Source organism: Pipistrellus hanaki (genome assembly GCF_964339955.1).
Source record: "Pipistrellus hanaki genome assembly, chromosome: 14".
NCBI classification, from domain to species: Eukaryota; Metazoa; Chordata; class Mammalia; order Chiroptera; family Vespertilionidae; genus Pipistrellus; species Pipistrellus hanaki.
Genome location: NC_140516.1, coordinates 52,682,643 through 52,750,641, shown reverse-complemented (window position 1 = coordinate 52,750,641; position 67,999 = coordinate 52,682,643). Strand labels below are relative to the sequence as shown.

Here is a 67,999-nt window from a genome sequence, read left to right as displayed (position 1 = left end):
ATTCTGTGGGTTAGAGCGATGGTTGGGCTGGGCGGGGTCCTTGCTCCCTGCCCGCGGGCCAGGAGAGGCGTCCTGGACTTTGGAGTTGCAGTGACCTCTGACCTGCAGAGGGGATGTGGCTCCTGGAAGGGCTGTGGTATCAGTCGTGGAAGGAGAAACACGCCGCACCTGAATCCGGCCGCCACACCTCAATCCAGGGGTCACACCTGAGTCTGGGGGCCACACCTGAGTCCGGGGGCCACCAGAACGGAGGTGGCTGTGGCCAAAGACCCCCACACAATGTGCCAAACAGAGAGGCAGTCCTGAAAATGAGTCATGAATGTCAAACAGGCCAGCTGAGGGTGCTTCTCCAGCGTTTAAAGTGGGGTACAGCCCGGCCTGTTGAGCACCGACCTATGAACCAGGAGGTCACGGTTCGATTCCCAGTCAGGGCTCAGGCCCGGGTGTGCAGGAAGCAGCTAATCAATGACTCTCTCACATCATGAATGTTTCAATCTCTCCCTTCCTCTCTGAGATCAATAAAAATAGTTTAAAAGGAGAGTGGGTTATACACAAGAAGCCATCCCTCTGCATTTTAAAGGTCGTGTCTACGTGCCTTTGATGGTTATGCGCTTGCTCATCATCGGCACAGTCAGGAGCTGAGGCTATTGTTCTAGAATGATCCTGGGCGCACCGCTCAGAAGTGTTATTTCTGCGCCATCAGCCCAGCTTTCAGTGCCTGAGCCATTGCCAGGATGGCACCAGCCCAGGTCCAATCCGTTAACACAGGAGAAATCTATAAACCCTGATGGGGTTGATTAGCGAGCGGCTTGTTTATCTGACTGTTTGGTCCTCTGATCAAAGCAACACAGCAAGACTGAGACCCGCAGCAGCAGCAGGCCGCTGACCAGGCCTGGTTATCGAGGACTTTCCTTTGTGAGGGGGTATTGTGTTTGGGGTGTCAGCCCCGGAACCCCCAAGACTTACCCCCCTCCCCCTCTCCCCGTGAATGTGCTGTGGCCTTCTGTTCTCGGTTCACTGGACTGAAAACTGGAGAGTGATCGATCGGTGCGGTTTATTTTTTATGTCAGAAACAATTAAGTGAAAAAAGACTGGCTTTAAGGGCAGGTTGTCTAATTTGTGTTTTTAAAAACGGTCACGATCCCCCTCCCCCACCCACACGGCTCTCCTTCACGTGCCGGTAACTTGGTAGATTTAAGGTTTCATCTCCAGGAAGTGGAGTGCGGGTCAGTCCTGTTGGAGAAGGTGGGTTTGGGGCAGAGAAGGGGAGGCACAGAGGCTCAGCAGGTGCGGACGGCGAGGACACCGGGGGAGAAACGGGAATGGCAGGCAGCACCTGGAGGACCCACTCCTGTGCGGGAGGCTCGGGGGACTGACCACGGCGGGGCTCAGCCACGCCGCCCTGTGTGTGAGGGTGCGGACCAGAGAGAGAGGGTGGGAACTCTCACTTCTGCCAAAGAGAACCATCCACACAGAACACCCGAGAGAACCCACTGAAAACGCACGAGAGCTTTATTTTTAATACACCGCGTGTTTATTAGGTTAGCAGGTTAAAAATACAAGGTGTACATACAGAAATCAGCATCTTTCTTACACATCAGGAGAAACCAAACTAAAGCTGTCACGTAAAAAAATAACATTCAAAATTGCCAGAAACGTTCAAAATAGGCAGGGACAAGCAGATAAAAGAAACACGTCAGAGGCATGTGAAGAAAATCCTGGACATTTACGGAAGAACACAAAATAAATTTAAATTAATGGAGAACTGCACCGGGGCACAGAGATGTCAACTCTCCCCTAATCCACCTCAAATTCAGGGAAATTCCTGTGAAATGGCCAACGGACTCACGTGACAAGCGTCTAAAATTCCTCTGTCGGGGAAATATCCAAATATAAACAAGACACTCGGGGTAGAGAGTGATGGTGACCGTTTTCCGGAGGGAACTCTGAATGGCCACCAGCAGGAAGATGCTCAGCTTCACTCATAACCACAGAAATGAAGACAAAAATAACAAGTGCCACTCTTTGGTCATCCTTATCTCTCCTTCATTGTCCAAAAGAGCATTCGCAGTGGGGTCCTGTAGTGTTGGGTCTGGCAGCCAAAAATCAGAAACAATTCAAACTCTCATTAACAAGAAGATAATTTTAAAAAAGTATGGCACATTGGCCTAGCCCAGTGGCCTGCAAACCACTTAGTCAACAGAGCCAAACATCAACAGGACAACAATTGAAATTTCTTTTGAAAGCCAAATTTTTTAAACTTCTTCTAACACCACTCCCTCAAAATAGACTCGCTCAGGTCGTGGTATTTTGTGGAAGAGCCACCCTCAAGGAGCCAAAGAGCCGCATGTGGCTCTCAAGGCTCGGTTTGCTGACCACTGGCCTAGCCGGCGTGGCTCAGTGGTTGACTGTTGACCTATGAACCAGGAGGTGATGGTTCGATTCTGGTCAGGGCACATGCCAGGGGGGTGGGCTCAATCCCCAGTCGGGAGGCAGCCGATCAATGATTCTCAGCATTGATATTTCTCTCTCTCTCCCTCTCCCTCTCTGAAATCAATAAAAAATATTTTTTAAAAAATAAGAAGCAAAGCTATCTGCTTACACGGGCACCATGAAAACCCCAAGATACATAGTTCCACATCGAAAGGAAGTTGTAGAGTGCCATGTGCTGTGACACCGCTTATGTTTACATTTTACGTCATTTTCCACGTCCACCTGAGATGGCAAAGGCACAGAATGAAAAAGAGCGGTTAGCTCACGAGGGCGGGACAAGGATTGGCGATGTGTCAAAACCAAGGGGAGCGCCTACTTTTTCTGCAGGGTCCGACGTTTCAAAGCGAAAATATAACCATATCTCAATTATACAGCTGTTAACACGCCCCTGAAGGTGAGTGTGGCCTTTTTGAAATGCATTCAATTTAGTTATAACACATTCATTTAAAAATGTGTATATCTTCACATATTTTTATTGGGTAAGGCTTGAATGCTTTTCAACCTAATTAAAAATAAAAAATATATATCTTACGGGTGGGGTGTGGCCACAGAACCGGCTCTCTCTCTGCGGCAGAGACTGGCCTCCGTGCCCTGGGCATTCGGCACCCACAGCCTCTAGCCTTGGCAAGCCTTACGCTCACTGGCCGTGCCGGACGGGATGCCCACGGCCATGCCCGCCTCCCGGAACTCACCCAGGCTCCCCCGAGGGCACAAGAGCTCCAGGGGCGAGGTGGCCTTTTTGTCGGTGGCGAAGCGGACTTTCGGCTTCTTCTTCAGGACCTCGGCGTAGCTCCCCTCGGGGAGGAACCGCCAGGTGGCCCACACCTTGTCGTACTGCCGCGGGAAGCGCCGGAACGGCGGCACCACCACCGCCGCCTCTGGGCACACGTACGAGATCTGGTTGTTGGAGAAGCCGTCGAAGTACGACGGCACGTAGTCGCAGGCCCAGAGGTTGAAATTCTTCGAAACGTGTTGCCTTTTCTCCGGGGCGACCTTCCTCCGTCCCAGGGCCTGGGGAGGAACCGAGAGGATGAGGAGACAAATGTGCACAGTCACAAAGCTCTGAGGTCTGCGGTACAACCCGTGGGGGACAGCCTACGTGTAAGCGTACAACATGGCAGTCCGGCCGGCAGGGCGCAGGGGAGGAGCGTCGACCTAGGAACCAGGAGGTCACCATTAGATTCCTGGTCAGGGCACGGGCCCAGGTTGCAGGCTCATCCCCAGTAGGGGGCGTGCAGGAGGCAGCCAATCAGTGATTCACTCTCATCATGGATGTTTCTCTCCCTCTCCCTTCCCCTTCCTCTCTGACATCAATAAAAATATATTTTTAAAAAAATTACTTGCTGAAACTGTAACTATGAAAGATATTGAGAATTTAAGAATCCACAAAAAGGAAGAGAGGACGGAAGGGAGGAGGGAAGGAGGGAGAAAAGGAGGAAATAACGGCGGCCCAGAGAGCGAGGCCGCCTGGGACTTGGAGGGTTCCGTGCATTTGTTTTCTGTGGCTTCTCACGGGCCTTGGAAATGGCCTGCTCCCCCTGTGAGGCGAGGCCCTGGCTCAGCACGTCTCAGGGGGCCAGAGGCCCGAGGCCGCCGCCCCTCGGGGGTTGGGGGGGCGGGGGGCGCTCACGGAGTCAGCGTAGAGGCCGGAACTCCGCAGGCTGTGCCGGTTGTCGTGCACGGAGAAGGGGAAGTTGTTGTGGGCCGCTTGCTGGAAGGCAAGGGAGGGAGAGAGACCCACGTCAGGCCCCGCCTGCTCTCGGGACGCCTATGGCGGCGCAGGCAGCTGGGAGGCCAGACACACTGAGTAAGGACACAGCCACCTGCCCAGCGGCGTGGCTCAGCGGTTGAGCATCAATCTATGAACCGCAAGGTGGCAGTTCAATTCCCGGTCAGGCACAGGCCCAGGTTACAGGCGCAATCCCCAGTGTGTGTGTGTGTCTGGGGGGGTGTGTGTGTGTGTGCAGGAGGCAGCTGATCCATGATTCCCTCTCACCATGGATGTTTCTCTCTCTCTCCCTCTGCCTTCCTCTCTGACATCAATAAAAGGACATTGTTAAAGAAAGGATGATCCACCACCGGGGAAGGAGCCAGCACAGGAAGGTGAGCTCAGAGGCGTGCTCCTCTGTTCGTGGCCTGGAAACTCAGCCCTGGTTGCTAATGATCAGACCTCCCTCCCAAGCCCCTTCCATGAGGGAGAAGGAACGGTTACGGCTCACTGTGGACCCGAGAGGGGAAAGCAGCTCGGAGCCTCTGGGCCTGGGGCAGGTGGGCCCGCCAGGGGTGCCATCAACACCGGCTGCTCCTGGAGGCACCCCACGCCAGAAGCTGCCGGGGACTGGCCAGGAGGCAGGGCACGTGTTAATGAAGGGGGAGCAGGAACCAAAGGTGCACAGACCCCCTGAGCGTCTGGGCCGGGAGGGAGCGGCTCCTTCTAGAGAGGAGCGGGGGCGCCCAGGTGGGATGGGGCCAGCATTGGGGAGTCCAGGCGGAGGGGGGTCCTCCGGGGGGCCGTGGCCAGCGCCGCACGCACCTTCTCCCGGGCCCGGTAGATGGGCGGCAGCCTCTCTTCGATCTGCCGGGCGAAGCGCGGGTTCTGGGGCTCCTTGAGCGTCTCGCTGGTGATGGACTCCGGGGTCTTCTGCGTCACTCCGATGTGTGGGAACTAGGGGACAGCACGGCCTCGGTTAACACCCGCACCTCTGCCGGCGGCGGCGGCGGCGGCGGCGGCTCAGGGCTGAGCATTGACCGCTGAACCAGGAGGTCAGGGTTCGATTCCGGTCAGGGCACAGGCCCGGGTTGTGGGCTGGATCCCCAATAGGGGGCGTGCAGGAGGCAGCGATTCATGATTCTCTCTCATCATGGGTGTTTCTATCTCTCCCTCTCCCTCCTCTCTCTAAAAACATTTTAAAATAATAAAAAATAAAATAAAATAAAATAAAATAAAACAAAATAAAACAAAACAAAACAAAATAAAATAAAATAAAATAAAATAAAATAAAATAAAATAAAATAAAATAAAATAAAATAAAATAAAACCAGGCACCTCGGCACGCCTGAGCCAGGCAGCAGGCTTCCTCCGTGAGGTGATTAAAATGCAATCTGGGTGCCTCTGGCATGCGAGGGGAATGGGTGGTTTTGAGGAGTCCTTCCCAAGACAGAAAATATTGTTGTGGCCCAAGGCCATCGCTGCCGGCTGTTTCCAGTTTCGGGGCGCCCCGCTGTCCTGGAGCCGGGGAGCAGTCCTGCGGCCGGCGGGGTGCCAGGGTGTGGCCCTGCGGGGTGAGCCCTTCAACTCCAAGACACACGCACACACACACACACAGAGATACACAGACACACACACACATACACACACACACTCACAGACACACACACACACACAGACACACACACACACTCACACACAGAGACACACACACACACACTCACACACACACACACACACAGAAACACACACACAGAGACACAGACACAGACACACACTCACACACACACACCACACACAGACACACATACACACACTCACACACACGTGTAAAGTGAGACCGCTCTGCTCGGGGGCCCCTGTGCTTGGGAACAAGACCCCGCCCATGTTCCTGGAGGGAGCCACCAGCCTCCTGTGGGTAGGAGTGGACCTCAGACCCCGGGGCCGAGGAGGGCAGGGCCCAGGTGGGGAGGCAGGTGGCAGAGGAGGAAGTGTGAAAGGCGGGAGGGGCACCGGACACAGCAGCCCACAGGGAGCTCCTGACGTGGCCGGCCTCTCCGAGGTGTCCTGAGTTGGGGTGAGGGGACAGGGCCACCCGCCCCCCCCCCCCCGTCCCCACCACGGCCGCTCCCCCAGGGGTGCCCTGCCTTCGGGAATGATCCTCCCCCGCCCACGGGGCAGCCTGTGAGCTCATCTGCATTCCGCAGGTCTGTGGGCTAAATCGCTGTAAGAAATGGCTCTAGCACTTTAATTTCACTCTTTTAAAATATGTACTTAATGGCTCCCCCCTGACAGCTGTGAATAAACCCTTCTGTTCGCTGGGGAAAGCGTGAAATGGCGCCTTTCAGCTCGGCGGCGGTGAAATGGTTGCTGCATCCAGCCTCGCAAGGACTGAAATACCAAACAGGAAGGCAGCCGGGAGGGCGGCCTGTCCTACCGGCCGCGGCCAGCCTGCCCCCAGCGAGGCCAACGGCGACACTGAGGCCACGTCCCGCCTGGCCATCACTGTCCTGCCCCGCGGGCCGCCGCCCGAAGCCAAGAACATTTTCCCAAATCGTCTGCAGTCACTGTGGAAACTCAGGGCCAGCAGACCCCCATGCCCCTCGGTGCTGGCGGGAGAGGCCCCCCAAAGCTCAGAGCGGCCTGGCTCAGGAGCCGCCGTCCGGCGGAGAGGGGCTGGCACACTCCTGGGGCTGCCACAGGAGCTGACGCTCACTCTCGCCTCCTCCGTGGTGACAGAAGCCTGGCCCGGTTGGGGTGGCAGAGAGGCTGGTTAAGAGGTCCTCCCCATCCTGGCCAGCGGGGCTCAGGGGTTGAACATCGACCAGGAGGTCAGGGTTCGATTCCCGGTCAGGGCACAGGCTGGGTGGCGGGCTGGTTTCCGGCGTGGGACGTGCAGGAGGCGGCCGATCCGTGATTCTCTCTCATGGTGGATGTGTCTCTCCCGTGAGAGCAGGAATGGGCATCAATGAAGCGGCCACACAAGCCTTAGCCATCATGCACTGGGCCCTCTGGAGGCTGTGCAGGGGCAGCATCACCTCGGAGGAGGGGCAGACACGCACCTCTGTCTGCTGCCCTTTGACCTTCCCCTCATTGCACACCGAGTCCCTCAGCCTCACACACAGATGTCAGAACAGGAGGCCCGACACAGCCGGGGCCTCAGCGATGCCCGGAGCAGGTGCCAGCCCTCCACCACCCGCTTCTGGGTTTACTTTTCCTTGAGAAACACAAATCCTATTGGCTAAGACACCGTCCCCGCCTTCCATAACGCCCAGGCAGCACACCCCACCGGGCCCTGCAGGCCTCAGGAAGAGGGGGCGCTGCTTAGTCCGGGAAACGTGCATTTCTTCTCTTCGTCACGGATGAGTGTCCCCCAGTGTCGGAGGAACCCCACAAACATATCACACTAGTTCCCGTGTTCCTGGGGCAGGTCTTTCTGACATGAAGCAGGGGCGTCTGAACACGTGTGTGTGTGTGTGTGTGTGTGTGTGTGTGTGGGTGCTGCTGAGGCTAGCACTGCGCGCAGAGGTGTGGGGTACACTTCTGGGGGATGGCAGGAGAGTGACAAGCCCACCGGGCTCTGTCAGTGATGAGAGAGAGGAGAGAGAGAGAGAGAGAGAGAGAGAGAGAGAGAGAGAGAGAGAGAGAGAGAGAGAGGTCTGAGGAAGGGCGTGAAGCTGAAAAGGTGACGTTTACTGATGGCCGAGACGGGGAAATGGTGCGCTGCTGGCCTCTTCCCAGTTCACAGCCCAGGGGGCAGGGCTCAGGGACCGGACTGGGGCCAGGGAATGGGATCAGCGGTCCCCAGTGTCACGGTGACCCCCAGACAGATGTCTCTGAGGCCCTCCCGTGCACAGACCCCCCCCCTCGGCACTCGGGATGCAGCCAGCGAATAAAGCCCGGGTCCGGCGCCCGCGAAGCGTATGTCCAGCAGCAGAGACAGCAGCACACGGCGTGTTAGGCGCAGGTGCTGCGGCTCCCGTTTCACAGGTGGAGAAGCTGAGGCCGGTGAGTGAGTCACCACGTCATGCCGCGGGAAGGAGCAGAGGTGGGACCGGGACGCGGGTCTGTGACCACGCCCACGAGGCCTGAGAGCCCTGAGCCGGGGCACCGGTTCTCACCCATCGTCCGTCCTTGTCCAAGGGCGGGTTGAAGCGTCTCCCTTTGGCCATGTCCTGCCGGAACCGAGGGGGCCGAGGCGGGCTCCCTCATCTCCCCATCGCCTCCTGAGCTCTCCGCAGCTGGAGCCGCTCCCGGGCCCCTCAGCCGCCCAGGCCCACGCTGTCATAGAGGCAAGCCCGCCCGTCACAATGGAGGAGGGTGTGGGTCTTCTAAGGCCCCCGAGAGTTCCTGCCCCCGGCCCCGGCCGCTGCCGCCCCGGGTCGGAGGAGCCCGCAGACATAGGTATCAGATTCGTGCAGGCCCGTCTCGGGATCGTGGCGGGTGTTTATTGTCCCTGAATCAACGACGTGTGAGCTGAGCTTTCCCATAGGAACGATCTGCCTCCGAGCTGTCAGAGAAGTAAAGTGGGTCTGGGCTTCGGGTGGCCTCGTCCGCATCGGGGCGGCCCCTGCCTCGGCCCCTCCGAGTCCCAGCTCGGACGCACTGCCCGGAGGCACTCGCCGCTCGCTCACCGGACGGTGCGCCGAGGCCACAGGAGGTGCGTCGGGGACTTAGAAGGGCCCGGGGCTGTGCCACACCGAGTGCTGCCACAAGTCTCCGTTTCCTTCCCGCGACAGCCTCTGGCATTTAGTCAGAAAGCAAGGGCTGGCGGCCAGTGGACGGGGCCCTAGGTCCAGGGGCGGCTCCAGGGCCCAGGCCTCCCCAAGGCCCCCTGGCCTCCCCCCGCGGCCACGGCTGCTCCGAGCGCTGGCCTTCTCCGGCCTGGACCCGGTGCCGCCTCCCTGGAGCGGGGGGCCCGTCAGAACCGCAGTGTTTTCCGGCGTCTCCTCGGTCCTCGCTCTCACGTCCTGTCCACACGGCTTACGATCCCCGGGTGAGGTGGGCCCGCCTCCCCCGCTTCGGAAGGCTCGTGTAAAGTTCCGACAAAGGATCCAAGACAAGCCAAGCCGAGGGCGGGGGCCCGGCAGGGAACATGGGGTTCTGTTTGCCTTCGGCTAGGGTTTCCCGGGCCCAGGCTGGGGCAGGCCGCTCGTGATGGCTGTGCTTGTTTTCAGAGGGTTGGGTTACGGGGCTGAACTTGGCGGCCCGTCGTTCCGAAAACAAATCTCAGGGCGCTCGGAGCCCTCGGAGTGCCCGGGGCCTGGGGTCCATCCATCCCTGGGGCTGAGGACTCCGGAGGTCAGGCCCGTCCGGCCTCCGAACACGCCGGCCGGTCTGCGCGCAGCTCAGAGGTTGGGAACGACCCACGGGAGAGTGCGAGGCAGCACTGAGCACACGGCGGGGCTTACTCGGCAAGTTTACCGAGCCCTCACGAGGCCCGGCACCGCTTCACACGGCGAGAAGGCAACCACCGAGACCAGGGCTTCATGAAGAGCAAGCCGCACTCTCAGTGGCCCCGTGGTGCCCGGTTAGGAACGGCGAGTCAGCGGCGGGGCCCGCGCACGCAGCGGCGTCTCGGACGGAGGCGCCGCTGCTGCTCCGGTCTGACGGTCAGTGGAAATGCCGTGCTCCGTGTTCAGACGCCGCCGTCCTTACAACGTTTAAGCTAAAGGCCCCTCGCTGGCTTCACCATTACTTTTTAAATATAATCTTTTTAAAGCTTCCTTTTGATGTGTTAGGGCTAAAGACACGTCCTGTGAAAGATTAAATTTCAAAGTCTGCAGTTGTATTTCCTGCTTCCTTTTAGAGGGGGAGATGCGGGATTATCTAAAACGCATGCAACATGTTGGACACGCATGCGAGCACGAGAGTGCGCGTGCACACACACACACATGCCTGCGCACACACTGCCTTCAGCCTGTCACTGCCGAACACTTAGAACTAAGTTTGTGCTGTGTGTTTGGAGCACAGATGCGCTGCGGTGAGCCAGTGAGTGAAGACAGGCTTTCTCTGGAACGTGCGGCGCCGCTGATGGAGCCTCTCCTGTGCGTGGGACGGGCCACAGGCCGCCGGGAGACAGGCTCTGGTCCCGCCGCTCCCTCCGGCCGCTGCGGCTGGAAACAGCCTCGAAGCGCCGGCGTGGCCCCACCAGCCGACCGGGCCCCGGAGCCCTTAGCAAGGGGTCCCCTGGCCGAGCAGCTGGGCTGGTGCGGGGGCCACCCAGGGACTTCCGGTGAACCCCTCTGTGTCTGGCCACGTGTGGCTCGCACCTGAAACGGCACGAAGAACGGTCAGCCACGGTGTGAAGGACCGCCGGGCCCGCACCTCAGCGCGCTTCGCAGGAAACGGGTCCCAGCTGACCCTGCAGACAGGCAGCCTGGGCCCATAATCCCTGTCTGCGGACGGAGCAGCTCCGAGGAGGAGCCCTCGCTGACGCTGGCCTGCAGGAGAGGGCCTTGTGCTCAGGGAGCCTTCCTGCAGGCCCTGCTTGGGGTTCTGGGGGGGCCCCTTACCCACAGGCCCTGCTTGGGGTTCTCAGGAGGGGCCTTACCCACAGGGCCTGCCGTGAATATCCACATAAATCCATATATATATATATGGCTCAGTGCACGGATTCGTGCAAATTGAAAGGAAATCGATTAGAAGAAATATTTTAATATCTCTATTTACCCTTTCTCTATAATTGAAGTTTCAACCAAATTCACGATTGACAATGACAGATGGAAACACATGGGTGCAATTGGTGCCAGGGAGAGCTTTACATGTATCGTGCATGTGCAAGTCAACTTAGCCTTTTAAAGATATAGAATAAACTTGCTTAATTAGACCTGCTTTCTGAGGTAGCTAAACTTTTTCCAGCCCAGCGAAGCACCCCAACTTCTCTTTCAGGTAATTGTCAGCAACACAGCAGTAAATATCAACAGGAAGCAGATGATTATTGTAGATCACGCAGGGAAAACAAAGGGTGAAATATTTAACTGCAGCAGTGTTTGACTATATTCTGCGCAGTGAGAAAACCTGAAGTCATTCTCAAGGTCCACCATCTCTTAGTTCTTTTCTGTTGGGTCAAGTTTCTAAATTTCTAAATCTCCATTTTCCGGCTAATGAAAAGAAAATAGGATCCCACCGAGTCTCCTATTTCCCTACTCCAGGACTTCTGTGAGGATCAAATGAGATGAGGCACGTGAAAACACTTCACAGACATTTGGTTAAAGTGTAAAATGTTTGCACCTGGCTATAAAGCAAGTCTGTTCCTGGGCTGAAGAAACTGCAAGGAGACTAGTTGCTAGGGAGAGGAAGCTGGATGTTGCCACGTGATATCATTATCCGCTGCCCACAGCCAGTTTCTGGTGGGGCTGTCATTATGCCCACTTGGTTGTGGGATTGAAGCACAGAAGCAAATGACTTATTGTTTTCATCATTTGTAACAGGTCTGTCTCCCAGTGTGGGTAGCCCCACCCCTGATGTTCCCTCTCACCTCTCACCTCTCCTGTGATGATGGTCACCCTCATGGTACCTGTGGAATGAAACCTAAGGTAACTGAGCGAGCTTCTCTTAGAAATCGGGGAGCATGACTGCAGCTGAGAAAACATGTTGACATATTATTCTTAGAGTTAGAATGGATACATCGCAGTTTTAAGTTACATCTCTATTGGAAACGGAGGCAGTTTGCACCACCTACTGGAGGGTACAGCTCCATGTAGCCCGAAGTTCGAAAATGATGAGCCCGCTGTGAGGAACTCAGGGTTGCGTGCCCCGTGACCTTCCAGAGACCAGTCGCTCTGAAGTGTCGAACGTGCCAAGTGCTCACGTACGTGGGGACCATTTTCTAAACCAGACTCTCTTAGAGGCCACATCTAACCTTCGAGCTAAATGAACAAGTCACACCACTACTTACAGAAATAAACGATGAAGCCGAATACACCAACCAGAGAGATAAAAATGTAAATTGGGAGCAACACTGAAATCAATATACATTATCAGTTACTAATTCACTATTAAAAAATGAACTTCAAGCAAACAACTGGAAAACGACAGGAAACGTAAGCAAATGGGATAATAAACAGCACGTAACTCAACGTTAATTATAAAAGAACTCGCCCAATGAAAATTTGATCATGTTTGTATCAAAAGTAATAACCATTGCCAAGGCTTAATTACAGCTCAACAACAACGCACAAAGTATTCATAGTCAAGTTCTTTGACATGTTTTAAGGGAACCCCAACCAAAAAAAAAAAAAATCTCCATTTTTTTTCAGGACAAACTTCTCCAAGCAACCCATTTCTGAATATAGAGCAGCTCCATTTATTCTTGTGTAATTGACAGACTCAGGAAAAAAAATTTGCATCTACGATATCTGCTATTCTAGATGAAATTGCTTTAGAGTAGAAGCCTAAATATATTACATTTTAATTTCTGGAAACCTATTATAGCATTTCGCTTATTTTATGGGTATTTTGTCTGAAAATTGATTTTATTTTTAGATGTCAAGTAAATTAGATGTCAGCCAAATTAACTGAAGCATAAAATATGCCGGCAAGACAGATTTACAAACACAGGCTGCAAACGGGGCGCCAGTCACAGGAACCCATTTACACTCCCAGGCGCGGAGCCCCCGCCGCCGGGACCCCCTCCCCCGGAGCCCTCTCCGCCGCTGCGGGTGATTTGTGTGTGACAGCCTGCCTGCGGTGACAGGCGCCACGGGCAATGGTGCGGGGCGGTTTCCACTCTCATTTCAGGTCACTGCTGCGGGGTCTCATCCTGAGGGCTTGCGGCTGCGTGGCTGTGTTCCCACCAGGTCAGGAGGCAGCCTTCCCCCAGGCCTCGCACCCAGACTGGGCTCACCGCCTCCCTGGAGGTGATTCTCACATGGGAATCACTAACCTGGACCTCCATTTTTTTTTATTTTTTTTTTAATTATTGATGTCAGAGAGGAAGGGAGAGGGAGGAGAGAAACATCAATGCTAAGAGAGAATTACTGATGGGTTGCCTCTTGCATGCCCCCCAACTGGGGATGGAGCCCATAACCCTGGGCATGTGCTGCGATCGGGAATCGAACCTTGACCTCCAGGTTCATAGGTCAACGCTCAACCCCTGCACCATGCCGACCAGGCTAACAGGCTGGTTTTTAAGTGGGTGATTGTGTGTGGCCCTGAGTGATGTTGTAAATATGTGTGGCCCTTGGCAGGAAAAAGGTGCCCAGCCCTGCCTGAGAGGGTCCTCCCTGCAGCTGGTTCTCCCGGGAGTCACTGCGCTCAGATAACAGTCACCTAGCCCAGGGGCACAAAGCATCCGACTTCACCCGGGTCCTTCCCACACAATTCCAGACGCCCACCCAGGTCATGCCCAGCCCGTTCCGGGAGAGACAGGCCCGAGGCCCTCCCCGTGAGAGCTCTCCATCCTCCCGCTCCCGCCACCTGTCCTCCACCCAGGCCACGAGAAGAGTGATGTTCGCGGTGGAGCCGAGGCCAGTCCTCCAGCAATGTTGACAGAGAAGATTCCAGCGAGAAATGCCACCAGCAGCAAACGCATGCAAATGCCTTTTCCGCTTTGTGCTTATAAGCGCCTTTGGCATCAGCGCCTCGAGCTCTCCGGGAGGAGGCTTTGCCTGGCACTGCCCCTCGGTGCCCACGGGAGCAGCGGGGCCGCTCCTGTCCTCTGTGATAAGAAGGAACGAAGGCCGGACGCTTTTAAATGGCGGCGCCCTCGCCTTGGGGGCAGGAGCGCGTGTGCAGAGGGGGCAGGCGTCCGAGCCGGCTCCGCTGGGACAGAAAACACTGCGGATCAGAGTCAGAACGGGCGCAGGGGCCACCTCCCGCCCACATGCACAGGGTGGGGTCTGCACGGGAGCCGTGAGGCAGAGGGACCCTGAGGACGTCGCCCAGGCCCTGCGATGCTGGCGAGGAGACGGTGTCACGGGCACGGAGAGTGTGGACGTCAGGGCAGCGGCCGGCCACTCACGCTGTCGCGCTACGTGATGCTCCCTGCGGCCCTCTCCCGGGAAGCCGCCGCCCCAAGGCCCTCAACAGCAACTGATTCCTCGGGGCCTGCAAAGGCCGAGCCCAGGGGAAAGGCAGGAGGGCCCAGGGTGGGCGGGGACAGCTGAGAATCCTTCTCTCCTTCTCTCCCTCTCCCCTTCTCCCCTCTCCCTTCCCCCTCTCCCTCCTCTCTCCCTCTCCTCTCTCCCCCCTCTCCTCTCCTCTCCTCTCTCTCTCTCTCTCTCTCTCTCTCTCTCTCTCTCTCTCTCTCTCTCTCTCACACACACACACACACAAGTACAGCCAGAAGACCTGGGGCTCCGGCACGACACTGGCACATTTGGGAGACACCTTCGTTAAACATCTTTAGCTTTGATTTTGCGGAGTTAAGAAATATTTCAGAGCCAACAACAGTGTTCTATGTCTGGAACATTCTGATGAGCACTGGAAAGCCTGTAGGCACTCGCTATCCCACCTGCCTGGCCTACGGGCTAACGGTGTGCTGTGCCCGGTGTCGGTAAAACAGGTGATCAGACAGGCCCCCTGAGGAGCTCGCAGTCGGAGAGGGAGGCAGCTGCAAACAGGCAGTCTTTCTGTTGAGTGACAAGAGCGGGATAAAAAGCTTTGGAAACAAGGGACTCTAAGGGGAAAGGAGGGTGTCAGGAGGACCGTTCTGAACACTCGAGACAACCTGTACCATAAGCAGAAATCTATGAGCAGGTTTTTCCCCAAAATATACTTTTTATTGATGTCAGAGTGGAAGGAAGAGGGAGTTAGAAACATCCATGATGAGAGAGAATCATTGATAGGTGCCTCCTGCAGGTCCACCACTGGGGATCAAGCCCACAATCTGGGCATATGCCCTGATGGAAAAATCAAACTTCGATAACCACACTGGCCAGACTGAGCAGTTTGTTTATTCAACAAACAGTGTTTAGGTGGTGAGAACGTCAGGCACAGGGAGAGTGCAGATTGCGACAAGAACCGGATAACCACCTGCAGTGCGGAGCAGGCCACGGGGGGGGGGGGGGAGGGGGGGGGGGAGTGCATCTGAGGGGTGTCGGGAGCAGGGAGGTGGGGGGAGCGGGAAGAAGGGGGAGGGCATACGCTGGAACAATACAAAAGGTGAGCCTAAATAAGCATCTTAAAATGAAAACTTCTGGAAGTAGTGATTCATGTTTTCCCACTATTTCAGTCACTTACATTAGAAACAATGATAGCTTCTTTAAAAACCCACAGCACACACAAGTTTTTGAATAGGGAAAAGAAAAATTAAAAAGCATTCAAAACTAGAAGAATGAATGAACTTATGTAACTTCTCCTGCCCTCTGGGGTCACACTCCTTTAGCACCTAAATCTCTCTTGCCCTAGCCCTAAGAGTGGCCCCGGGAAGCCTCGCCCCCCCAGCCTGACAACCCCCTCTGCTCCCAGGACCCTCCTGCTGAACTCGCTCTGCTGTGCCGAGTCCCTGGCTCCCTCCATGTCACTCTCCGCCTCTTCACAGGCTGTTTCCGGCACATTTCCCACTGAGCACCGCCAACAAGAGCTCTGGCACTGACTTCTCAACCTATGTGAACAGGAATCACTAACTCAGAAATCCCTTCTTACAAGGAAGCCTATAGAATGAAAGGCTAATATTCAAATCAACCGAACCATGGAACCACTGGTTGCTATCCAGGAGCTGCCCCCAGGTGGTCAGTGTGTCTCACGGGGGGAGCACCACGCAGCGCAGCGGTGGTGGGAGCCTCTCCTGCCTCCGGGCAGCCCTAAGGATGTCCAACTGGCAGCTGAGGCCCACAAGGCTCCTGCACTGCCACAGGACGCAGGCCGGGCTGAGGGACACTCCCCCCACCCTGCAGTGCATGAATCTCGTGCATCGAGCCTCTAGTGATACAATAAAACAGAACTGAAAGGTAGAAGCTAGATTTTATATATGTATATGTTGAAAACCATCATAAAAATTACATTTTACTGCCCGGACAGTGTGGCTCAGTGGTTGAGGGTCAACCTATGAACCAGGAGGTCACGGTTATATTCCCAGTCAGGGCACATACCCAGGTTGCAGGTTTGATCCCCAGTAGGGGGCATGCAGGAAGCAGCTGATCAATGATTCTCTTTCATCGTTGATATTTCTCTCTCTCCCTTTCTTCCTCTCTAAAATCAATAAAAATGTATTTTTTTAATTACATTTTTACTATAAAATACAGGCATACCTTGGAGATATGGCAGGTTCCATTCAAGATCACCATATCAAATAGCAAGAATAGCAATGAGTGGTCATTTTTGTGCTGGTGGAGGGTTTTGTCTTCAGTTTGTAAAAAAAATGCAACACCTGTAACGTGCAATAAAGTTACGCACAACAAAATGAGGTCTCCCTGTAGTGCATGATCAGAAAGAAGAAAGCTTTATTTAAAGAATATATTTTAAATCACTTCATCTTATCACTCGTGTTTATGGACATAAATACAGCAATAGACATGCTTTAAAATTAGGATCACATTGCATATTTGCTTTTTAAAATATCACTTAACATCATATCATGTACAATGTAAATGTTCCTGAAAAACAATAGTCGCACACATTAATGCTATTATGGACCGAAAATAGACTTAACCATCTCCTAATGTTAGACATTAAAGTAGTGGTCAATGTTCTATAACAATGTATTACTTGCAAGAAAAAAAAGAAAAAAAGAATTGACAACAAAATATCAAAACCAACTCGTGTTGACGTTATCTACAAATCGTACACACAGTGATTTACCAGGGGCGAACGTAAATGGAGAAAGGCATGTAACTGCAAGAGAAATTATTTTTTCAAAAAAAAAGAAAAGCCCTCCCAGTAGTATCATGAATTTGCATGAAGGGCACCGCTGCATTTTACCACGCTTGTTATGACATTGGGTGCGGAGCCCGAGGCTGAGCGCGCCCTGCAGCTGCAAAGCAGTACCCCGGTCTGGGCTGGTTCTCCGCCTCCTGCTCCTCAAAGCACGGGCATCCTCTCCAGGGGTCTGCTAGCCATGCGCCGCTCAGGCCCACCTCAGCGGCCTGTCGCCCAGCCCCCAGGCGTCTCTAGGCCACCGCAGCGCCGGAGGCGGCCCTGGACCGCGGTCCGCCCTTGGCGGGCTCTCCAAGGATGCTGCGAACACGGCTCCTGGCAAAACCCTGCGCCTCCGAAGCCCGTCCCTTCGGGGAAGGAGGAGGGCTCCTCTGCGCCGCGGGGCGCCGCTGCCACCCTCGGACTGCGGCCCCCGGGCTTTGTGATGCGGCGACGGGACGCGCAGGCGGGGCGGCCGGAACCCGAGTGCCCGCACCTGGGCGCGTCTCCGCGAGCCCGTGCGAACCGAGGCGGCCCGGGGCTGGGAGAGCTGCGCACACCGCACGTTTCACAGAGCGGAGCCGCCGGCGGCGTGGGCAGCAGCCTTCCGCCTCCCACGCGGCGAGGACCCTGGCGACACCGACCACGCGCCGTGTCCGAGCGCCCAGAACTGTTTGTCAACAAAGACCAGCCGTTGGCAAGGGGTGGAGCCTGGAAGGCAGCTATCGCGAGAAGTGGTCTTCCACGGAGGCTCTGACAGGCGCAGGCGCACTACAGCGCCCGCCCCGCCGCGAAGGTGGCCGCCGCCGGGGGAGGCGGGGCCCGGACTCGGGCGCAAAGCTCGCGAGACTTGGACGCGCCGCCGCAACTCCTTCCGGTGAGAGACCGGAAGTGTGCTGCGGGGGGCGTCCCAGGTGCGCGCTCTGCTGTGCGGCGGCTTCGCCGGGCCCGGGTTCCCGTGGCGGCCGCTCCGGTCCTGCCTCGCCTCGCCTCTCTCGGACCGAGGCGATGGGGGACTCCAAGGAGGGCGGCGCCGAGGCTCCGCCGGCCGGCGCCACTGCTCGCGGAGGACTCAGCCTCCTGTCCCAGGGCGAGTCCGAGGAACCTTCTGCACAGGTGCGTCCGCCCCGGGCTGCGGGGCGCGGGGCTGCGGGCTGCGGCCCGCCCCGCCGGGAGGGATGTCACGGTTCCCGGCGGCTTTGGCGCCCTCCCCGCCCCCCCCCCCCCCGGGAAGCCCCGGGACGTAGGCGTCTCCTTGCGGTCATCTTACCCGCAGCCGCCGGCCTCCGCTTCGGAGCGGCTCTGCTCGGAGGCGCGCATGTAAACAGGGTGTCCCCACATGTCCGCGCACGCGGAGCAGTTACACAGGCGCTGTTTGTTAAGATGCCTGTCGTTTTCAAAGCTGAGCTCTCAGCCCTGGAAGTGAGTTTCTCTGGGGGTCGGGGAGACACCCTGTGTGTGGTTCCAGAATGCCACACAGTCGTGCCGAGGTGGAGGGGAAGAGGGTGTCGGGCCCTGGACGGGGCCCCAGGCCGGCCTGGCAGGCGCTGCTTGTCGATTACTAAACGTTTGCTTACGAGACAACAGCCCCGCAGATCTTACCGCAAACTCCTTCCCCCGCTGTGTGTGACCGGAATTAAAGTGTCTGGAGGGCTGAGCAGAGGTTTTAGCAAATGGTGTGTTCAGTTCACGTGATGGTATCGCCTCCCCTTGGCCGGCTTTCTCGCAGGAACATTCGGAAGGCAGGTTGGCTGGCCTGTTACCCAGCTGACAGCCGGCACCATCCTCCTCCTCCTCCTCCTCCTCCTCCTCCTCCTCCTCCCCTCCCCTCCTCCTCCTCTTCCTCTTCCTCCTCCTCCTCCTCCTCCTCCCCCCTCCTCCTCCTCCTTCTCCTCCTCCTCCTCCTCCTCCTCCTCTTCCTCCTCCCCCTCTTCCTCCTCCCCTCCTCCTCTTCCTCTTCCTCCTCCTCCTCCTCCTCCTCCTCCCCCCTCCTCCTCCTCCTTCTTCTCCTCCTCCTCCCCCCCCTCCTCCTCCTCCTCCCCCCCCTCCTTCTCCCCCTCCTCCTTCTCCTCCTCCTCCTCCTCTCCTCTTCCTCTTCCTCCTCCCCCCCCCCTCCTCCGCGGGACGGGATGTTAGAAAGGGAGAAGAGCTGGCTCAGTGCCTCCTCCTTCCTGGGTGCTCACCCAGTGTCCGCCCGTGTCCCCAGGGCTCCGCGCTGCTCCCGGGCGGCGGCGCGGTGAAGAGCCGGGCCGTGGTGAAGTACTCCTCGGCGCCCCCTCGGGCGGCCTTTGCGCGCCTGGAAGAGAAAACAGACCTGAAACTGCCGCCCGCCAACTGGTTACGGGAGAGCGCCAAGCTGGGCCCCGCGGGCACCACCATCCTGGGCACCGGGAAGAAGAGCAAGCCCTTCTCCAGGTGAGTGCCTGCTTTCCCGCCTGGCTCCTCACGCTCCGCGTCCGGGTGCGGTTTCTCTCTGGAAAAGGGTCCTTTTGACTTCAGAGCCCGTCTCCCCCGCCAATGGGGTTATGGTGCCAGAGGGAGGTTAGATGGCACAGGCTTCTCTCAGGTCTGCGGCTCGTTATGAACAGCTGGATTCTGACCCCAGAGAGGTGGGGTGGCGCCCCGACCTAAGGCGGCGGGATCCCTCCTTCGGAGTCTTCCATTTAATGGCGCTGGGTTGTCGGTCTGAGAAGGCCTGGTGCAGACATCCAGCATGTTCGTCGGGTGGCTCGAGCCCTTGACTTGGACACTTGCTGGGAATGCTGCTGGTGGTACTTGAGAGGGTAGCCTGGGTCTTACTGAGGATCATGTATGAACGACCAAATTCTTGTAGACCATGTCATGTCTGGGGTTCTCCTCCTCCCTCTCAGTGATTGAACCTGAAGTATTCCCATACAATGTATGGCAGAGCCATAAATACATTAATGCCTTATGAGCCAGTAGTTTGGAAATTATCCTAATGCCACTCGAGATAAAAGTTCTATTTGCACAATGGTGTGTGTTTGTAGCAGTATTTCTACTAGCAAAAGTTGGAAGTAGTCCGTGTATCTTCTTCTAGAAGAATGGCTTAATAAATTATGATGTGTGAACACAAATGTTAGAAGGTGAGCCCTAGCCGTGCAGCTTAGTGGTTAGAGCATCTGCCCTCTGGCTGAAGGATCTCAGGTTCGATTCCGGTCACAGGCACGTACCTCAATTGCAGGCTTGATCCAGTTGGAGTGCGTGCTGGAGGCAACCAGTCGATGTCTCTCTCTCACATCAATGTTTTTCTCTCTGTCTCTTCCACTTTCTGTAAAAATCAGTGGAAAGGGGATCCATGTGGATTAACAACAACAACAAAATGTTATAAGGTGACTTACACAATAATTATATTGACTGCACACCCTATGTTAAGTACTTCATACATTGATGTCTTTTAGTTCTCACAACCACCTTTGAGTTCGGTGCTGCTGACTAATTTTCTCGTGGACAGACTGAAGCGTAGGAAGGTTAAGTAGCTGCCCAGCCCACAGGAACTCATCGGAGTGTGCTTTGGAGTGAGGTGGTCCCGGGCGAGCGTCCTGGCTCCGAGCTGGGAAATGCGGACACGGACGCTTTTCCAGGCTTGTGGGTTAGGGATGTGCCACATATGGATGTGCCACGCGTGGCATCTGGCACACCTTGTTTTTCTTTCCTCCTGGCCGAAGTGGAGTCGGGTGTATTTTTCCCCCCCATATACTTTAAAAGAGTAATATTGTATATCGCTAGGAAGAGTCCCAAACTCAATCCTGAAAAATGTTTGTTTCTATTTTTCTTACCTTTTCACCTAAAAAGAATAACATCTTGAACTATTTTCTCTTGGAGGTTTTTTTTTTGTGTGTGTGTGATTACCAAAATGAAAATAGTTATTGTTTTTATCCTAGGTGTTCCCTTTTAATTGCTCCTAATGATTATTACTATATTTTATCAAATCTAAGATGCCATTGATTTTAAGTAACACCATTATTTTATATGCCACTAAGAAGGAAAGATAGCCAGCTGTAATGGTGAGAGGTATGCTGATACAGAGATGTCAGAATGTGGGAAATGGGTGTCCTTGAAGTTGACATTATCTATGATAGACTACCTGCATCACTGTGGGCATGACCTTTGTGGCCTTCGTTCCCTCCATTAGCTTTGGGATGGCGTACGACTTTATTGATTCCGTGGGGAACGATGTGGACGTTGTCTCTGACTCTGAGGTAAGTGTCCTGGTGGGGAGGCCATCGGTGCCAGGCACTTAGAGCATGCTCTAGGCAGGAGTCTTGAAAAACTGATGAGATGAGATCACTGTCTGATTAAGTGCCTTTTTTGTTATTAAACAAACACATAGCCTTTCTTCAGAGAGGAAGGAATAACCCAAAGCACTGGTAGTGTCTTAAAAAGAGCAGTTACAGTGATTAGGATGTTTGGGATGATTTTGTATGTTTCCAGTTGAGAATGAGATATGATGCTTCTGGCAAAACGGATTGCTCCTTGGTTGGTCATCTTTATCTGATATGTTAAAAGCCTAGGTCGGTGCAGGTGTGACCGTCAGGTTAACAGTATGGCTTGTAAAGCGCAGGTGATTGAGGTTTTGAAGAACTGTCCTTCGCATGCTTGCATTTAGCTTCCTGTGGAAAGTACAATTTGTATAACCTTAGGAAAGTAAGGTTTATGCATGGGAAGCTCCGGAATCACTAAAAAAGGTCTTTCTAAACTCTTTCCTCTTAATTTCCTTAAGAACATAAAAAAGCTCCTGAAGATCCCCTACAGCAAGTCCCACGTGAGCATGGCGGTGCACCGCGTCGGGAGGACCCTCCTGCTGGACGAGCTGGACATCCAGGAGCTCTTCATGAGGTCTTCGCAGGTAGGATCTGAGGAGCCACCTGAAAGCAGCGTGTCAGCAACCTGAGGGCACTAGGAAGGTGGTCTGTTCCCAAGAAAGGCCCACGTGGAGACAAAGCTGAGGACATTAGCAACTTAGGAGCCAGAAGTTTCACAGATAATAAAAAGTAGAAAGGAGAGAATTCCAAGAAACTTACTGATACCAACCAGCAGGATTCTTGCAAGGAAAAGGATGAAGCCAATGAAAAAGTGATGAAAAGTCTGAAATTTAAGGGACTAGTTCAAATTTTTTAAAAACCCTGTGATGTCTCCTTTAAAGAGATTCTTGTGAAACATGGCTGCCAGGAAATGTGAAAAAGGTTGTTATTTTTCCGGAAATATAATTATTAGAATTAACTGCTTCATGTAAAGCAGTGCCTCTCAATGTTGGTAAATGCCTATCCCACACACACACACAGACCCCCCCCCCCCCCCCCCCCCGCCCCATGTATTGATGATTAGTGCTTTTGTACAAAATAACCATATTATTGTTTCCTAAGGCTTACTCTCTGTTCTGTACTTAACTTTTCACGCACTGTCTACAAACAGTTCATGGTCCCACCAGTCCCACAGTGGTTATTTAAGACTATTCCTCTATGCGTTGGTAAAGGAAGATAAGTTACGGTGATTTACATTGAGTACGTATTTATGAAACAGTATTCAAAAAGTAAAGAGTACTTCCTGTAAGAAGAGTAATAGGTAAATTGTTTTGACTATATGTTTGTTGTATTGATTGATTTTTTATGTTACTCAGACTGGGGATTGGACGTGGCTGAAGGAGTTTTACCAGAGACTGATTGACCAGAAGTGGCAGAGGAAGAAGAAGAGCAAAGAGCATTGGTACCAAAAGGCTATTCTTTCCAAGTTTTTATATTACAGGTACTTGGCTCTTTGTTTATTTATCTTAAAGATGAAAAATTAAATTCTGATCTAAAATTTAATTTGAAGCCAGAAAAAAAAAATTAATTTAAGGTTTGTCTCTATGGTATTGTTTACATTTCAGTGTCTTATATTTCTTTTCTTTAAAAGTAAGATGTGTGCTTGATTATAGAGTCTGGTTTAAAAAGCAGTAGGCTTGCATGAGCTTACCCTGAGTGACAGTGTGATATTTCTGTTTCTGACTTGGCCAGTATCAATGGCGATGGGGCCGCACAGCCTGTCCCGTCTGCTGCCGAACAGCGGGAGTCGTCCAGTTCAGACCAGACAGGTGACTCGGACGGGGCATCATGGCCCGCCCCCTTCGAAATGCCTTCTCCAGTTTCCGAAGATCCCAGTGCTTCCAGTCAGGTCAGTTAGTACCCCAAGGCTAACTCAGCATTCTCATTTAAGAAGACAGAACCAATTATCTTGCCAATAAAAGTAGATGAACAGCAATATAAAATATTCTATCAATATATGTCTCACAATTATAAACACATCTTTTAATTTTGTTTTAAGAATTTGCAAGAGATATGAATGGCTAGATCAGATTTTTTTAAATTAAAAAATTTAAAAAATGTTCTCAGCATTTAACATAGCTCACCAATATGTTTATCAATGCTGACTATCTCCTTGAAGTCATGAGAGTATTTAATATATAATAAATACAGTGATGTAGTATATTTTAAACTTTAGGTGTAAAGCAAATGCCTATCAAATATTGACTCAGAGACTTGCTTGTAATTTAAATACTGACCTTAACTTTTAGTGAGATTTTTAGGGCTAAAATCACCCTTAAGATTTTCTGGATGAGGTTCCTGAGGTTTTAACCTATAATAATGTTAGAAAGTTTTTAGAAAGGAAGGGAGAGTGAACATGTTGTCTCTTTTTTGTCTCTTATATTCTTGGTTTCCTCTTATTGCTTGATTAGTTTTGTCATTGTTTCTATCAAAGAAAAAAAGAACTCCACAGATGTGAATTGTATGTCTGTTTCAGGTAAACCTATTGATAAACTTAAAGTAAATAAAAATAGGATCTTTAACTTGGTAAATTATTTTTCCTCTTGCTACGTGTTCTCACATATTGAAAATTATTCACCCAGATTGTTGCTATCTTTACAAATTATAGGATTACAAGGAGGCAAATATGTTTAACTTGATTTTAGTTTTTGTAGGTTTTAAGATGGAAAAACCTTATTAAACTATGTAATGAATTCAAATCTCTCCCAAGTTGGGAAAAACTGAGGAAAGGAAAGGAAGTAATTACCATGCAAGGTGACAACAGGAACTAGCAGGAGGGGGTGGTGTGGGTGAAAAGGCCTGGGGGCTGGGCACACGAAAGGCCCAGGTCAGGCCTGGGAACTGGTAACACTGGTATTAACACAGGATGATTAATTTGCTTTGTAGTTAGCCATTACGTTGTGTTATTTGTTTTATACATGTTCATGTATGTGATTATAGTTCACCAAAGGAATTTTTTAAAATTCTTTTTGTATTCCTTGGCTTCAAAACCCACGCATTATAAACAGACACGATAGGAATACATCTCCCGCCACCCACCTCCCCTTCCCATTCTGTCCTTAGCTGGTGTAGGGCTCCCTCTCATAGGCCTTGGAGGCTGTTGAGAAGCTGTAGGAGGACGTGAACTGGCATCTAGTTAGTGCTTCTTATGCCCTGCATGTCATGCCATTCGTATAAAGTACTGCATACGTGTTATGGTATGTGTTGAATGTTACAAGTAAACAAATTAAAGCTCATACAGAGTGATGTTTGTCCCTGGTCGCATGGCTGGTGAAATCTAAGCTAGTGTTCAGATCCTTGTGACTTCAGAGGCCTGTTCTTGAGCCGTGCTCCACTGTGTCCACGTGTTCCACACATGTTCAGAATGGCCTCAAAGCAGTCAGATTGTCTTAGCAATGCCAAGTACCGTGAAGAGCTGTCCTGCCATAAAATAACCTTTCACAGAATATTTTTAGAACATGTTATACAGCCTTAATTTCAGCATTTAGAGATTTATTTTTGTCTGCAAGCCACTACCTTATGAATCCTTGTTCCCCAAACCTTAACCACTACTTTGAGGTCTGGGTTAAGCACTAATAAAGTTGAAGTAGGCGAACTAGGTATTTTTGTAATGACCTTTATTTGGAACATCATAACCTAGAGCCCAAACTCTCATTAAAGCAACTACCTGGCAAATACGATTTTGGGAGTTGGTCCCCAGGTGAATAACTTGTCTGTGTAAATAAATAATAAAAAAGTTTAAAGCTCTAGAGCAGTGTTTCCCAAAGTGTGGTACGCGCACCCCCAGGGGTGCGGGAAGAGTTTGGTGGGGGTACGCATTGCACCGGAGTTTGGTGGGGATATGCACTGTACCGGGCTTAGCTGCGCTTAATTCTACATTCTCATGAGTATGAGAGGTACTCAGCATTACGAAAATTATAGAAGGGGTACACATATATCAAAAGTTTGGGAAACACTGCTCTAGAGTATTCTTTAAGCACACAGCAAAAGTGCTGGAGATTCATGCACGTGCACTCACCCACACACACAGCCTGTGTACAGTCACGTGCACGTTGCAGGCAGATGCTAAGCCTGTTAGCACACACCGAGGGTGAGAGTTCATGAACTACAGTGTGTGCACACATAAGCATGCCCATCTTGGGAACTACGGTGGCATTGACATTCGACTTAAAGTAATGTGTCTTCATGGCAGCTGCCTAATGATTGGAAAAATGACTGGTGGACTGAGTTTACCCACTGTCAAAAGTTCCTCTTTCTAAAAGTGTTTTTGAAAGTATAATCCACAGGATGTATTAAGAATTAAAAGTGTCCTGCGATTAAGTCAGTTTAAGAACATTGGATTACATAGAGGAGAAGTCAATTTTCTACTACAGAACCTCTTAGAGGCTTTTCCATGCTCATAAGCATTGTTACTCTCCAGAAGCAAGTCTACAGCGAGTAGCCTTTGTCACCGCTCACTCTGAAAATTTCTACCAAGTATCCCAAGGTCTGATAGACAAAATGCAAAACTAGAGGCTATTACCATGACGGGTGTCTCCAAAATGGGGCTGGGGTTTCTCAGGAATGTTTGAATTGGAGATGGGGTAGGCTAAAGATTAATGGTATTGAAATTTACCCCCAAAATTGTGAAATATAAAACTTCGAAAGCTAAAGTAATCTTTAATCTTTTCTGAGTGCGAGCCAAATGGGATTGGCTTGCGCGGTGGCTGGGATAGCTAAGCGCTGTCGGAAGCCACCAGGGACAAGCGTTGGGAATATGTCTTAGCCTGATGACAGCAGGAGCTTTGAGGTGTCGGCTTTGAATGCTTAGGTGGTACTCTAACAGTAGGCCTTTTATAAGAACTTCTGGCAGCAGAATCATTCCTATCCTTGCACTTTTCACAGGGAAGTGAGCCTCTCGAACCCTCATACATAGTGGGGCATCTGGCCTCAGCCCCCAAAGAACAAAACCTGACTACTTTATTCAATGACGGGGAGAACAGTCAGGTATGCTTCCCAGGGTGTCCGCGTCCAGACACCCAGCCCCAGCCTGCTTCGTCACTAAAAACTAGTCTCCGTTAGAGTTCGTAGGGGGGAAATCTACCTGATCCCGAAAGTCCATTTCTAAACAGCTCTGATCTTACAGCTCTGTCCTCTTCACTTACTTCGTCTCCTTTGTCCTTTCTTTTTTCTAGTCTCTCTGTGGATCGTGGGGGGAATTACAGCTCTCCTGTGTGTTATATAATCACCGTTCCAATTTTATTTTAAATCAAAGGGCCTTAAAAATGACTTTGTTCGGAATATTCTGTGGACGTTTGAAGACATACATATGTTGGTTGGCTCCAACATGCCTATATTTGGAGGAGGCAGATACCCAGCAGTCAGCTTACGTCTCAGGTAACCACTCCCGTTCTCCTTTAGGACCTCTGTCCGTCTACTCGCACCCATCTATCCGGGCACCCTTCCCCTCCTGGTGGAATTGAAATGCACAACGAAGAAGGAGCTAGTCTCAGGGAATGCTGGGTGCCCTGGAGCTGGGGGTTCGCCCTGGTCCTTGCTGAATGGACTCAGAGGTCTTGTCCTGGCCTCGCCTTCCGTCTGCGTCTGCTTGTGAAGTGTGGTAGAATTTACTTAGAGTGAAGGAGGTGGTTTCCAGCGCCTGCTAATGCTCCAGAGTGTGTGCCCGTGGTAGCATGTGTGCATTCCGGCCTGGGCGCCAGCGGGCGTGGTGAGCAGTCTTTCACCCCACGTTGTTGGAGGAGCGTGCAGTGGGCTCACAGTCACCTGCTGCCATCTCTCCTTCTGTTTCTACTGAAAATGCTATGGGTTCTAGTTAGAGAGCAAGCAGAGCTTATGCAGAAATGGTGAATAGGACGGCTACGTGTGCATACTTCCTCGGCAAAGAGCTTATATGGCATTTCCCACGTAGGAGCACAGATTAAAATAGTTAAATGGGAGAAAAAGTCTCAAGTGATTCATTGTGAAACATCTTAATTAACCCAAATAACACCAGAAATGTTATATTTTTAGGGATAACAACAAGCCAATTAATGTGCTAACTGGAATTGACTATTGGTTGGACAACTTGATCTGTAATGTTCCAGAGCTTGTGATGTGTTTCCATGTAAATGGGATTGTACAGGTAAGACACGTGTGTCTCTAATAATCTCTCCAAAGCAAATGGGTGTGGAGAATAGTGCTCCCTGAAAATCCAAGGTGTACTTTTTAGCGAGGACCGTAGCTGTGAATAAACTGAAATTCAAGTATTTCACATTTGAGTTGTTGAGGATAATTTTACAGGTAATCTGTGAGAAGATCATAAATACACTGAACCTTCACTGTAGCCATAGGACTGTAATTTTAATGCCAGGCACCTATTGTAGTTAACAGTGTCTATACAGTAGAGGTATTTATTCAGTACACAGCTATCTACTCAGTATATGCAAAGTTTTAGGGAAAGGGCCCAGTAATAGGTCACTTATAGAGCAAATTGTTGCTGAGCATGCTCTATGATGAGGCACCTTGTCCCCATTTTCAATGTTGGGGAGAAAATAAAGTATGGTCCTGACCCAGAAAGATAGAATCCGAAGGGAGTAACGTGCAGAGAGAAAATAGGAGACGCAGATGAAGCGCCGGAAGGGTGATGCACACACAGAAGTCTGATGTTTGTAGAGGAGAGGTCATGTCTCTTCTGATCTGAAACACAGACTTCCTGGAGGTGGCATCTTCAGTGGATCTTGAGTGACAGCGTCCCCAGAAACGCCAGCTGGATTCTAAAAGACGAGTGTTAATAAATGAGGTGCTGGTGATGCGTCCAGTTAGGTGGGCCAGGGGCTCTCTGAAATCCAGGAGTGCTTTAGCTGAACCAGGGATGGACACCAGCCTCAGGAGCCTGGGGTCCAATTTCCCAGCTGGTTTGGAGTTCCTAGTCTCGGAGTATTTCAGAAGTGTGGGCAGCGGAGTTTAGGGAAGTGTGACCAGAAAATAAGCTGGGACAAAATGCAGAGGTGCCTTAAGAGCAGTGGTGCTGTCCAAGCAGCCTTGCTCATTGTGCCCCTAATCTCCTCCCCACCCCCCCAACCCCCATCTCGGTCAGGCTGCACAGGACCCTAATGGCAGGACTTACACATGTGCTTGATTTATAGGAAGAGAAGTGTTGCTGCGAGATCTCTCTTAACCCGCCCTCTCTCTGTTTTATAGAAGTATGAGATGATAAAGACAGAAGAGATTCCTAATTTGGAAAACTCTAATTTTTCTACTAAAGTCATAAAAGACATTGCACAGAATATTTTATCCTTTCTGAAATCTAATTGCACCAAAGAAGGACATACCTATTGGCTCTTTAAAGGTGAGCTCATTCTGGACCGAACATGGTCTGATGGGTTTGGGTGGCCGCTGTGAGTGAGACTGCTTGTTTCCGCAGCGAGTGGCAGCGACATCGTGAAGCTCTATGATCTCACGACTCTTTGTGAAGAAACCGAAGACAAATACCAAAACCCGTTCACCATGCCCGTGGCGATTCTCCTGTACAAGTGAGTGCTGTCGCCAGGGGAGACAAGGACGAGGAGCCTTGTGTAAAATTGTAGAGTGCACAGCCACACCACCTGAGCCAAGTATTCGTATTCTCTCTCCCTCTCTCTCTCTCTCTCTCTCTCACACACACACACACACACACACACACACACAATCTACATCAAAAAATCCTTGCGGGGAGGGTAACTGGTTGTTTCTGTGGTCCTTACTCAGTGGGAGGAAAGGGGCAGCCTACACTTGAACTTTGCAGAGAATGGTGAGTGGGCGTCAAGCTGATATAAATGTTTTTTAGGGTTGCCTGCAACATGATGATGAAAAAGAACCAAAACAAGAAACACTACGGAACTATCAGAACGCTGCTTCTCAACTGCGTTAAATTGTTGGACAAAAGCAGACACCCTCAAGTAAGAGGAACGCCCGCATGCTCTGGGAGAGCAGCCTAGCGTCTGACGATGTGCCTGGCACTGCAGCCTTCGTGTGTAGCTGCCTCTGGGGGGCGGGGCGGGGGGAGCTCCGTGTGGCTGCTGAGCACTGAAAGGCCGCCCGCTCTGAGTTAAGGTGTTCTGTCAGTGTAAAGTACACCCGGATTTTGGGATCGTGTGTGCACACATGTTATGTGCCTTTTAAATCAAAGATAATATTAAAATTAAGCCAACCAGGAGTGACCGTGGCTGCTAGAACGTCTGCGATGTTCCGTGCGGCTCATGCCACACTCCTAATGGCGGACGCGTGTGCAGTGCACTTTCCTTCACGTGTGACTCCGGGAAGTGGGAACTTCCACAGTTTCTTAAGATCTGTTTACACAGCCGGATCTCGTTAATCACTGTTAGTATGGGTATGCTTCAGTGTAGCATAAAAGCACTGAATGGTCTCTCAATCATGGGCCCCCGATTTTCTATCCCTGTGCCCTCAGTGTCTGTATTTTGGTTGCAAAGTTAAGTTGAAGCCTCTTTAAATCAAGAAGATCTGCAGTCTGGATCTTTTTTTTTTTTTTTTTTTTTTTAAGGTCCAATATTCATTGTAGTCACATCCAGTTTAGAGATAAAGATTATCCTAGAGACCAACTCAAGAGAAAACTTTTTTTTTTTTTTTGGCAGAAAAACGTAAAACCATTTTTAACTTAATTATCTAATTGCTGGTTGAAAAGGTGGTGTTTGATGGATACTGAATGTGACAGAATATGGTGTTACAACTATTAAATGTTATTAGAACCACTTAGTAATAAATGATAGAGTGGAATCAGTAGTAGTATATACATGCCCATTTTAAGAAATCCCACAGTGGACGTTTCCCTCACTAAGCTAGTGGGGGTTCCCCCGGGGCCATAGATTGCAGAGTAAATACCAGCTGCCTATTTATAGCTTAGGAAGAGAATGTTTCTCAGTTGACAGGATACTTGCTAATGTAGTTATGACTCTATGCCTGGAGACTAGTCTCCAGTGAAGTACAGTTGCCACCTTTTTAAGAGGTGCTGGGATGGGATACTTTCCGGAAGTGAACACACACCCGGGAGAATTTCAGAGCGCGCTCAGGGGACCGGTGACGGGGGCGTCTGCTGCGGCCTGTGCTGGGGCAGCCTGTGTGCGGGGCTCCTGGAGGCGCTCAGCAGTGAAGCTCCCCCTGCGAGTGCTCAGGTTTGATGACAGTCACGCCTTTTCTTTCTTTTTATAAGATCATTGCTTCAGCCAATTACATGCTTTCAGAACTCTTTCAACTGGATGAACCTAAAAAAGAAGAAAGTGCAGAGTCTCCCTTAAATGAGAATTCTGATGAGAGTTACAGTGAGGAGGAGGAGGAGATGCCGGACAGCGATGAAAATGGGGCCTATTGCACCAGCTCTGACCCTCCCGACGATAACAAAGCCGTGGCCATAATCAAGTCTGTTGGAGAATTGTCAGTTCCGGAGAAGTACAAATCCATCCATCAGATCAGAGTAAGCCTGTTTCGGTGTGTATTAAAGAGGTACCAGTGGAAAAACAACAGTGGGTGGGTACTATCAGCCTCTCAAAAGATGGCGTTGCTGCATTGTAACCAAGACCCTGGGCTCGTGAAGCAGTTAGATGGTAACTAAAGACGGAGTGACATGTTAGTTTACAGTTGTTTACGAGGGAACACTGTCTGTCATTCTCTGAAGCACTCCAGACATCGTCAGTGTTCATATAAACGTGTCTTTAGTTGGTTTGGCCTTCTCAGTGTCCCTTTTGTTAATCCTCACCTGAGGATATTTTTCCCACTGATTTTTAGAGAAAGTGGAATAAAAGGAAGGGGGAGGAGAGAAATGTTGATGTGAGAGAGACGTAGCGATTGGTTGCCTCCCGTATGCGTCCTGACCACCTAGGCTGTGGATCAAGCCTGCAACCGAGGTACATTCGCTTGACTGGAATCAAACCCAGGATCCTTCAGCTCGTGGGCTGACGCTCTAATCACTGAGCAAGACCAGCCAGGGCTCAGTGTCCTTTGGGAACCAGGAGTCAGTACCGTCCAGAGCCCTGGCCCCAGCCCGGACTCACTGTGCCCTGTGACAGACCACTCCCCTGTGCTTGCTTCTCTGCCGTCCAGTCAGCAGTCACCCCAGCCTCTCGGGTTCACCAAAACCAAGAAGCCCACCCACAGAGCACCACTTAGTGGTGGAGGCGCTGCTGGGCTTGCCGCCAAGGAGCACCAGTGACAGTGAGACCACCGGTACTGCTGAGCTTGTTGTAAATGGATGGGTGTGAGCTGTGCTGCTCAGTACCAGTGCTGACCAGACGCTGAGTGACCTGGGAGGTCAGGTGTACATTTATCTAAAACATGACTACTGACGTTCACTTTTTTGTCAAGTAGAATAATTTTTAAAGTTATAAGTACTAAAAGCAACATGTATGCCAGGAGATCTTTTTGTTAAGCAGGATTTGTGTTGATGATGCTTATTATATCAGTTGAACCTGCAATTAAAACAGTACATTAACCTTAACACCTCAGTAAGTTGAGTACACCACCGCATTTTGAAATGGCTGGTGTGTAGAGGTTTAGTAATTCCCAGGAACTGACGGGTGTGGAATTGTCACACTGGTCGCATAGTAATGATTTTAAATGTTTGTTTCTGAAGCCCAGTTGTGCGTTTCCAGTTTGCCATGACACGGAAGAACGCTGCAGACTTGTGCTTAGCTATGTTCTAGAGGTGAGTTTGTTGGTGGCGGAAGGATCTCCTGCTGTGGGTTTTCTCTCCCTGAAGCCTAAAGTGAAAATTAGTTTTTTCCAGCTCAGATCAAATGTAGTTTTTAAAATACAAAAACTGCTAAATGTACTCAGTAGTCCAGATACTGCCTTACATTTAGTTTCTCGTTGACCTTCAGTTCATGTACAGTAAGGGTTTCTCCTTGTTTTAAAGGGTTTAAAGTCTGTGGACAGCAGCATTAAGAAAGAAAGCGACCTGCCTGCAGCTGACCCCAGCACCCCGATCCCATTGAAATATGAAGATGAGTCTGCCAGGGGGGGGCCTGAGGGCCTGGAGAAGCAGATGGCTTTGTTTTTGGACAAAAGTAAGTGGAATCGATGAGCAAATAAGGCCTCCTCTGTAGAACAAGACGCTAGTCCTGTACCAGCAGCCGGCTTATTTGTGTCAGTGAAGCATTCACTGGCTCCCGGGCAGCTGGAGGAAGGAGGCGGCGGCGGTGGTGAGTGAGTGAGCTCAGTGACCCTGAGAGGGAGCGAGGCTGCTGCTGCTGGGAGGCGGAGGCCCGGGAAGCTCAGGGCGTCTGTGGAAAAGGTCCACTCGGTGTGGTTACTTGAAGCTGGTGTTGACCAGTCTTGTCACAACAGCGGTGCCTGAGCCTGGAGGCTTCTGGGAAGCAGACATTGCTTCTTGATGGTGAGCTACGGGAACGTGAACGTGCTCCTCTCCCTGTCCTAGTGGGCTCCCTGCAGAAGGGCAATTGTTCCAGCCAGTCCGGCATGACCCCTGGCTCCTGGCAGCACAAGATGAAGCTCCAGCTGATCCTCAAGTCGTCCAAAGCCTATTACGTGCTGTCGGACGCTGCCATGAGCTTGCAGAAGTATGGACGCGCGCTGCGATACATCAAGTTAGCTCTGCAGAGCCACGGTGAGGCCCTGCGAGCGAGCATGCTCAGGCATTGGGAGGGGAACAGCAGGCATCGTGCCAGTAAAATTCTACTCCCACTCCTGTTGTACAATGTAATTTTAAACCACCCTCTGAATCTTGGGTGTCACTTGGTATTTTATTTTCTGCTCCAAGTGGTTTAATGACATCTTCATTTTGAAAAACATGAAGCCATGTTTGCTCTCTGATATAAAATAAACTTAGAGTGGAGACAGCTGGTAGCAGATTTCCTAACACTTACTGTGTTCATTACGCACTTTTTCTCCTTCCCACTCTCCCACAGACACTTACTGCTGCCTCTGCACCAACATGCTCTCCGAAGTGCTGCTGTTCCTCTCGCAGTACCTGACGCTCTGCGGCGACATCCAGCTGATGTTGGCCCAGAACGCCAACAACCGAGCGGCTCACCTGGAGGAGTTTAACTACCAGACGAAGGAGGACCAGGAGATCCTGCACAGCCTCCACCGCGAGTCCAGCTGTCAAGGTGGGCGGCGAGGCCCCGAGTTCCTGCCCGGGGTGGGGACTGGGAGAAAAGGGGCAGAAGTGTTGGTGCTTGATGCTGCTCTGTGCCCCTTATTTCTCAGTTTTAATGTGGAACATGGTCGTGTGTGTGTGTGTGTGTGTGTGTGTGTGTGTGTGTGTGTGTATACAATGCTTTTGCAATGTTTTATAATTACTGCTTATACAACTAGAACTGACTGTGAACAAGCTCTCGGACAGTTATGTTGACTTTCTGCACTTGTTTTCTCAGGAGGTTTCTCCAGGTGGCCCTGTAGACAGCTGACCAGGCCGTGATGTCTTTAGAGAAGGAATAGCATTGGTAGAAGTAGGTGGAGTGCCTTCTGAATGATGTCGGGGCCTCAGACATTGAGGTCATCTTTAAACTCCGTTCGGGGTTGGCAGTCTCACCAAATATGTCACTCTGTTTAGAGTTGTCTGATTTTTCCCCTGGAGACAGGAGCACGTAGCCCACGGCAGCTCCTCATTTTATTCTCCTGACACGTGAGGAAGCCCTCAGTGTGTTCTGACGCTCCTGTTGTATTCATGTGGCTTGTGAGAATGACGGTCTCTCAAGTATTTGGGTGGCATCAGGAGTGCTACCCTTTCTTCTTGAATTGGGGGCTCTGCATCCCCCATCCCCGCTAGATGGTGAGCTTGAGTCTTTGAGGGCCCATCCAGAGGCTTCTTCATTGAGTCAGACATTGATTGATAAGCGATATAGTCCATGACCGCCCGCCCGCCCGCCTGCCTGCCTGCCTGCCGTAGCTGCAGAGCTTTCCTACAAGAGCTGGTCCCCTTAATGAGAGAGCAAGGGGTTCCCCTGTGTCAGGCCCTCCCCGGTGAGCGGGTGCACCTGGCAGAAGCTGGGGCACACAGGCAGCTGGTATTTCTAGGCAGGAAAATACTTCTTTTAATCAGACATGTGCCGAGAAAGTAAGTTTCTTAAATAAAGAGATCTTTACTTCGAAGCTTAAATGTTCAGTTTTATTGATTGAATCTTAGTATATTTATACTGTATTGCAGTTACTTATTTTATTACCTTGAAAGGTTCAGATTACTTGAATACTAAGGAAGTAGTATTTGCATAATCACAGTGGTGACGTTTCCTTTCTTTCTTTCAAGGATTTGCGTGGGCAACTGATTTATCTACAGACTTGGAAAGTCAACTTTCAGTTAGTTGTAAATGTTATGAGGCTGCCAATGAAATCCTGCAGTTCAGTGACTTAAAAAGCCAAAATCCAGACCACTATGTACAAGTGCTGAAGAGAATGGGTAACATCAGGAACGAAATCGGTGTGTTTTATATGAATCAGGCTGCTGCATTACAGAGTGAGAGAGTGGGTGAGTATCCCTTTGGAGTCCTCCCTTCACTGCCTTTTCTATCAGAAAACCACATGGGAACGTGGCACTTGGTTTTAAGTCCTGGATGCTCTGTTAAAACCACCTTTTTTTCTTAAATTTTCAAGAAATGAAATAGGATAAAACATGATTTTCCCTTGGAATTCATTAGTTCAGTGCCCTCCATCCGCCATCTGATCAGCCAGCAGCGAGCTGGGCCAGGCCTGGTGCTGGGTGCACGGTGGCTGCAGCATCGCTCTCTGAGGCGAGGAGGCCCATGGGAGCCTGCCTCGCTGTGCGCTGCCATCAGTGCAAGCACATTGCGCTAGGAAATGAGGAAGCACAGACTGTGCTCTTAAAACTCAGTCTCATGAGGCAGTGCGAGTCAGGTGGCTTGGTTTGCTGCTGTGGCACCAGCCAGCCGCTCCTGAGGTGGCTGCGTTTGATGTGTATGTTCTGCCATAACAAGCCCTGGGGTTGGCATCGACCACCGATCTCTCACCCCGGAAGCAGAGGGCCAGGACCAGGGTGCCAGCCAGGTTGGCTTTCTCTGAGGCTCTGTCCTCGGCCATCTCTTTGCTGTGTCTTTTCCCTGTGGGTGTCCCTGGTGTGTCTCTTGTAGCAGCACCAGTCATGTAGGGTTTGTGCCCTACATTATAACCTCATTTAACCTTACTTACCTCTTTAAAGGCCCTCTCTCCAACAGTCACGCTCAGCATGGATGTGAGGGTGAGGGGCGCCGGTCGGCCATGGCAGGTGTGGGGAGGGCGGGGCGCTGCTGGCGTCCTCAGGGCTCACTCAGATGCCTACTTACACTGTTTTAATTTTCTCATGAAGTGAGCAAAAGTGTGTCGACTGCAGAGCAACAATTGTGGAAAAAAAGCTTTTCTTGCTTTGAGAAAGGAATTCACAACTTTGAGTCCATTGATGATGCTACAAATGCTGCCCTCTTGTTATGTAACACGGGAAGGCTCATGCGGATTTGTGCACAGGCGCACTGCGGTGCAGGGGACGAATTTAAACGTGAATTTTCACCAGAGGAAGGCTTGTATTATAACAAGGTAACACATCTGCTCATGGCATCATCCATTCAAACCTAACTGCCACTTACCTTTGCCATTGCTCCATTAAATATCATAAAACCAAAGTAATGAAAAGCGAGGGATGGCACAGGACTAGACAGACAGGCCTGAGTGCACTAAGGACTCAGGACTGGAGATGACACTGGCTTGGTGGATAAAAGGTGATCTTTGGCGAGGTGCGTGGGTGTAACCAAAGTAAATGTCAGGTGGGTTGAAGTTGGATATGAGCAGGTGGAACTGCAAAGGGACCAGGGGATCAGCTCATGGCTGGGCAAGGACTTTCCCAGCATCACGAGCAGAAGCCACAAAGAAAAAGGGGGTCAACTTAAATGTGCAGAAATAAAGTGTTTAACACACAAAGCAGAAAGCAAAGCTGAAAAGCAAACCACCATCTAGGAGAAATAGCTGTAGCACAGGACAGATCAAAGGTTAATAAACTCTTGGTGGATAGCAGTTAGGAAGCATTGAAAATATACTGTCCCCATCGAAGAAAGGGTAAATGAATAAGAAATTCGTATGTGTAGAAGAAGTAAATGTTTAATATGGAAGCAACATTTCAAAATGTTATCTTCTAAGGGATTTAACACTCGAGTTTCTTTCACTGACTGATTATCAAATACTTACTGGCCAGTGGTCACATCCAGTGCCGGAGGAAGCGTGCCAAAGCAGCGCACATCTGATTGCGTACAGGGAGCCCCCTTTTTCCTTTTTTTACAAAAACTCTACGTGAGAGCCTGCTTTCACCAACCAGGGCAAACCAGAAGAGGACTTTTGCTTTTAGGATGAAAGGGAAAGTGAAAAAAGCATTCAGCCTCTGCTTTGCAGTGAGCTGTTCCTAAGGCAGTGCGCGCCCTGAGCAGCGCGAGGCCCAGCGAGGCCCCTCCCGGAACCACACTCAGCGCCTGAGCGGCCAGCCTAGGGCCTGACCTGTTTCCAGGCTACCTCTCCGCTGTCTGTGCGTCCCAGGGTGAGCCGTGTCCTGGGTCAGAAAAGCCTAGGCGAGCTCAGAGTGTGACCCTTAACGTGACCCGTGCGGAGTGAAGCCTTTTGGTCATGGTGAACGAAATGAAAATGCGTGAGGTCTGACAACACGCGAACATTCCCTGTATTATGGTAGTTGCGTCTTCGTGTTACGCCAGTCGGCTTACCAGGGGTTTCATGGGAGCGCGTGCTTCAGAGCCGCATACGTTTCCTCAGGGAGGATGTTCCCAGCACTGCCTTCCCCCAGCGCCGTCCTCCGCCCGTCCTCCCCACAGCCCTCACCACCGGGCCTGGGCGGGGCTCACCCACGCTCTCCTCCGCAGGCCGTGGACTACTACCTGAGAGCGCTGCGGTCGCTGGGCACCCGGGACAGACACCCCGCCGTCTGGGACTCGGTGAACTGGGAGCTGTCCACCACCTACTTCACCATGGCCACGCTGCAGCAGGACTACGCGCCGCTGTCCCGGAAGGCGCAGGAGCAGGTACGCTCTGTCGGCTGAACGGGCGTTTCCGCCTGCGGAGCTCTTCACAGATGCTGAGCGGCTTCCCCGGGAGCAGTTCTTAGATGTCCTTAGCTTTCTCACGGGAAGTTACAGGCTTGTCTCTTTCCTGTTTGCCTCCCCTAAAAACAAACAGATTGAAAAGGAAGTCAGCGAGGCCATGATGAAGTCCCTGAAATACTGCGACGTGGACTCGGCGTCTGCCCGCCAGCCCCTCTGTCAGTACCGCGCCGCCACCATCCACCACAGGCTGGCGTCCATGTACCACAGCTGCCTGAGGAACCAGGTACGCCGCCCGCTCACCTCCTGCCAGGGCCCCTTGAAAGTGTTGGGGTGCTTCGCTTATGTTTCTATTGTAAATGCCTCCTGTCCTGTTAGCTACTTAGAAAAACTTGGCGAGTAGGCATTTTCCCCCTCTTAAGCCAGATGTTTTTCTGAACTATAATCGATTGGGTCTTAGTTTGCAAAATTATGGGTCTAGTATTTTGATTTTTTTTTTTTTTTAATATGGTTAGGCTTTATAAGAGGAGCTTTTTGTACATCTTGAAGTGCCCATTTTCCAACTTATTATCATGAAATAGAGCACATAGGGATTCATGGGAAACATGTACCGAAGAATCCCCAAAGGAAAGCCTGCGTGCTCGCTCGGGGTGGAGGACGGAAGACTGCTGCAGGGCTCCTGGGCTGGGCGCCCTCCCTGCGGCATCTCCCCCCACACCCACACCCACACCCTCAGCCACACCCTCAGCCACACCCACACCCTCACCCTCACCCACACCCACACCCACACCCACACCCACACCCTCACCCACACCCACACCCACACCCTCAGCCACACCCTCAGCCTCACCCACACCCTCACCCACACCCTCACCCACACCCACACCCTCACCCACAGCCACACCCACAGCCACACCCACAGAGTAGCCACGCCTGCATGTGCTATCCTCTGTGTTTGACCACGTAGACAGTCTGATCATTTTTTTTTTTTTAATCTTTTACTGCTTTTTAGAGAGGAAGGGAGGGGGAGAGAAGGCCTAAGTGTGACAGCTAAAACTGACACATACAAAAACCGCCTCTAAAATCCACTAAAATCACGCGTGGCCCAGGCAGAGACGAGGTGATGCTGTGGCGCAGCCCTGCCTCCCGCCTGCTCTCACGCTCCGTGGTTGCAGGTCGGGGACGAGTACCTCAGGAAGCAGCACCGCGTGCTGGCCGACCTGCACTACGGCCAGGCGGGGAGGCTCTTCCAGCTGCTCAAGGACACGCCCTGCGAGCTGCTGCGGGTGCAGCTGGAGCGGGTGGCCTTCGCCGAGTTCCAGATGAGCGGTGAGTCCGGTGTCCTGGAGCCAGGCGGCCTGCGGTCTCTCTCAGGCATGAGGAGTGGCTGTTGGTTTGTTTGTTTCTGCTCTTTCTCCCAGTCATTGGCTTTGGGTGGAGGCCAGAGTGCCTTTAAACTCAGAGGAGTGGGTTAGATTATGTTCGGCGGCTAGTAATGTAGAAACATGATCCAGGAGCCATATTAGAAAATAATGTGCCAGGTCAGTGTAGACAGAGACGTAAGGCATGGCGGACCCTGGGAGTGAAGGGCAGCGGGAAAGGAGGCGGCCCCTGCCGCCCTGTGACGCCCCAATGCCACAGCGGCTTGGTAGGACAGCTGGTACTGAGGGCCGCAGAGACTTGCCCAGCATCATGAGGCTGGTACGAGGGCCACCTCGTACCGCAGGCTCCTCCCGGCTGGTCCACTCGAACCAGACTCTCCAAAGAGCTGTGCTCACTCAGCAGGACCAAGCGGAGAGTTGGGGGTCTGGGGACTAATTGTTGCTCTAGAGCAGGGGTCCTCAAACTTTTTAAAGTGGGGGCCAGATCACGGTCCCTCAGAGAGCTGGAGGGCCGGACTATATGAACTACTAATTCCTACTGTAACACCTTGGCTGCGCTCACTGCCCAAAAAACCTGGCGGGCAGGATCAGACTCCCCTGGGGGCTGCATGTGGCCCGCGGGCCGCAGTTTGAAGACCCCTGCTCTAGAGTCTAGGCCAGTGGTTGGCAGACGGCGGCTCTTTGGCCCCTTGAGTATGGCTCTTCCACAAAATACCATGGCCTGGGCGAGTCTATTTTGAAGAAGAGTCGTTAGAAGCAGTTTAAGTTAAAAAAAAATTGGCTCTCAAAAGAAATGTCAATCGTCGTCCTGTTGATGATTGGTTCTGCTGGCCAATGAGTTTGCCGACCACGGCTCTGGGCGGACGCTGACTTCCTCGGGGGTAGTTCCTAGGGAAGGTTGAGGTTAGATTGGAAGATGTTATGCTTGGTGGCGTGTGGACATGGGACGGTGTAGATTTCACTCACAGGAACAGCCGTTTTGTGTTTCCCACCCAGGTCAGAACAGCAACGTGGGGAAATTGAAAACCCTGTCTGGGGCTCTCGACATCATGGTGAGAACCAAGCACGCGTTCCAGCTCATCAGGAAGGAGCTCGTGGAGGAGCTGCGCCAGGTCCGGGAGAAGGGGAGCTCTGTGTGTCCCATGTCACACTGAGGGGGGACTGCATGTAGCAGGCATGTGGGGGCGTGTGTGCGTGTGCAGGATGGGCAAAAGTAGGTTTACAGTTGTCCTTATAGAAAATAATATAACAATCAACTAATAATAATAATACAGAGTAAGCTGTTTGGCTTCCTCACAACTGTAAACCTACTCTGCCCCACCCTGTATGTACAAACATAGACATGTGGCAGCTCTGGATAAAACACTCACTGTGATTTAGTGCATTTTCTTGGTGGAATTGTTATTAACTCTTTAAGTTGCAAGTGTATCTTACATTTTAAAATAACCACATAGACGTTGGTTAGTAAGGCCCTGGTGTTCAGTCTGTTAAGTTTTGTTTTGTTTTCCTAAGAGAAAGAAGGGTGTCTGCCCTCAGTAATCTCTGCTAACCTGCCGGGGCAGTGGAGCGGTGAGCGGGCTGAGCAGGCTCCTGGAGGCCCTTTGGTGTGTGGGCATCCAGCGTCCCTGCTGCTGCCACCATGCTGCCCAGCTGGGCCTCTCCTGGCCCGGGTTTGCCAGGCCCTGTAGGGTTCCCATTTCCTTCTTGTGCCTTTTGCTTTCCATACTGGGAAGTTAGAGATGGTTGTTAGGGTTAGTTTCTCCTTCGTAAGTGCCTGTTGGTTGGAGACAGCGTTGTGCTGTGCTTGGCTCCTTAAGTGATGCTGCGGGGGAAGAGGGAGCGGTGCCTGCTCCCAGCCCCACCTCTGCCCCCGCTGCTGCCATCGGCCTGCCCTGGAGAAGAGACCTGGGTGCAGCCCTGGGTTTTCCTTTAAAGCTACTGGGTTCACGAGCCCCGCCCGTCACTTCAGCGTGAACCCTGGTGGTTGGGAAACTTGGGTGAGCAACTCTCTGTCTGCAGCCTCAGAGCGAGGAGCCGACGCCCGTGGCTGACGCCGCTCCTGGTCTGAACAGAGAGGAGGTGCTCAAGCTGCTCAGCATCTTCGAGTCCCGCCTGGCGTTCCTGCTCCTCCAGTCCATCAAGCTGCTGTCTCCCACCAGGAAGAAGACCAGGTGAGCGCGTGTGCTGTCTCCTGCACTGGCCACGGAGGCGCACGGCCATCGCACCGACGCTGGGAGGGACGGGTGCCCTGGCCGGCCCGCCTTCGTGTGGGCGCCAGGACCTGGGGTGGGGTTCCATGGGGAACTTCTGGAACCAGCCCCGGGGCCTTCACACAGAAACTACGCCAGCATCACAGCCGGTGGAGGCGCAGTAGTTCTGAGTCGGGTCTGGGCTGCAAGTCCGAGGGATTCTACCTTCAGGGAGGCAGCCCCAGAGGCTTCCGATGGGAACACCAGCTGAGGGAGCACCAAGCCAGCCGCTCCCTGGAGTCCTTCCCAAGCGTGTGCCATCGGACACTACTTCCTCTGGGCAGTGCTGTCTGCCCCGCTCCACCACAGAGCAGAGGCCAGGGAGGCAGAGCAGGCTGTACCGCTCACGCCGGGCGCAGTGCCTGTGCGTGGGAGGCACTTGTTTGTGTAAAGAGTGGCCCGGGTTTTCACTGACGTGCTGAAAGGAACGTCTAGAAACAGGCCCCCAAGCAGCAGATCCACAAGGTGTGGACTAGGCATGACTAGAGCACTGCTCCCTGCAGACATGGAGGGAGTGGGGGGCATCACTGTTTACGTCCCTTCTTTCTATTTTGTCCTGTTCTGTTTGCCCACCAGCGGTCACGTAGAAGAAGATGTGGCCCTCAAAACCAATAAGCACATCTACTCCCAGCTTCTGAGAGCCACCGCCGACAGAAACACCAGCCTCCCGGACCGGATCGACGTCCTTCTCCACCTGCTGGACCAGCTCGCGCGGGGCAGCGCCGTGCCGTGACCGCCCGGCACCCTGGTGCTCGTCCGTGCCTTCTGCACTCGGGCCGGTTTGTCCACTCGGTGCTTCGTTAATTAAACGCGTGGCAGGTCCCCGCCCCAGTGGGCACCGCGCAGCAGCACAGCGTCCTCATTTCCCCACGACAGGGCAGGCGAGCTCTCCGCCTCCGCCTGGGAAGGCCGGAATCGGGGAGACCAGCTCCGCGCGCTCCGGAGCGGAGGTGTGGTGCAGGCACACTACGTGTTGTTGAGTTTGTTAAGCTACGTGGGTTTCAGACACGATTACTTTGGATAAATGTTACGTTAGGCCAAGGGACCTTTGTCCTGGGGACGTTGGCAGTCACGTGGTTAGAGCCCCAGCGGTCCCTCTGATGGCGCGGAAAGAAGTCGCCTTTGCGAGCGGCAGTGCGGATGTCCGAAGACCAGCCGCGTGCAGTTCTCCGTGCGAGTGCGCGCCCCGAAGGACCCACCACTCTGACTTTGGATGACAGCTGACCAAGCGTAGGTTCTACCCCACTTCTATTGCAAACTTGAAACTGTGAATAAGGTCAGAAAACTATTTTGAATAAATAAGTTATTTATTTAAAACGTCTTTGTTTTTTCTCATTTCACATAACTTTTACAAATTGTCATTTTAAAAAACATTAAAAATAAGGCTCTGCCATCCACTGGCGTCTCACTAGACTTTCATACTTGTCACTGCGCTGTGGCTCCCGGCAGCTGCACGCACACACACCAGCCCGGCGGCCCTCAGTGCCAGCCCTGGGTCAATCCTGCAGGTCAGCTGGCAGCCCCTCGGCTACCCCCCGAAGGAGTCTGAGCTGGGGTGTCTGCACTGCGTCCTCAGGCAGATTGTCAGCGGCTTCCCGACACCGCGCTGGCCCGGCAACACTTGCAGGCCTCTCGCCGTTTGTCCGCGTCCGTGTTTATTGCATCGCCCTTGGGACAGGTTTGCACCCACTTCCAAGAGCTCGTCATGCCGAAACCGGTGTGGCTCAGTGGATAGAGCGCCGGTCGGCGGACTGAAGGGTCTCAGGTTTAGTTCAGGTCAAGGGCATGTACCTTGGTTGTGGGCACATCCCCAGTAGGGGGCGTGTAAGAGGCAGCTGATCAATGACTCATCGATGTTTCTAACTACCTCTCTGTAAAAAAATCAATAAAATATATATATTTTTAAAAGCTTGTCGTTGAAGCACTTAATGTTTTGACTGAATGGTAAAGCAGCTGTGAGTCAGTCGGTCCGCCCGCTATCTTTGCGGGGAACACAGCGGCATCGCAGCCCCTCGGTAGTCGGCCTGCACTGTGCCCTGGACCTTTCCAGTCTGGATTCCTGAGTCACAGGGTTTCTGTCTCTGCGGAAAGAGCCAAGCCAGGCACCTGAGCAGTGCCAGTCCTGGCCGCACTCCTCGGCTGCGCGGCCTTTCAGTCAGGGAAACTGGTCTCTGAGCGAGAAGAGAGCGAGCCAGACGCCTCCCTGTCAGCATGGGGTGCAGTTCCTGTGGGGAGAGGCTCTATGATTCTCTGATTTTAATTTAAATTAAAGCTGCTTCAAAGCGCTTGCGTTTCAGCTGTTCCTTTAAAAGGATTATGGCCCTCGCCGGTTTGGCTCAATGGATCGAATGTGCCTGTGAACTAAAGAGTCTCTCTGTCAGGGCACCAAAAAACAAAAGTAAAAGAACTGTTTATGCCTGATCATGAGACTGTTGAGCCTTTCCCGGTTCACCTCTGTGCATGTGTTGTCCCCGTCATTCCAGATGACATGGGTTCTGCCTGTGTGAAGCGACGTCACGTGAAAGTTAAAGGGACGCAGTGCCTGGCCTCCAGGTCACTGACATGGGACAAGCTTATGCAGGAGCGCAGGCATCTCACGCCGGCACCGCCCGGAGCGTAAGGACACTGCGCAGTATTTCCTGCTCTGGGGAGCCGGCCTGGTGCCCTGCCTGCGCTGGAAATGGGGGTGCGGGTGCTGGCAGCCGTGCTGGGAACTCGGCCGCAGAGCCCTAGCATCCATGGGAAACAGGCGGATTCCTCAGCAATTCTTTTAACCTTTCCTTAAGTCTGTAAAATAATTTGGCAAAAAAAACTGTTTCAAAAAATTAATCAAGAAATTGGTTTTTAAATCAAGTATTTTAAAGTTCAGTAGTACTTTCCGCTTGGTTTTAACGGAGGGGCCTGTTGGTTTCAGTTTCTGGAATCGGAGGGCTTTTTTCTAGAGAAGGCGGCTCTGTCTCCGAAGAGAGACCCGTGGGCCGTGTCCGGGCCTGTGTCCTCAGCTCATGTTCAGGGTGGAGGCGTGGACGTCACACACGTCAAACCACTTGTCGGGGATGGGCTGCGCAGGGAACAGGCCGTTGGGGGGCAGCCCCGGGCGCCGCTGCCGGTCCCCGTCACTGGCCACCCTCCAGTAGGCGCTGCCTTTGAACAGGAAGACGGCCCGGTGCGCGTAGGAGTAGTAGGCGGCGTCCAGGCTGCGGAGCGGGTGGTTCCGAGGCTCGATCGCTGGGAAGACCTCCGTCATCTTCTTCGGGGAGGAGCCAAGGACTCGGTTTCTGGTGACATCAAACGCAAACACCTGCGGCAGAGAGCACAGCGGCCTTTCTGCGATCGCCGACTCACAGCAAGGAGGCCCACCTGGCACAGCACGTGTTCCTCGGGCTCCACGTTCCTCATACTCGTCCGGCCCCTGTGGCTCAGGTGGAGCGTTGACCCAGGAACCAGGAGGTCACGTTCGATCCCCGGTCAGGGCACAGGCCTGGGTTGTGGGCTCCATCCCCAATAGGGGATGAGCAGGAAGCAGCCAGTCCATGATTCTCATCATTGATGTTTCTCTCCCTCTCCCTTCCTCTCTGAAATCAATAAAGATATCTTTTTAAAAATATATAAAGTTCTTAATTTTCCACATGATGGGGTGATCTGTTGTTGCCATATAGGCATGCACTAACAACACAACCTTTTTTAAATTTTTTAATTCTTACCTGAGGATATATTTCTTGATCATTAAAGAGAGGAAGGCAGAGAGACAGACATTGTGTAAAAGAAACACCGATCAGCTGCCTCCTGGGAAGTACCCTGACCGGATGGACCTTCTGGGGCATGGGACGAGGCCGGGCCAGGGCAGTACCAGCACAGCTGTTAACCGAGAACTCGGTCACCTGACACTTCAGTCGGGGATGATAAAAGCAACCCCAGGCTGCACAGCCTCCACGTACCCAGGGCCCTTTGAAGAAGTAGATCAGCTGCCTCCGACGGTCATAGAAGGCGGTGTCCAGGGGACTTGGGATGCCCGGAAACCCTTCTGAGATCAGCCTGGGGTAGCTGTGTCCTCGCTCATCTTCCGAGTAGGCCTGATCCCTGTCGCTGTCGTACCTCCAGTACCGATTTCCTGGGAGCCAAACAAAAAGGGTGGCCGTGGCCTATGACTGCTAAGTCCGGGGGAAAGACAGAGCAACAGCTTTCCGTGCAGGCCCCGGCCGGCCGCGGAGCCCCGCACAGGCCCCAGCCGGCCGCGGAGCCCCGCGGGACTGTGGGAGGAGGTGGGACTTCTGCATCTGAGTGAGGCCTCCCCCCAGATGAGCGCTTTTCCCGGGTTACTTCTAGACTTGACCCCAGGAGTCCCGGTGTTGCCAATATCGATCACAGTCAGGACTTAAACCACGGAAGGGTGTGCTCCCTACTCTGAACCATCCAAACGACAGAAGTCTGCCAGAGACCACGTCTTTGTGTCACTGAACTGGAAAAGTCTTTGTATGATGAGAAGGAAAATCAGGACTAAATGTATTTACGGATCCCTTCCGGCAAATGCTGATGCCAAGTTCTGCCAGTCTGGCTCTCGCCTCGGGGTTAACGGGGAGCCATTTAAAGCAACATGGCTCTGCCTGGGACTCCGGCGCGGGGGGTGGAGGGCAGCGCCTGCACACTCCGCGTTTGGGCTCAGACTTTGTGAGTTCGGTTTGCCAAGGCAGCCTGCTGGCCTGGCTGCTCCGGGTGCTCCCCAACACCTCCAGGACCCCCTCAGGTCCCGCCTCCCCCAGAACACTGACCCTCCCACCCAGAGCTGCCTCCATTCCTCGCTGCCCTGGCCCTGCACTGGAGGCTCCGTGCCCAGCTGAGCCTGTGCTTCCAGCCTAGCCCATTGCGTGAGCGCCTGGCCACCTCCCGGGCACAGTGTCTCACTGATCTGCTTGTTCGCGCTCAGCCTCCAGCCCGCTATGTCCCCCCACTCCAGGGGTCCCCTTCTGGGCACTCCAGGTCCTACCCCTTCTTCCAGTCTGGGCCACGTCCTGACTCTGGGGTGGCTCCTGCACTGATTCGGGGTCACAGCAATTGTCCCCTCTGCTTGCTCTCCCCCTCCACGCACTTTCCGTTTGGGGCAGGGGATTTATCTCCAGAACCAGAGGAAAACTTCCACAGGAGGGCGCTTTCTTCCAGCTTCGGCAACCTCGTCAGAGCCCCGCCCAGTCCACTCCCTCCCTCCCTCCCTCATCCGTCCGATGCATCCACTCAGTGCCTGCTGAAAAGACGTCCCAGCGCGATCCCTGTGCCCAGAGCTGACAGCCGATGGAACCGACAGACATTAAGTTCAGGAGCTCCGGAGCCCATGGACGGCTCCCCAGTCAGGGCACAGGCCCGCTCTGAAAGCACTCGCTCCCGAGGAGAAGCCGCCGACCGCCCACGGGAGCCTCTACCTTTAAAGAAATAGCGCTCGTCTCTGCCCCACGTCCAGACGTGGACAAAGGCGTCTATGCCCTGAGCCGGGACCCCGCGCCAGCCGGTGAGGATGGGCAGGGGGTCGCCGTAGCGGGTCCGGTTGTTCCGGTTCTCGTACAGCCAGTACCAGCCGTGGCGGAAGAAGTAGGTGCTGAACCTCGCCGTGGCGTCCCCGCGGGGGCTCCGCTCCGTGCGGATCCAGTCGAAGGCGGTGTCGAAGGAGCCTGCGCAGGAACCTGCAAAAGGAGCCCGGCCACTTGGCCACCCGGCGCCAAAGCCACGGCTCCTGCTGCCACGTGTGGCTTGCACAAAGAGCACGGCTAAGCCGGGTGTTCCGTGGAGTCACCTGGGAGCAGGCACCCACGGGGGGGCAGCAGGCCCTGGCTGAGGGGGGCGGGAGAGGCCCCGTGGCCTCTGCTGGCACAGGAGTTACCTGGCCTCGTCACTGACAGCCTCCCCATCTCTCACGTGGCCCTGCTCGGGGGCAGGTTTAAGTGCAGCTGAGGCCCCTTGGAGGTGGCTCTGACTCCACTGGAGGGAAGGAGGGGGTCTGGGCACGCACAGGGGGTCTCCATGGAGGGAGGTAAAAGGACCCTAGCACGTGGCGTTCTCCAAGCGCGCTGCATGCGGAGAACAGGGCGGCGTGAGGCGCGCAGACATGGGGACGGTCCCTGTTGCTGACGGAAGCTTCCCTCCCTGAGGCCTCCATGCCGAGTCCTGAACCACTTCCAGCGGGTAACTAACCCCGCACCTCAGCCCGAACCATCAGACAGACGTGAGAACTCCTCCCGGCCAGGCCACACTGCTCTCCGCCTGCCTCCAGGTCACACTTTCTCCCGGCTCCCCGCTCTCGTCCCTCTCCTGGCACCCCGGCCCGGGGGCCCCCTGGTCCAGGAAACCACGTGTGCCCCCTGCCTCCCAGGGACAGACTGTGCGGGGGAAGAGGGGACATGGGAAAAACCCCAGAGCACTCGCTTTGCTCCCCACGAGCCTGGGCCGGGCAGGGCCGCCCATCACTGCACCCCCGAGCCGGGGGCAGGTGCTAGGGGGCTCCAACTGAGGAGGGGCGGGGTCCTCTGTCCGCTCGGAGGGTGCTCCCCACCAGTCTTACCGTACAGCCTCTGGATTGCCTTCCGGTCTGACCAGTCCAGCTCGAACGCGGGCCCCCGGGGAGTGTAATTTGGCTGCATTATGGACCCCGCCCTGTAGCTGTGAGGCAGGCCGAGGACGTGGCCAATCTCGTGGACTGCCACCTAGAAGGGAACACAGCCATGGGTGCAGCGCCAGCCCTGGGGGCCTGGGACCCGCCCTCGGGTGGGGTGGGGGGAGGCTGTGCCTGCAGAGGCTGGGCAGGGGGAGGGAACTCTCTCGGGAGGAAGCGGACACGTCCGGGGAGAGGCTCCGGCCGCCCACGCCGCCCTGTGCCCGGTCACCACGCTCCGCGGCGGCCACTCACCCTGAGGAGGCTGATGCCCACGCCGCTGGAGGGCGGGGTGAGGTGCTCGTCATCGTCGAAGTGGACGTCGCCCAGGCGCCAGGCGTGTGCGAACTCCTGCCCGACGCCGTCGAACACCCGCGGGCAGCCCAGGTGCCGGCCTGGCCGGGGAGGGGCGGTGAGCGAGGAGTGCCCGGGGCACAGACTCCCTGCCTGCGGGACCTGGGAGCAGACCCTGGAGGTCCCCAGGTGCCAGGGGCTTGCTGTCCGGCCTGGGCTAATTCCTCCCCTTGAGGCTGCATGAGCCGCGGCGGTCACAACGTCTAAAGACACAGCCCCGCCGCTCGGCTCAGGAGCTGAGCCTCATCTGTGAACCTGAGGGTCACAGTTCAATTCCTGGTCGGGCACATGCCCCGTGGCAGGCTCAGTGCCCATGGGGGGTGTGCAGGAGTGATTCTCTCTAATCACTGATGTTTCTCTCTCCCTTAGTCTCTGAAATCAATAAAAACACAGTCTAAAGACAAGCAGCTGCACACTGAGTGCTGAGGGAGGAGAGGAGCTGGGGGCGTGTGTGGGGCTGCAGCCAGAGGAAGAAGAGGATGGGGGGGAGGAGGAGGAGGAGGAAGAGGAGGAGGAGGAGGAAGGTCTGTGCTGGACCCTGAGGGCTGTGTGGTCAGGAACTAAAGCGGGCGTGGCCCACGGTCACTTCGGTCAGTTCCTTCCATTTGCATCATTTTCCAACCACCTGTGCCCTGGGTGCTTCTCTCATGAGGAAGCGACTCTGGGGAGAACTCGGGGCAGCCATGGGACCCCCAGTTCCCCGATGGGGCAGCCATGGGACCCCCAGTCCCCCGATGGGGCTGCTGAGAAGTGACTGTGTCCAAACCCAGGCAGCCAGTGCTGGGGGAAAACAGGCCGTGTGCCCTGCGCCCGGAGGAGCCGGCCGAGCCCGCCGAGCCCACCTGAGCCCCTTGAACCACGCCCCCGGGCTGGCCTGCTCTGACCTGTCCCCATGAGACCCTCAGGCTGTGCAGGGCGATACACGAGCCCTTCCCAGTGAGTTGTAATGAAGCCGCATCCACAGAGGCTCACACTGTGGCCCCAGGTGCCATCTCACAACAGCCAGGCAGCGGGCTGGAGGCCAGGGGGGGTTCCCCAGCCTGTCTGTGTGACCCCGAGTTCCCGTTATGCTGAGGTCCCCCCTCGGCCGCCTGCCAGCTGCGAGGACAGGTAGGCAGGGCGCCCCGCCTTCGCCCTCACCTCGTCCAAACCCCAGCTTTATGTCGGCCGAGGCGCCCGGGCCGGGGTCCTCCCGGAAGGTCAGGGGGGTCACCTCGCTCCACATGCGGAAGGCCAGGCGGAGGACGTGCCTCTGCTGGTCGGCGGGCAGCTGGCGGCTGTAGCCCTCGCCCAGCAGCCTCCAGCTCAGGGTCCTCTTGGCGAAGGCCTGGGCGCCCCCGGCCCGCGCGGCGGCCTCGTCCTGGGGGTGCGGGCCCGGAGGCGCGGCCAGCAGCAGGTGCAGGAAGCGCTTGGGCCGGGCCTTGGGCCGGGGGCCCGGCGGGGGCGGCGGGGCCCGGGGGGCGGCGCTCGCGGCCGGCAGCGGGGGCCGCGTGTCGGGGACGCCGCAGCGGGGCCGGTTCATGGCCGCCAGGGTGGCCGCGTCCAGCCGCCCGCTGGCCGGCAGCGCGTTGACCTCCTGGAACCGGCGCAGAGCCTCGGCCAGGGCGGCGCCCCGGGGGTCCTCGGGCGGCCCGTCGCGGCGGGGACCCGCCCCCGGGGGCCCCGGGGCCCAGCCGTATTTGGACAGGAACCGCTGCGGAGAGAACCGCTGGTCGGCGGGCGGATTGCACCGCATGTTCCCCCTTCCCAGCTGCACAGGCCGGTGTGCTGGCGGTTTCCACGCTACCAGGTTGTGTGTTTGTCTGTGCTGGGCAGCGTCCCAGGCCCAGCACCAGGAAGGCGTGTGCACACGTGTGTGAGTGCGCACCAGTGACCGTGCACACCTGCGGGCGTGTGCATGTGCATGTGCATACCTGTATGCGTGCAGGTGCGCCTGTGGCTTGTGCACATGTGCGTGTGCACCTGTGGCAGCGTGTGCGTACGTGTGCGTGGTCCTGGTCCCGGCTCCCTACCTGCGCGGCCGGGAGGCCGGCGATGGGCGGGGCGCGGCGCAGCGGGGCGGGCGCCCGGTCGGAGCGGTCGCGGCTGTGGAAGAGCGCCTCCGGGCGGGCGGCGCGGAGCCAGCAGAGCAGCAGGGCGGGGCGGAGGATGGAGGCCGCGAGCATGGCCGGCTGGAGCCCCGTCCGCCTCCGCTCCGTCCCGTGTCCCTCCGGGGAGGCCGGAGCTCTTATAGGCGGCGGAGCCCCTGCCCTGGCCGCGCCCTGCCCCCTCCCCGCGTTCCTCCCCGGGCCCTGCCCTCGCACCCAGGCGCCAAGCGTGCCGCCTCCGCCTGTGAGGCCCCGCCGCCCCTCTCACGGGGGTGAGACCGCTCCCCGCTCCGGGGGCCCAGTCCTCGGTAATTACATCGCCAGCTCGCAGCCTCCTGCGATGGCGCTCCCCTGGCGACGTGCTCGGGAAGCCGGGAGGTGGGGCGGTGACAGTGTCCATGGGCCTGGGGTGGAGGCGCAACCCCCGCCACCCCCTCCCACCTGCGCCCGCGGTGAGCCCAGCACCATGCGTTTGCTTGTAGTTTGGGATTTATTTTTTTAGAGTGGAAATTGCCTTTTAATTTTTTTTACCTTTTGTCAATTACAGTTGACATTCGATATTCTATTAGTTTCCGGTGTACAGCACAGTGGCCGGACACATAATTTACGAAGTGACCACCTGGCACCACAGCCGGTCCCTGTGCTGCACTTGGCAGCCCGAGCTTGGGTCCTTTTCTGGGAGGGAGGTTTTAGTTTGTTTACCAACTTTTTCTTGCTGCTCTGTTCCTCTCTCTGAAAGGAACGCCTCAGCATGGGGGTGCGGGTTTTGAAAGGACTGAGGATGAAGGGCGCCTTGACACGGATGGCAGCGTTTCGGGAACATCCTTCGGGTGGATGCATGTGTGCCTGCAGAGAAGCACCTGTGTGCAGTTTTATGTGAGTCGCGTGTTCTGTTTTATTCTATGTAAGCTCAGTGGAGTAGCACGTCATCTTCCCGTGTTCATGAAGACAGGTGTTATCATCCTGGGTAATGGCAACATGGGGTCCTATCTATGGGTTCTGCGATTTTTTTTTTTTTAATCCTCACCTGAAGATGGGTATCCTATACAATCCTACAGAATAATCCTATATAATAACAGGGTAATACGCAAACTGACCCTAACTTGGAACAACCAGGACCCACCAGTGTATGATGCACACTGACCACCAGGGGGCAGCTTCCACAGGGGGAGCGCCACTCAGCCACAAGCCGGGCTGACGGCTGTGAGTCCAGCAGCAGAGGCAGCCTCTCCCACCACTGCAGCAGCACTGAGGCTGTCCGACTGCAGCTTAGGCCCATCAGTTGGGCATCCCACCAGGGCACCCAGGCTGCCAGAGGGATGTCTGACTGCCAGCTTAGCTGGGTCCCCCGGGGAGCGGGCCTAAACTGGCAGGTGGACATCCCCCAAGGGCGCCTGGACTGTGAGAGGGTGCAGGCTGGGCTGAGGGACCATCCTCCCTGAGTGCACGAATTTTCATGCATTGGGCTTCTAGTATATGTGTGTGTGTGTGTGTGTGTGTGTGTGTGTGTGTGTAATTGATTTTCAGGGACAGAGAGAAACCATCAGTGATGAGAGAATCATGGATCGGCTGCCTCTTGTATGCCCCTCACTGGGGATCAAACATGCAACCCAGACATGTGCCCTGACCTGGAATTGAACCCTGTCCTCCTGGTTCATAGGTTGACGCTCAAGCACTGAGCCACGCCTGCTGGGCTGTTTTTATTTTTAATTTTTGTTGATTTTGGAGAGCGAGGAAGGGGGAGAGAGGAGCATCAATGTGAGGGGGCATGGATGCTGCACACCGTTTCACTGCGGAGTGCGGCTGACACAGCAGCGTTATGTGTGAGGGCACTGCTCCTTTCCCCACCTAACTGGGTTCACGCTCCTTTTTTAAAACTGAGATCTCAAACTGTTTTAATTAGAAAACAAACCCCAAGTGTTTTCTCCTGGGAAGGTGCAAGACTTAGGACATTATTCAAAACAGTATCTAGATCAGCCATTCTCAACCTGTGGGTCGCGACCCCTTTGGAGGTCGAATGACGCTTTCACAAAGGTCGCCTGAGACCATCGGAAAACACAGATACTTACATTACGGTTCATAACAGAAGCAAAATGACAGTTATGAAGTAGCGACGACAATAGTTTTATGGTTGGGGGTCACCGCGGCATGAGGAGCTGGATTAAAGGGCCGCGGCGATAGGAAGGTGGAGAACCGCTGGGCTAGACTTCCTGTCTGCTGGGAGGCTGGAACTCTGCCGCGGAACAGAACTGAGAACCTGGACGGAGAGGGGCTCCCGAGCTGATGTCACACAGCCGGGTCCGCAGGGCCTGGCAGAGACAGATGGAGCCTGTGGTGTCGAGCGCTCTGGCCGAGGACCACTCCTGAGAGTCAGGTCTGAGCTCTGCCGGCGGCTGGGCCGGTGCCGGCTGCCAGGTCCCCGCCGGGGTCAGAGGGGAGGTGGCTCCTGCCGAGGGCCCTTTCTCTAGGTGACGTGTCCTCCTCCTCACCGTCCGTGCAGTTGACCTCATGCGGGCCCGGACGGCTGGACGCAGGGACGTGTGCCGACCAGCCGGGCCGTCTGCTTGTCCCAGGGGGTGCCTTTCGCGCCGGCACGGCCCCGCCTCTGCGTGGACCGGCTTCCAGGCTCAGAGGGTTTGATTACCCAGAGTGCGGTCCCAGGTGAGTTGGGTTTTGAGGAAATTGGTTGAATTCAGGAGGAAAAGTGGCAGGGGAAGCTGTGTGCCCTCCACAGTGAGGGACAGGGGCTCCTGGTCCGTGCAGGACACTTGCCGTCCCTGAGCCTGGCGGGGGGTTTGGCTGGAGCCTCCAGAATCTCCTTGAACACTGAGGTGGCATGACACAGGTGCCAGCGGGAGAATGGGAGTTTTTTCCTACAATATCAAACCTATAGAAGTAGGTGTCCATACTCGCGGCGCGCACAGCGTAGCATTTTGGGAAAAGACCTTCCCTTGCTTATCCCCACGGAAGATGTTTAAGCCTGATGCACAGGGAGGCTCCTGACTCTGAAAAGGAACCTGTTTCAGGATTGGGGAGTGAAACCACGTGCTCCCGGGCGGCCTGTTACTCACCGCCAGCTGCACGTTACTGCCTGCGAGAGGGAGAAAGCCCTTCCCTCCGTCTGTCCGTTTCCTTCCTCTGCCTTTGCCTTTCGGTCCCTTTTCCTACGAGAGCAGACCCTCTACCCCGCGAGGCCGGGCGGCTGGGCCCCTCAGCTGCCCTGGGAGACCCGTCCTGCGGGCGGGGTCACGCCTCCTCCGTGAAGGACCCTCCCGAGCTGTGCCAGGCTGGGTGGGAGGGACCCCCGGTCACCGCCCGCTCTTCTCCGCCCAGAACCATGTTCGGATTTGAGGGCTTTGTCGACAAGGTGGACGTGGAGGTCTTGATTGCTATCGGTGGCGGCTTATTGATCTCCTCCTTTTTCCTCCTGTGCTGCTTCCTCTGTCTCTACTGCAGGCTGGCCAGCACCCTGAGGTGAGTGACGTGGGTAAGCGGGAACAACACCCCTCGCACGGGACCCCTGGGGCCGCGCCCTCCACGAGGCCAGGGACAGCGGGAAAGTTTAAAAGGCAGAGGCTGGGCCGCTCCACGGTTGGGCACCAGCTTCTCCTCCCTCTCCGAAGTCAATGAAAACACATTTAAAAAGGCCGAGGCAGGTGAGCACGGAGTCCTGGCCGCTTCCCCCGGCTGGGCTGTGAGCTCACAGGGAGGTTCCCGGCAGCCGCTAGGGTCAGCGCTGTCCGCTGCCCGGGCCTCACAGCCTGGCCGGACCGAGGACCGCCGGAGCCATTCCCCTGCCCGAGCTGAGCGCCACGGGCTTCAGAGTGAACCTAACTGAGCTTTCTGTCCAATCTCTGAAGGAAACTATGACGATCAGCAGCATCCGCCGCAGAGGCAGGCAGCTGGGTGTGGAAGGCCCTGCTGAGATGCTGCCACCCGCACTGCGGCCAGCCCGCCGGCCGGAGCCCCGAGCGCGCTGCTGCGGACTGCCCTGAGCTGGCGCCCCCGCGTGCCGTGCCCCCCGCGTGCGTGCCCCCCGTGTGCGTGCCCCCCACGTGCCGTGCCCCCCGTGTGCCGTGCCCCCCGTGTGCCGTGCCCCCTGTGTGCCGTGTCCCCCGTGTGCCGTGCCCCCCGTGTGCCGTGCCCCCTGGGTGCCGTGCCCCCCGTGTTCCGTGTCCCCCGCGTGCCGTGCCCCCTGGGTGCCGTGTCCCCTGTGTGCCGTCCCCATGGGCTGACTGTGAAGTACAGATGTCCGTGCCGAGCTCAGCTGCCTCCTGGCCGTTCTTTGCAGGTGGTTGGGCCCCGCGGGCAGGAGCTGTGCTGTCCGGGCCCCGGGCGCCGAGCACAGGCCCACCCGCCGGGGTCAGGCAGTGACCAGAAGCTCAGCTCTGCCAGTCGGGTAGCCCCTTCCACCAGGTAAACCTGAGCCTCAGGCCGAGCAGCACCCTGAGCCAGAGCGTTTGCTCGCTGACCAGAGCGGCTGCTTGTGGCCCACCCGTTACTGCGGCGCCGACCTGCCCTGCTCCGGGCAGCAGGGGCGCCCACCCCTCCAGAGGCGCTGGGGCAGGAGGGCGGGGCGCTGGCTCTGGCTCGGACTGTTTCCCAGGGGCGGGGGCGGGGGCGGAGCTCCGGGTGCGAGCCGGTCACCAGGGCTGCTGTCCTGTGTGGACACCCTGAGATGCGCTCACGGGGCTTCTCACCAGGTTGAGTTGTGGACGGTGCCCTCCGGTGGCCATCAGGACGGAGGGCTCCCCTTTCTCCCCGTCCTCCGCCCCGAACCCCACAGAGTCCGCATCTCCGGTGGCAGGAAGGGCCTCACACACCAGCTGGTTCTGCCCCCATGAACAAAGCCTCACAGCGGAGGCTGACCCGGAGCAGAGCTCCCATTGCTGCCGTTCACCACGGCCGGCGGCCACCCTGAGGGACTGAGCCTCCTCTCGGGTCCCCCGCCCATGCGCTGCTGGCTCCAGGGGAGGAGGCGGGGAGTGAAGGCAGGAGGGGCCCCTGCCAGGGGACGGAGCTGTGCGTCCACCTCTGAAGGAGGGCTGTCCGACTTCCACTCCCCTCCGCTCCCGGGCGGAGCGGGTTCTCCCCGCGGGACGAACAGAACCATGTCACACACCGCGGACTGTGCCACTCCACAGGCTGTTGTTTCCAGAACTGGGGCACATCTGTCCTCCCCACACCCCTCGCCCTGGGAACAGTGCACCGCCCGCCCCCCGTCGCTGCGTCTCTCCTGCTGCTGGCGGGCGCTCTGACGGCGAGCCGGCACACTGGCTGAGGGTTCCCGTAGCCTTGGTGGAGGGAAGTGCCTGCCAGGCCTGCTGCTGCCACAGCCCCTCCAGATCGCTGTGCCCAGGGGCTCACTGGGCAACGGGCGGGCGTGAGGGCGGATGCCCTCCCCTGGCAGGCAGCCCGTCCTCAGCAGCTGTGGGGCTGGAGGGCCGTCCGGATGCCCGCGGCCAGGGCTCTGGGCGTGGGGCTCTCGGCGGTGCAGCTCACGGGCAGGCCCTGGGCGGCCAGGGCACGCGCGGTGGTGGGGCCGATGGCTGCGAACTGCAGAGAGAGGGGCTCAGTGCCCGGGACGAGGTGTGCAGGGCTCACTGGCCATCCCGTCTAGCAGGACCCGCTCGGCGTGGGAGAGCTTACAAGGGACAGCACTCCCCGACGGACCATCCCAGTGCCTCCCCTCTGTGTGTCATCCTGGCGTCCCATCAGCCCAGCGGGTCCTGCTGGGCAGCACAAGGTCTCAGCAGGGGGGCCCCGTGGCTCAGCCCTGAAGCCTGGAGGCCCTGGGCGGGTTGGGGAACTCAGAACAGAGTGTGGGGGGTGGTGGCTGGGCCCCTGGGGAGTGGGGCAATCAGACCAGGCCCTGGAACAGGAGGGTTACTCCCTCCACCTGGGACCCTGGGACACCCCCCTCCCGCCAAAATGTGCAGGGACAGGGCGCTGGTGGGGAACGGCCTCCATCCTCACTCGGGGGCCAGCAGTGCTGACATCTGTCCTCTAGCCCAGCCGCCTCAGGCCAGCACCTCCAGCCCCGCAGGCCCCGAGGTGGAGGACCTGCAGAGCCATCGGGCTAGTCCCAGGAGGGGGTACTGTCCTTCCCACTGGAGACAGGAGAGGGGAGGGGCGCCCGGACCAGCTGTCTCAGATGTTTAGAAGGAAGAGGGAATGGGACGCTAACACCGGAGCCAAATGCGGAACTTGGCTCAGGCTGGTGAGCTGTCCCACCGCCCAGCCAGAAAGGGGCGCTGCTGGGCTCGGAGCTGGGCTGGGGTCCTACAGCCCTGCCTCCCAGGGGGTCCACGGGGCCTTGCGGGCGTCCCAGGTGGGGAGAGCTTGCACTTCCGGTGGAAATGCAGGACGATTAGTAAAAAGAAGTTTAACTCCGAGAAAGATCAAGAGCAGGGAGTGCCTCACCTTGATCTGATTGATGCTGCTCCCAGACAGCTCCCGAATGTGCCTGAGGCTGTACGTGAGGCCAGAGGGGCTGAAAAATGTGATGCTGGCTGGGATGCCCTATGGGAGAACAAGAGCAGTGCCTCGCGTGGTGCCGAGAGAGAGAGAGAGAGAGAGAGAGAGAGAGAGAGAGAGACCCCCAGCTCAACCCCAGGGACCCCAACCCCAAGGCAGGCCCCAGGCAGCCCCCAGCAGGCGGGCCGGGCCCCCCATGGGTGCAGGCCCAGCTCCTCCAAGGAGAGGAGCTGAGACGACGAGGGGCGGTTCGGAGAGCGGGTGCGATCGAGAGGCTGGCACAGCTCCGGGTCCTCTGGCCCAGGCCCAATGCCAGGCCAAGGGTGCCCGCACCCATCCAGGCAGCATGGAGCCTGCGACAGGCCAACAGCCCCCTCCCTCCCGGAAACGAAGCGGACAGCAGGCAGCCCGGGCCTCCTGTGCCGGGGGAGCTAACGCGTCTGGAACCTGCAAGGCGCTGCTGAATCCGGTTGTGGAAACGCCCCTCCCCTCGCAGGGCGCACGCACTCTCCCGGCTGCCCAGCCACCCCGACTCCCAGCCCCTCCCCGACAGCTCCAAGGCCGTCTCCGGCTTCCAGGCCAGGTCTGTCTCCTTTAGCCCCGTGGACCCACCGGACCGGGAGGAAGCCCCTGCGAGGCCTCGGCCAGCCGGGAGGGAACCACACAGAGGCCACGCCTCGCCGCCTCACCGCTGCCTCCCCAGGGTGCCCACCTGCCCGCACTCCCTGGAAGCGACCCCCACCTGCCCCACCAGGTGCCCACCTGCCCACGCTCCCTGGAAGCGACCCCACCTGCCCCACCAGGTGCCCACCTGCCCGCACTCCCTGGAAGCGACCCCCACCTGCCCGCACTCCCTGGAAGCGACCCCACCTGCCCCACCAGGTGCCCACCTGCCCGCACTCCCTGGAAGCGACCCCACCTGCCCCACCAGGTGCCCGCCTGCCCGCACTCCCTGGAAGCGACCCCCACCTGCCCCACCAGGTGCCCGCCTGCCCACGCTCCCCGGAACAGCGCCCACCTGCTCGGAGTAGTAGCTGTCCAGGTTCCTTTGGATTCCCGGGTGGGGGACCTTCTGGTAGACCACGATGCTCTCCATGGGGATCCCTGGACACGACCAGAACCGGAGACAGAGCTATTGCCCTGGGAGAGGCCTGAGTCAGGAGCCCACGGGCACCCAGCTGGCCTCCCAGGCCTCGTGCTCCTGGATGAGCCACTGCCCTCCCGGGCCCCAGGGCCCCACTGTGGGCGGATGGACCAGGCTCCGAGGGGTCTCACCCTCCCCTGAGGAGGAGGGCCATCGGTACCTTTGTCCCTGAGCATCCGCGGCAGGACTTCTCCCTTGAGGGCTCCACAGGGAAAGAGCAGGGGCAGGGCGGGCGGCTCCCCTGCGGACACACCTGTGCGCTGTGGACGCCCGGCACCAGCCCCTCACCCGCCCTCCAGCCCCAGCCCCAGCCCCGCACGCTCTGCGCTGAGCTCGGGCTCCGGTCCCTGGGGCAGGGCAGCGGGGCGGGCTGGGCTCCAGCACAGACGGGGCCCAGGGGCACACACTGCGGAGAAGGAACCGCCCGCCCCCGCCCCCCCCCCCCTCCGGGCAGATGAGCCCCGTGGGAGCCTCCCCCTCACCGGAGCAGATCCACTCCGCCAGCCGCTCCGCGTTCCCGCTGCTCGCTCCTTCGGCGTCCAGGCCCAGCTTACTCACTGCGAACACAGACATGTCTCAATGGCGGCGAGTCCCGCTGCCGGGCTGTCCTCGATGTGCGGACACAGGTGTGTGCTCCCCACACAGTCCCCCGCGGCCTGGGAGGGAGGCCCGGATCGGGGAGACAGCCGGGTGGGGCTGCCTCAGGGCTACCGGCGAGGGCAGCAAGCTCCGGAGGCAGGGTCTGGGCCAGGGGAGCCTTTGGGATCTGCGGACGGTGGAGGCGCCCTCCTGGGGGGAGCCAGGCCAGCCCCTCCGGGAAGGTGCGGGCTGGGGCGGGAATGAGGCGGCGGGAGGGAGGGAGGTGCCCACTAGCTGGCAGGCCTGCAGGTGATTTAGGGGGAGGGCTGTGCCCCCACTTCCGTGAGCCTCCTGTCGCTACAGCCCATCCCGGCGGGGCACTGGCCACCCCGCTGCGGACGGGGAGGAGGCTGGGCCGGGCGGGTCAGGAGGAATGTGGACCGTCTCTGAGAAGGGAGGTGCTCACAGGAGCCTGGTGAATACCGAGCTGTCGCTAAGGTCAACACGTCAGTCAACCCGGCAGCCTTTCGTGTACGTCGCGAGCAGCGTGAGCCCAGGAGTCACAGCCGCCGTGACTGTCCCGGAGCCAGGCCTGCCTGTGCTGCGGCGCCGGCCTCCGGTGGGTCGGGACGGGCTCAGTGCACCCAGAACCTTGAGAACTTCAATGGGGACACAGGTCTGCACAGCACAGCTGGCACCCCTGCTGGCACCCACAGGACGCCCCACGCTTCGCCCTGGAGCAGGAGCTGAACGTCCCTGCTCTCACCACAGGCTGTCACCGGCCCCACCTGGCTGTGTCTCCCTGGCGACCACCTGCCCAGCGCCAGGGCCTTCAGAAGTCAGCGCATCAGAGTGAACTGGGTGGAGGTGCAGGGGTTTGTTACCAATAACCAGACACCTCATGCTCATCACCTGGAAACATCAGGTTTTGGGGGCTCTGTGCAGGAACAGGGATGAAGACTCCGTGTACAGGGTGTCTATCCCAAAACACGCCTATGCACACTGTGAGCAGCTACAAAGGCAGTGCTTGTGAAAATACGTTTCATCTCCAACACGGAGCGCTCGGCTGTGAGGTGTGTACGTTTTGGGGGGCACCCTGTATTGCTATGAATCACAACACCACGGCATGGTTTTGGTGTTATTACCTAGACTGCTTACCTAGAGAAGCCGTGGCATTTCCAACCACATACACCGGCTTTGCGTTCCACTTTTCTCGCAGAGACTTTTTCCAGACTGGAAGACATGAGGTCACACGTGTGTGGCAAAGACCAGCGCCTGTTCATCCTAAAGCTTGTTAGCAAGGCAGCCTATAGTACACAGACCTAAAGAGCAGCATCCCAAACTACCCCATCCCCGCCATTACACTGTTCACACCTGCAGGCACGGGGCCAACCACGAGTCCTAGCTTGCTCAAGTGTACGTGATGAGCCAATGATGCTGCATCCTTGGGCTTCTTCACAACAAGGAAACGGGCTCAGTGAGGTCAAGGGACCCTCCAAGATCCGAGTGACCCCCTGAACCCAGGCCCAGCTCCCTGCAAGCCCTGTGGGTAAGACCACCCTGCTGCCTCCACTCAGCACTAGAGCGAGCTGGCCGGGCCTGGCTGACTGGCTCCATGGCCGTGGACTAGTGCCCACTCTTGCCAAGCCTCAGTCTTCTCCTCTGTAAACCAAAGACCACAGGATGTGTGCCCTGGGTTAGAGGGGACAATGATTGCACAGTGACGGAGCCTGTATACAGTAGGCACTCCATAAATGTTAGCGGGAGGGTGTTCCATCGGACAGACCAAGGTGGTGGCTCGGTCTGAAGGCTCAGGGGTTGAGGCGGCCTGCGTGGGACAGCAAGAAACGCTTCCAGAGGGCCGTTTCTGCTCCTCCATGGCTACACACACACACACACACACACACACACACACACACACACAGGAACAACTCGGCACCTAACTCCCATAGAGCTGAGGGCCCGCAGTCCAAACCTGGCTTCCGGAATCTAGTACGGCCAACGGGAGGAATCGGTGACGCGAGCCAGCGCATTCCCGGCCCCGCCCTCACCTTCGCTCTTCCCGTCCGGCTCCAGGCTCAGCTTCACCGCTTCCACTGCCCTGGGGCTGGTGAAAATGAGCCCTCCGTAGCCTTCGGGGTGTGACAGCTGCATACCAAACCCAAAGGCACTTTGTGATGACCGCGACATTACCCAGAATTCCAAATGCTCACGCGAGTGGTGGGCAAACTAATTCATTCTGTCCATCCAACGTCCATCCATCCATCCACCCACCCTCCCACCCTCCCACTCAACACTTACTGAGAGATGTGTGTGCCTGGCCCTATTCTAGGCAAATTCCTTATTCCTAGCATCTCCCTCAAGCGGCTCAGGGTCAAGGAGAGACAGGTGTACGTAGGGTGTGGGTGTAACTGGACCAGAGGGGCACTGGGATGCGGCCTAGCAAGGGGTGCAGGGCAGACTTGACCTGTATCTAATAAAACTGGACTATCTACTGGGGTGGTGGCCAGGCTGAAGCCGATTTTCAGACAATGGTGACAAAATCTACTGGGAGCAGGCCCTGGGCTGCTGTGTGCACCTCCTGTGACGCGAGTCTGTGCAGGGCCGGGGCCGGGGCTGCGCTCCCCCTTGGATTAAACTCAGGGGCGGGGGGCTAGGGAGCAGCTGAGACTGTGCTCCCTGCGTGTCCGGAACCCTCTCCCTCACGGCAGCCTGGCCGGCGGTGATGGTGGAGAGGCTGCTGGAGAAACGAGGGCTTTTCTGACCTTGAGGTCCTAGAAGTGATCTCACGTGAGAAGCCTGGCTCCCGTTTAAAGCTGGCTGTGGAAAAGCAAGCCAACGGGGCCCTCGCACAGGAGCCCAGGGCACGGGACGTGGCCGGCCGCTCGCTGTCTCTGAGGCCGGTGAACGGCGGGTGTTCAGCTCTAACTGAACGAGGGAGCAGGGAGGCTTTCCATGAGGGCGGGCCTGTGCGGAGGGGTGTGGAGCCGTGGGCAGGGCTGTGGGCACCGGGCCTTTAACCTGAAACATCTGTCTCCACTGGCCTGGGCAGTGCGGCCCCTCCTACCCCAGGCGGCAGAGCCGAGGCTGTGGGCACACGTACTGGTCTTGAGCCTCAACCCTGCGTCTCGTGTGCAAGGTCTGAACTCGAGCAGCGCCCTCCCATGACCTGCTCTCCTGGCCGCCTCCAGGTCAGGGCGGGGAGCCACTGGAGGCTCAGGTGGCCCACAGCCGGTCCTGGGGCCGGATCCAGAGCTGGTGGGTGCCGCCCAGTGTAGAAGCTGGGCAGCAAAGTGAGGGGAAAGAGGGAAGTACAGGGCTTGGGCTGGCACGGATTCCAGAAACAAACATGTTACGGTGCTCAGACACCGCAGACCTTACCTTCTCCGCGAAGGTGGGAAGAGACAGGAACTCAAATGACAGAACAGGGATCAAAGTGGCTTCAAGTCCGTGCGATCCCAACTCCTGCGAACAAAAGGACCGGCTCTGGGTTGGCCGGGCTGCTGGGAGGAAGGGCGGGTGCTGGGGCCCAGGGCAGTTCTAGGCCCGGCTTCCTCGGTGAGCGGTTCCTGGGGCTCGGCGCTCGGGCACTCACCCTGATGTAGGGATCCTGGCCGCCGTCATCGTGACCCTCCTTCAGCAGAAGAACCTTCATCACTGCCTGGCGGCCGTGCAGGGCGCTGTGACAGAGCGGGGACACGGGCCTCAATCAGACCTCAGAGGCTCCGCCTGGACCATGTGGGTGGATGGGGTGGGGGTTGGAGGTAACCAACTGCTGGCTGACGTGGCCTGGCCCCTGCCCGCTGACTCAGCGTGAACGGGCTGGTTCCTGCGGAGCCCCTGTCACTGATAAGGCCGGGGGACGGCTGCTGGCACTTGATAGCGTGGAAGGCCGGTGAGAGCCGGGGGAGAGCCAGCGTCCCGGCCAAACACTGAGGCTCGGGAGAAGTGGTGCCAATTCCGGGTTGTATGAGTAAGGAGGGAAATGGTGTCTCACATTGGAAGTAATTAATTATTCCAGCTCAAGATATACTAAGTTGTTTGCTTGTAAGCTCCCTAGGAAATCATCTTATTGACTTTTCTACTTTTTAAAGACATATTTTTTTGATTTCAGAGAGGAAGGGAGAGGAAGAGAGAGAAACATCTGTAAGGGAGAGTCATTGATCGGCTGCCTCCTGCACGCCCCCTACTGGGGATGGAGCCTGCAACCTGGCATGCATGTGCCCTGACTGGGAATTGAACCCTGACCTCCTAGCTCATGGGTTAATGCTCAACCACTGAGCCCCACCGACGGGGAGACTTTCCTACTTCTTAAACGATGTTTTTTAAGTGTTGTCAGTATCATGAAGTAATCTTTCAAAATTTTCTGACCGAGAACACAATTTGTCCATACATATTTAAGCTTTATGTACTTCCTATTCTTTCTGTAATGCCACAATGCCGGCCACTGTTCTCTCAAATTTCCCTACTGGCCCTGAAGCATTGCTGGCCCATCCCTGCTTTTCAAGAACCTTTCAGGAAGTCCTCTAGGGGCAGGCATTCAGTGCCTGACCAGGCCGAGCCCCCTGTGCTGGGGAGGACGCCCTCAGGGTCCGGCCTGGGCCTGGCGTGGGGGCAGCTGCACGACCCGGTGACCTTCCATTTGGAGTCCATCACTACCCCGGGCCCCGGCCCACACCCAGGCCTCCGGCGGCCTCGGTTCCGCCCCCGACTAGTCCTGCACTCGCTAGCGCCGCAGGTGGGTGGGCCCCGCGGTCCCGAGGCCTCGTGTCTTCGTGGGTAGGTTGGGCGGCGACACCTACCTGGCCGGGCTGGTGAGGCCCGAAAGGTCTGGGAGCTGGGGCCCTGCCCAGCCCGCCGATCGCACAGGAAGTCGCCCAGGCGGGCGGTGTCTCGCGATCCCAATCTGAGGCTGTGAGACACCAGAGCGACCAGCGGTGGGTGGGCCCCTCACCACGTGGCCTGCGCTGCCATGGCGACGGCCGCGCCAGGCCGGGTACCACCGCCACCACCGCCGGCGGCCCCGCGGCGCGCACAGCTGGAGCTCGCGCATGCGCAACACCAGGCCCGGGGCGCAGCCGCAGAGATGGGCGGAACCATTGATCCCAGGGGGGGATGAGTCTCGGGAAGGCGGATAAGGAAGGAGGAGGAAGGATGAAAAGGGCAAGATAGGACCCAGAACCGGACTTTAGCCTTCGGTTCCATGGCCTTACAATCCGGCAGGGACGCTGGGGTTGTCGCCGACTCAGCGCCGAGATTCTACGCGGCCTCTCACTCCCCCTGGCTCAATGGTTCCGCCCATCTCTGCGGCTGCGCCCCGGGGCGGGAGCTGCGCAGGCGCAGTGAGCGCGGCAGCATGGCGTCCAGGCCGAAGCGGCGCGCCGTGGGCGGTGGGAGCCCGCAGACGCCCGGCGCCCCGGTCCCGTGCCACGAGGAAGAAGAGAACGAGGAAACGGAGGACCAGGACGACGACGACGACGGCGAAGGAGACAGCGACGAGGAAGAGGACGAAGACGAGTTTGTGGGCGAGGTGAGCAGCCTCCGCGACCCCGGTTTGGCGTCCAGCTGGGAGCGCGCTTCGCGGCAGCCGCGGCCGGGGAGGGTGCAGGCGCTCCGGGCAGCGACTTCCCGCCCCCGAGGGCCTGCCGCGGGCACCCAGGCGGTAGAGGGCTCACTCGGTTCCCCTGCGGCCTCTGCACTCCGCGGCGCACAATGACCTCAGACGTTATACCCGGCCCGGCCCGCCCCTTGTCCCCAAGGGAAACCCGGCACGGCGCTGGCCTTCAGGGGCTTTAACAAACGTGTGTGTCATTAGTTCCAGAGAGGAAGGTAGAGGCAGAGAGAAACATCCACGAGGAGAGAGAACCATGGATGGGCTGCTTCCGGCCCGCCCCCTTCTGGGGATGGAGCCCGCATTCCGGGCCTGTGCCCTGGCGGGAACCTGTGATCTGGTTCACAGGTTGATGCTCCACCTCGAAGGCCAGCCGGACAGGAGTTTGTTGAGTATTTTAAAGGAATACATTCAGACCCGAGTCATGACAGTTAGTTGTTTGGTTTAGTTTGCTGATCACGTGACCTGGCTGAGCTGACTTCAGAGCCGGGTCCAGGGCCGTACAAGGACCTTGTGTTCCGGCGCTGGCCAGTTAGCGCCGGTGCTTACGTCCGTGCACATCGGGCCGGGCGGCGGAAGTGAGTTTGCTGTTCCTCTGTGGTCTCCGTCAGCCAAGACCCACGTCCCAGGACCTGCACAACCGGAAGTGCGTGCAAGTCACCTCTCACTGGAGCCCCGTGGTCCAAGTCACTTACCAGGGTCCTCCAGGGTCGATGTTGTGTGGCATTTGAAAGCATCTCGGGTTTTGTTTGTGGTGTGAAGTAATCCTTCCATTTACTTACTTGTGGGATATTTCAGTGGTCACCTAGATTGTGTCCTGGTGGTTCTGCAGATGGAGGTCAGGGACCCAGCTGCACACCTTTTGGGCCCGGTACCCCTGCCCCAGGGACTCCTGTCCTCCGTTCCCAGCTCAGATGGCGCTTCTCAAGGGAAGTCTTTCCTGGCCTTGTTTCCAAGCTGCTGTGCAGGCGCAGCTGTACGTTTACGTGAACATTTCCCTAACGTCTGTATTCCCACCCTCACCCCGGCCTTCTGAAGGCAGGGTCCTTCACGTCCTCACCTGGTCCCCTGAGTGCCGGGCACAGTGCGTGGTGCGCGGTGCACCAGGCGGTGTATCTGCCAGGTGAATGGCTGGGATCGGGCGCAGGCGGTGCGGGCCTGTGAGGTGGTCCTGTGCGGGCCCCCTGTGGCCGGCGGTGAGCGCTCCTGCGTGGCTGCTGGCTCACCCGGAGCTGCTCTCACCCGGAACCCTGGCCAGTGTCTTGTTCTTCGGCCTTTGTGAACAGGGCTGAGGGGCTTGGGGATTGGTGCGCGTTAGAGCCAGAAGGGTGTAGGTAGCGGGAGAAGGACATCTGCAGGGGGACAGAATGCCTGATGTCCTTAGAGGTTCTGTGTGATGACCAGTTTGTGTGTGATTTACAGGAAGTGAACGTTGAGTTTGAAGCTTACTCCATCTCAGACAGCGATTATGACGGAATTAAGAGATTGCTGCAGCAGGTACTGCTTTGTACTCCTAACACACAAACTCGCTCTTCTGAGAAAATCCAGGCCCGCCAGCACCGCTCTGTCAGCTCGCTCGTCTCTGCTTTAATTCCCTTCCTGTCCTCCCTCCCCCTCCCCCGGCCCCGGCCCAGAGTGAAGGCCTCTCTGTGCTTCTTCTCCCAGGCCCTTCCTCCATGGACCTGTTTTTTGTTTTTGTTTTTTAAATATATTTTATTGATCTTGTACAGAGAGGAAGGGAGAGAGATAGTTAGAAACATCGATGAGAGAGAGTCATCGATTAGCTGCCTCTTGAACACCCCCTACTGGGCATATGCCCGCAACCAAGGTACATGCCCTTTACCGGAATTGAACCCTGGACCCTTCAATCCCCAAGCTGACGCTCTATCCATTGAGCCAAACCGGTTTTGGCCTCCATGGACCTGTTGGACTGTTCCTCCTTCTGCCACACTTGCAGCTGCTGTACTTGACCACTGTTCTGTCTCGTCCTAAGTCACATCCCGGCTCTCAGGAGAGGAATTCTTCCGTGGAAGTCACATCCCGGCAGCACCTGCTGCTGCTCCGTTTTCTTTTGCCCCACACGGGAGAGAAGTGTCCTAGTCACCTTCCTGGTCAGATCATTGGCATTTCATGGTTTTTATTTGAATATGGAAATTAGGAGTATTTTTAGGTATCGCACTCTGACTCTAATTTAAAATCAATGTTTTTCTCTTAGCTTTTCCTAAAGGCACCTGTCAACACTGCAGAGCTGACGGAGCTCTTAATCCAGCAGAACCACATCGGGAGTGTGATTAAGGTCAGCAGGCAGCGGCGCTCATTCTCATTAAATTGGTTCTTTATCCTGGTGTATAGCCGGCCGGCCGGCAGGATGCTTCAGTCGGCAGGGAGCAGGAGGACTGGGTTATGAGGTGCCGCAGTGCGGGTGGTGGTGGGGAGGGAGAGAAGTGGGCTGGTTCAGAAGGCATTTGGGAGGTGAAATACGATGGGCTGGGGGAGGGGAAGGGAGTCAGGCATGACTCCGAGGGTCTGGCTAAGCATCCAGGGCAGCACATGGAGGACGGTGGGTTGGGAGGGAACCTGGGTGCGGACTGGTACATTTCGAGCTGTGATTTGCCTGTAACAATGCAAATGAGGTATTGCACAGCAGCTGGAGGGTTGGGAGTTTTCGAAGACAGGAAGTCCCACGCGGGTTCCAGGGGAGGGCGCATAGACCCCCCACCTCTTGACGGGAGGAGCGTGTGGGTCACTGTCGTACAAGGAGGGCTAGGCGATGTCCTTGGGGCCCTCTGGGAAGTACAGGCGGTCATGACCTTCTGTGCCGCTGTCAGTCTGGCAACGGATGATGCGTGTTGTGCCCACCTTGTAGGGTGGGCGGTGGACGCAGGGAGTAGCTGAGTGTAAGTGCTTAGAGCTGTGTGGTACATGGCTGGCTCTCCGTGTGGAGCTGTCACTGGTGTGGTCTGTGCCCACCCCTTTGCCCAGCTCATTGTCGACTCCATTTCCAGCCGGGACCTTCCGGGTTGGACGAGGCTGAGCAGGTCGGTCTTGGAAGAGGAACGTTTGGTGCATCTAAGACAGGCGGTTCAGGGGCAGCCACGCTTTTCATTAGCTGTTCTCTGAATTTGCCATTTCGTTCTCGCCTCTCTGTCTCTGCCTGAGAATAAGCACCCCCTGGGCATCGGTCACCTTAGGAGCCAGGACTTCGGTGAGGCATTAGCTGTTCTGGGTTGTAATATGTTGAGAATCTAGTAAAGAAAACGTCTTAGGAGCCTCGTATCCGTTAGGGCAGGAGAGGTCACGCCCAGTGTGGAAAGAGTATGGAATCGGAGGCACAGGGCCACACCGCCGTTACCCATGATGCTTTTCTGGTGACAGTGATAAGACAGTTTATTTAAACAGAGGAATGAGGCTAGATTCCAGGCTTGGTGTTCTATTTTTCCCAACCAAGTGTAAATTAAACACTTTTCTTTTTAAAACAGCAAACGGATGTTTCAGAAGACAGTGACGACGACGTGGACGGAGATGAGGTTTTTGGTTTCATAAGTCTTCTCAATCTAACCGAGCGCAAGGTGGGTCCCCCCTCGGCCACACTGCCTGTGTAACACCTGAGGTTTCTGTCCTGCCTGACAGTGTGGTAGGGCATGTGCTGTTGTGATGTCTCACTGTAGGTAATTTTTTATGTTTTTTTTTTAAAAATATTCTTATTCAGAGGAAGAGAGTGGGAGAGAGAGCTAGAAACATCAATGATGAGAGAGAATCATGGGTCGGCTGCCTCCTGCACGCCCCACGCTGGGGATGGAGTCTGCAACCCGGGCCTGTGCCCTGACTGGGAATCAGACCGTGACCTCCTGGTTCCTAGGTCAACATTCAACCCCTGAGCCACTCCGGCCGGCGTTTGTTTTGACTGGTGTGTACCAGTTCCAGCCCTTCCTCCTGTGTGTAGAGTCCCTGCCTGGCCAGGCTGACCCGTGGCTGGGCTCCCCGCCCCCCGCCAAGGGGAGGGCGCTGCTGACACGGACAGTCAGAGTTGGCGCTCATCGCTCTTTCCTGCTCTCTGCTGATCCAGGGGAAAGGGATCCCAGCTGCTTCCCCTCCTCACGGGGCGCAGGCTGCACTCTGCTTTAAATGAGCTTGCAGTCCCCGCC

The 67,999-nt window shown here is 55.8% G+C and overlaps 5 protein-coding genes across 8 annotated transcripts in view; 2 read left to right on the top strand and 3 right to left on the bottom strand.

Annotated features, from left to right (window-relative positions):
* Positions 1-2,975: 2,975 nt before the first annotated feature.
* On the bottom strand, positions 2,976-8,373 carry TEX36 (testis expressed 36; the record flags this gene model as incomplete). The annotated part of the gene is made up of 4 exons (XM_084904367.1): positions 2,976-3,504; positions 4,124-4,204; positions 5,027-5,158; positions 8,323-8,373. The coding sequence occupies 4 exons, from the start codon at positions 8,371-8,373 to the stop codon at positions 3,109-3,111; spliced, it is 660 nt and encodes a 219-aa protein (XP_084760493.1). The 3' UTR covers positions 2,976-3,108.
* Positions 8,374-17,879: 9,506 nt separating this feature from the next.
* On the top strand, positions 17,880-42,297 carry EDRF1 (erythroid differentiation regulatory factor 1). Of its 2 annotated transcripts, XM_084904418.1 has the most exons (25): positions 17,880-18,115; positions 19,206-19,414; positions 21,153-21,219; positions 21,741-21,866; positions 22,638-22,762; positions 23,014-23,170; positions 26,206-26,307; positions 26,576-26,697; positions 27,331-27,442; positions 28,501-28,648; positions 28,724-28,832; positions 29,126-29,237; positions 30,506-30,766; positions 31,922-31,993; positions 32,204-32,354; positions 32,726-32,914; positions 33,216-33,416; positions 34,556-34,774; positions 35,609-35,832; positions 37,158-37,316; positions 37,471-37,620; positions 38,510-38,663; positions 39,713-39,828; positions 40,736-40,887; positions 41,542-42,297. In XM_084904418.1, exons 1-25 carry the CDS (start codon positions 18,008-18,010, stop codon positions 41,696-41,698), a joined length of 3,702 nt encoding a protein of 1,233 aa, XP_084760544.1. In that variant the 5' UTR covers positions 17,880-18,007; the 3' UTR covers positions 41,699-42,297. The 2 variants fall into 2 exon arrangements, with proteins under 2 accessions (XP_084760544.1, XP_084760545.1); XM_084904419.1 differs by lacking the exon at positions 26,206-26,307 and having other exon boundaries at positions 41,542-42,296.
* A 1,238-nt stretch (positions 42,298-43,535) lies between these two features.
* Positions 43,536-50,121, bottom strand: MMP21 (matrix metallopeptidase 21; the record flags this gene model as incomplete). The annotated part of the gene is made up of 7 exons (XM_084903554.1): positions 43,536-44,266; positions 44,904-45,076; positions 46,380-46,637; positions 47,513-47,654; positions 47,858-47,997; positions 49,097-49,649; positions 49,969-50,121. 7 exons carry the CDS (start codon positions 50,119-50,121, stop codon positions 43,964-43,966), a joined length of 1,722 nt encoding a protein of 573 aa, XP_084759680.1. The 3' UTR covers positions 43,536-43,963.
* Positions 50,122-55,169: 5,048 nt separating this feature from the next.
* On the bottom strand, positions 55,170-63,314 carry UROS (uroporphyrinogen III synthase). 2 transcript variants are annotated; one of them, XM_084904595.1, is made up of 10 exons: positions 63,046-63,314; positions 61,839-61,923; positions 61,625-61,708; positions 60,295-60,391; positions 59,402-59,476; positions 58,147-58,221; positions 57,825-57,905; positions 57,539-57,624; positions 56,467-56,565; positions 55,170-55,599 (listed from the first exon to the last, which is right to left on the bottom strand). In XM_084904595.1, exons 1-10 carry the CDS (start codon positions 63,294-63,296, stop codon positions 55,465-55,467), a joined length of 1,068 nt encoding a protein of 355 aa, XP_084760721.1. In that variant the 5' UTR covers positions 63,297-63,314; the 3' UTR covers positions 55,170-55,464. The 2 variants fall into 2 exon arrangements, with proteins under 2 accessions (XP_084760721.1, XP_084760722.1); XM_084904596.1 differs by having other exon boundaries at positions 61,839-61,972; positions 63,046-63,296.
* Positions 63,315-63,564: 250 nt separating this feature from the next.
* BCCIP (BRCA2 and CDKN1A interacting protein) overlaps positions 63,565-67,999 on the top strand; it is a 7,591-nt gene continuing 3,156 nt past the window's right edge. For both annotated transcript variants that reach the window (XM_084904586.1, XM_084904587.1), the window contains exons 1-4: positions 63,565-63,773; positions 65,277-65,351; positions 66,070-66,150; positions 67,334-67,423. In XM_084904586.1, coding sequence (XP_084760712.1) covers positions 63,600-63,773; positions 65,277-65,351; positions 66,070-66,150; positions 67,334-67,423 — 420 coding nt within the window. In that variant the 5' untranslated portion in view covers positions 63,565-63,599. The remainder of the gene's footprint in view (positions 63,774-65,276; positions 65,352-66,069; positions 66,151-67,333; positions 67,424-67,999) is intronic.

Coding starts and splice junctions, on each gene's coding strand:
- EDRF1 (XM_084904418.1), top strand. CDS start 18,008: ATGGGGGACTCCAAGGAGGGCGGCGCCGAGGCTCCGCCGGCCGGCGCC. Junction 22,763..23,013: donor TCCAAGTTTTTATATTACAG/GTACTTGGCTCT, acceptor TGACTTGGCCAG/TATCAATGGCGATGGGGCCG. Junction 32,915..33,215: donor GTTAGCTCTGCAGAGCCACG/GTGAGGCCCTGC, acceptor ACTCTCCCACAG/ACACTTACTGCTGCCTCTGC.
- UROS (XM_084904595.1), bottom strand. CDS start 63,296: ATGCGCGAGCTCCAGCTGTGCGCGCCGCGGGGCCGCCGGCGGTGGTGG. Junction 61,709..61,838: donor GCCAGGATCCCTACATCAGG/GTGAGTGCCCGA, acceptor TTTTGTTCGCAG/GAGTTGGGATCGCACGGACT. Junction 57,906..58,146: donor GGCGGAGTGGATCTGCTCCG/GTGAGGGGGAGG, acceptor GTGTGTCCGCAG/GGGAGCCGCCCGCCCTGCCC.